At 35.5% G+C, this 71,666-nt stretch overlaps 7 protein-coding genes across 9 annotated transcripts in view; 3 read left to right on the top strand and 4 right to left on the bottom strand.

The window, feature by feature from the left end:
• LOC132033691 (cytochrome c oxidase subunit 6b-1-like) overlaps positions 1–1,029 on the top strand; it is a 6,168-nt gene extending 5,139 nt beyond the window's left edge. Inside the window, exon 5 of the mRNA XM_059423738.1 lies at positions 675–1,029. Within this exon, the coding sequence (XP_059279721.1) occupies positions 675–728 (54 nt within the window). The 3' untranslated portion in view covers positions 729–1,029. The remainder of the gene's footprint in view (positions 1–674) is intronic.
• A 7,560-nt stretch (positions 1,030–8,589) lies between these two features.
• On the bottom strand, positions 8,590–10,098 carry LOC132033690 (STOREKEEPER protein-like). Its single transcript, XM_059423737.1, has one exon. The coding sequence runs from the start codon at positions 9,909–9,911 to the stop codon at positions 8,814–8,816; it is 1,098 nt and encodes a 365-aa protein (XP_059279720.1). The 5' UTR covers positions 9,912–10,098; the 3' UTR covers positions 8,590–8,813.
• Positions 10,099–16,349: 6,251 nt separating this feature from the next.
• On the bottom strand, positions 16,350–17,546 carry LOC132033688 (histone H3.3). The gene is made up of 2 exons (XM_059423736.1): positions 17,395–17,546; positions 16,350–16,958 (listed from the first exon to the last, which is right to left on the bottom strand). The coding sequence occupies exon 2, from the start codon at positions 16,956–16,958 to the stop codon at positions 16,548–16,550; it is 411 nt and encodes a 136-aa protein (XP_059279719.1). The 5' UTR covers positions 17,395–17,546; the 3' UTR covers positions 16,350–16,547.
• A 9,915-nt stretch (positions 17,547–27,461) lies between these two features.
• Positions 27,462–33,064, top strand: LOC132033687 (serine--tRNA ligase, chloroplastic/mitochondrial-like). Of its 3 annotated transcripts, none has more exons than XM_059423734.1 (10): positions 27,462–27,721; positions 28,036–28,203; positions 29,005–29,098; positions 29,177–29,325; positions 29,410–29,502; positions 29,758–29,937; positions 30,626–30,792; positions 32,065–32,199; positions 32,319–32,412; positions 32,628–33,064. In XM_059423734.1, the coding sequence occupies exons 1-10, from the start codon at positions 27,563–27,565 to the stop codon at positions 32,907–32,909; spliced, it is 1,521 nt and encodes a 506-aa protein (XP_059279717.1). In that variant the 5' UTR covers positions 27,462–27,562; the 3' UTR covers positions 32,910–33,064. The 3 variants fall into 3 exon arrangements, with proteins under 3 accessions (XP_059279717.1, XP_059279716.1, XP_059279718.1); XM_059423733.1 differs by having other exon boundaries at positions 27,466–27,752; positions 28,055–28,203; XM_059423735.1 differs by lacking the exon at positions 27,462–27,721 and having other exon boundaries at positions 28,063–28,203; positions 28,998–29,098.
• A 2,326-nt stretch (positions 33,065–35,390) lies between these two features.
• LOC132033686 (thylakoid lumenal 29 kDa protein, chloroplastic) lies at positions 35,391–39,887 on the bottom strand. The gene is made up of 11 exons (XM_059423732.1): positions 39,715–39,887; positions 39,293–39,388; positions 38,795–38,879; positions 38,660–38,694; positions 38,502–38,567; positions 38,387–38,427; positions 38,071–38,201; positions 36,831–36,937; positions 36,287–36,424; positions 35,816–35,950; positions 35,391–35,524 (listed from the first exon to the last, which is right to left on the bottom strand). The coding sequence occupies exons 1-11, from the start codon at positions 39,808–39,810 to the stop codon at positions 35,414–35,416; spliced, it is 1,041 nt and encodes a 346-aa protein (XP_059279715.1). The 5' UTR covers positions 39,811–39,887; the 3' UTR covers positions 35,391–35,413.
• Positions 39,888–46,358: 6,471 nt separating this feature from the next.
• LOC132033685 (uncharacterized) lies at positions 46,359–47,218 on the top strand. The gene has a single exon (XM_059423731.1). It carries the CDS (start codon positions 46,359–46,361, stop codon positions 47,097–47,099), a length of 741 nt encoding a protein of 246 aa, XP_059279714.1. The 3' UTR covers positions 47,100–47,218.
• Positions 47,219–58,057: 10,839 nt separating this feature from the next.
• LOC132033684 (O-fucosyltransferase 7-like) lies at positions 58,058–64,744 on the bottom strand. Its single transcript, XM_059423730.1, has 12 exons — positions 64,336–64,744; positions 63,575–63,673; positions 63,275–63,374; positions 63,091–63,158; positions 62,225–62,313; positions 61,877–62,057; positions 61,671–61,799; positions 61,452–61,585; positions 60,767–60,980; positions 59,249–59,433; positions 59,039–59,134; positions 58,058–58,493 (listed from the first exon to the last, which is right to left on the bottom strand). The coding sequence occupies exons 1-12, from the start codon at positions 64,480–64,482 to the stop codon at positions 58,340–58,342; spliced, it is 1,596 nt and encodes a 531-aa protein (XP_059279713.1). The 5' UTR covers positions 64,483–64,744; the 3' UTR covers positions 58,058–58,339.
• Positions 64,745–71,666: the final 6,922 nt, after the last annotated feature.

The following is a 71,666-nucleotide window of genomic DNA, read 5'->3' as shown; positions in this document are numbered from 1 at the left end:
TTTACATTTCAGACAGGACATAGATTAGTCTCACCTCAATGATCATGTACAAAGTTTGGTATACCAAACTCTAACTCTGTATCTTTCTGCACATAAATGATCAATGGAGACAGTTTAACCCAAAAAAAAAAAAAATAGTATATCACCAGAATTCCCTCGCCCCATACAACCTTCCAAAATATAGATTTGCGAAACTTTCTTCATAACAAGATTTCATTTTAAAATTGTTTTGGAATGTACATTCTAGAAGGTGGTGGTGGAAGTTGGGAACCAGATGATGTTAGCATACCAGCTCGTTTACCTTAGTGATCCAGTTATGTGGTTACCATAAGTGAAGTTAGCAATTTGGGCCAACTCCAAGTAGTGATTGTGGTGGACGTGACTGAGATGAGCAGTTTCCAGCGATTACAGCTATGATCAAAAGTACCAACCCTGTAGGTCAAGTGCAGCCACTATTTTTAGGAGCAAAGGATGGAGTAGAAGATATCTTTATTGGGGAGCAAAGCAATTTTTAGTGAGGATGATACAAGATTAAACTAAAATATTGCCAAATAAGGACTTAACCTGTATATGATATTTAGGGTCATTTGTTAGGTAGTCCTAATCCTGTTTGATTACACGTCATTATAATCCTTTCATGTTGTCAACTTCATTGCTTTTGATTATGGCTGCAGATTGACAGATGGAATGAGCAGAGAGAGAATGGCACCTTTCCCGGACCATTGTAAATTGTGGTGCCCAAATGTTCAGTCCCTGCTGCATTTGAATTCTAAAGTGAATGGGAGAGTCCATTTTTGTTATCAATAAATTTAAGCGTGCTTATTGGAACTAGCTCAAGCCTTCAATGAGTTACACTGCTACAAAAAGTTGTTTCAGATCATCAATTCTTGAGTTAACGTCTTCTTAAATACAATTTTATGCATCGATCTCTTGTAGTAGTGATGTATCATCTAGTACAATCTGTTGGCATTTCATAAATGATTCAAACTGATGATGAATAATAGCAGACAAATAATGCTTATTTTTTCATCCCTCTACTTATCTCCTTCCACAGTGCATCTGCATCTCAAGGGCAGTGTCATTTAAGCCTGTTTTCACTACATTATCTGTGAGAGTCCTCAAGCTCATGCCAAATATTTGCTCATGGGGTTTCTAGTCATTGTCATTCCTAATTAGATGATTTGAATTTATTATTCTAACTTAATTGAGTTAGTAGAGACTGCATAAATACACATCTAAGATATCAATAATCTAGTTTAAGGATTTTCTTTCAGTGGAAGCCGGTATCAAATTTGAGTTTTCATTATTGGAGGACTTTCACAGGTTATATCTTCATTACCAGCTATTACTTATTAAGTACCCCAGGATTTAGTGGAGCGTGATATATGCTTTTGAATAGATAAGCTTGTTATAATTACAGCAATTATCACCATTAGTACATGTACTTTGTGCTGCACGCTCGTGATTTTAGAGAACTATGAGAATCATTAATCAAACATTACGCAGAAAGGTTCTGAAAATCTTATTTGATGGTCAGAAAAAAGTTAGTTCTTTTTGGCAGTTTGCTACCTTAAAGATGGGAGTCTTGAGTCCTCCGCATCTTGCAGGTGCACCACTAGTACTACTTGATTTGTGTTATAAAATAATATTAAAAGTACACGATACAAGAGATATAGCTAAAGAAGTTGGGAGAGAGAGATATTTTTATTGCCTCTTCAATTCTATAAATGGACCTCCTATTTATCGGCGGAAAATGGTGATGATAATAGCTTGAAGGTCATGTAATTACTTGGTGACCAAGTAATTTCCTTGGTGACCAAGTATTCATTGTTTTCAAGTATATTAAATGGATATCCATCACTAATATTTACAACACTCCCCTTTGGATGTTCATTAATAGATGATGTGCCTCGTTAAAATCTTATTAGGGAAAAACCCTGTGGGAAAAAGTCCTAATGAAGGAAAAAGAGTACAGATATCTAGTAATACGATTTGAGAGCTGTCTCATTAAAAACCTTACTAGAAAACCCAAATGGGACAAAACCTTAGGGAAAAAGAGTATAGCTCGTATTTACTCCCCCTGATTAAAACATCACACAATTCTTGAAGATGGTGTACTCCGATCTTGTATACCAACTTATCATATGTTGAGGTTGGTAGAGCCTTTGTGATCAGATTTGTCAAATGATCATTTGACGAACTAGTCGATCATCTGCATCTTCATTCCTTAGATAGAGTTGCATCATTGCCAAGTACATTCTTAACTTGCTTCATAAACTGTTGTTGTCTTTCTATAATTTGACTGTCATGTAAAGCAACATGGTATGACAGTAATCCTCCATGGAAATAGATAACATATCTGGATCGAACTTTTATATCGATCAGATGAATGCCCTGTATATCCAAAACACTTGACAATATTTGTTAGGATAAACACATGCATGCCATACTTTCATTAGCAGTATCCAATTGATCTTATTTCAATATCTCCATATAGGAGTAAATTATATCATGCTCGTAGTTATAGCAAGATATGTAAATGCATCAATTGCATAAAGATATGGTACTTTAGGACCAATTCAATTTTCTTATTTCAAATTCTTTGGAACATATACAGATAATGTCGATCGCTTTTGTAAACTCTTCAAGAGCTCCAACAATATTCATATGAAAGATTTCGACTATCATAAAGAGACAAGGGTAAGAACATAGTATATTTGTACATTCGTCAATGAATATACATTAAGGCAATTTTAAGACATCAACCTTGATTCATTTAAGGATTATAAACAAGTTTCCCAAGAATTTGTATATGCTTAAGCATTTTGAATCCTTCGTAAATTTTCATATAAATTTTGTCAAGTAATCCATATAAGTGGGACAACTTCCATCGAACCATAAATTGTGACATCTTCGATGTCTGACTATAGGTCCAATCGCTTACCATGCTTTCAGCTAATTATTATCTCTACGTCAACATGCTTTAAGAGACGTAGAATTCTGATCCTCACAACCTTATACTATATTGCGCACTCTATAGTATCAAAGATATCGTCGATTATATATCATTTGTGTCGGTTCGCAATTCGACATAACTTACTGAAATCTCATCACTTCATTATTTTCGAAAATAAAACAACATAAGGTACATTCGAACCTTTCATAAGGTTTATGAAGTGTTATGTCGTAGCTCTTCAAGAGTACATTGCCTCCTTATTATGATCATTTGCTCCTCCCTTTTTCAAGGATTATTATATTTGAAACCGATTGGTCTACCATGATCCACGTGTTGCTCTTTTATGGTGTAGACTCGTCCTTCGAGGGGACTTTAGGAGCATTTTGCTGATGAAATATGAAATAGATGGGTCAGCAAATCCTTCTAGCATTTGACTTGAATTATCTGAGGATCATATTGATGATAATTCACAACATATTTCTTAGCTGTTTATTTTCTCCCCCTTATGTTAGTGACATATATCACCATTTTCTTGGGAAAATCCATCTATGTGCATCATGGTATATCCATTAATCATATACCGCACATCAAACGCTATAAGATGGAAATATCTAGTTCCTGACCCTGAACCAAATATGAGGGGATAATTTATCAAAATATATTGATCTGAAGCACACAAGTGTTGTTGTATGCAATATATCATATCACAGACCAACATCTGAAGTCTGTTCTTATAAGCAATGGTTTAGCATTATTTGTAATATGGAGGCATCTAATGCCAAACCAAACTTTAGATATAAACCAAGATTATCAAGATGAATTTTCTTGATTACATGTTCTAAAATTGTGCTTCCAACTCAATTATTTGAGCAAGCAACTTCGTAAATGTCAAATTTTCTAATGTTGTTAAGTGTTGATAATAAATGCATGTGAGCTGTCTCATAGATGCATCTATTTAGGACATCACATTGTAGGTGAACGGCCCACATTCACCTTTTATATTTTCGAAATTTAGGAGATTCGATCAACATGTTGTTCCAACATTAGTGTCGGTGTAATAAACTTATCATTAGAACAAGCAACATAAAAGAAATTTTGAAGAATCTTCTAGTTTTTCAATATATTTCGAATACTTGATTAGCACATCAGATTTAAATCAGGACGACCAAAATGGTCTGGTCAACTGATAAAATTATCTGTACCCGTAAAGTTCAAGTTTACCATGACGGGTGCTTTTTAATTTAATAAACTTCTAGTTTACTATTGCATGAGATTGTATGTCAATAAACTTCTGGTTTATCATAGTATGTGATCTCATCATGCTTGGGTAACATTTCTAGGAAAACATGCGTATTCTTACCCGTAGTAACTTGAAGATATTTAATATTCTGATCATTTGTAGTCTCAATATGATAACCATTATTATTGTTAGTAAACTTCAAGTCTACCACAGTTTGTTTTCCGAATGTAACAATTACGAGCTAGGATAAATGGTGCTATCACATATAACCTCTTCGAGAGACTTCAATTTATCTACCATAATCAGATATTATTTGAACACTGCTGGTGTTGTGATACTTGTAGATAAACAATTAGCTCTTCTGGTGCCTTTGATTATTAGTTTGTACTACCAAATATTTTTTAGATACTTCTAGTATCACAAAAGAAAATTTGGTTAGACACTACTGGTGTCATGAAAGAAAACAGTAATCAAATGAAAATTTAAAGACAATATTCAACTACAAATTATGAAAATAAACGTTAAACAATAAACTTCAGTATTTCAAATATATCCTTCAAGGAGATTAGCCATTAACATTTGAATATTTTGTATCAAAACGGCAATCGCATGATAATCACATTCTTCGGGAAGAGATACATTAATGTTTATTTCCTTCAAGGAAATCAATAACAACCAACCATAATGTATTAATGTGGTTATAGGAGAAGCATTCCACTCTGCTTCCTTTTGCCTTAGAATGATCCTTTAATATGATTCGACGTACGATAGGTACGTGTTGCAATGTCTTAATTTCATACCACAAAAAATAACATGTATATTCCTTGTATTTTATCTCTCGAGGAGATAGATTGTGGTATTTCATTCACTTCGGGGAACGCTTTTTAATTTAATAAACTAGTTTACCGATTATCCAAATGGGCTTGAAATACGACGTTCAAAGAATAGTTCGTTATTTTGCTCAAGCACGTTAACACATTGTTTCTAATATTGTCTTAGATATATCTTGTCGATTCTTTCTACTTCGTGAGTAAAGTTTCAGAGTTTTACAACTTCGGGAGTAAAGTTTAAAGTTTTACGACTTCGGGAGTAAAGTTTAAAGGTATACTACTTCGGGAGTAGTTTAAAGTTTAAAGATTAAAGTATAAACTATTCGGGAGTAGTTTAAAGTTTTACTACTCTCGGGAGTAAATTTCAACGAGTTATTACGCTTCAGAGTGAATTTAAAAATATTTACTAATTCGGGAGTAAATTTAGAATTCTACTATCGGGAGTAGATTTTAGAATTGTACTTTCTAATTCGGGAGAGTAGAATTCAAAGCCTTACTACTTCAGGAGTAAAATTCATAGTCTTACTACTTCTGGAGTAGAATTCAGAGTCTTACTATTTCGTGAGTAGAGCTCAAAGTTCTACTACTTCGGGAGTAGAGTTCAAAGTTTGCTACTCGAGGAGCAATTTTATGAGTTTAGTACTTCAGGAGAAAAGCATATAATATTCAGAATATTTCTTCTCAATTATTCTATCTCTTCTGGAGATGAATCATGATATTTTCACAATCAAATGCACATTCATATTTATAGGCTTTACTGTATACTATCACATTCACTTCAGAGAATGGATCTATATTTGTAACATTTATAAAAAATTCTCATTATTTAGGAATGGAACAAAATCATCTCTACGTGTTCTGAGCATATCAAATTATGATAGCTTAATACCTCTGATGTTGCTACTTCAGGAGCAAATCAAGGTATTCATATAATGTAGAGTATTTTTCTCTAACATATCTTCAATTGTAATCACAATATGCCTATGATAATATTATCACTTCTGTTGATTATAGGCGTAAATGAATTTAACCTCAACAAGGCATGGTAAATATTATCACTTCTAGTGATTATATATTCTTGTAAACTCTCATTGAAGATTAAGTGAACCTATTATTATCCACTTTATAATTTTTCGAATGAATCGCAATGATGTGGGGAACACATGACAGATCTAATATGCTTCATGATATGTGATAAAATAATATTTAAGGACATAAGTTTCATAGCGTAAAAGACATATGAAAATTAATTAGAAACATATAGAGATGGCCGCATAATGTTGGTGCTAACCATATCTTTATGTCAAGATGCAATACTTCTGTCCTTATAAAAGGTTTTCACCTCAAAAAGCTTGAAATAGTCATTTACAGTAGTTTGAAAATCAGATAAGCACTTAACAAAAGAGAATCAAGCTATGCATGGATTAATTGATTCATCCCACTCATACATGAATTTCATATATTAAAATCCAGTTTTGCAATTCATAATTTTGACTAGGATTATTTTCAGGCCACGTAAATCTTAGAATATAATATCATGTAAACTTTACATATTTATCTGTAACTATACACGAGATAGAGATATAAATATGATATCACAGTTAGGGTGGCTTTAAAGCAAATGTACCTTCGATCTTTTTATAATATTTATCAAAGATGGCAGAGTCTCGTGCTGATAACGTGTTATAAAATAATATTAAAAGTACACGACACAAGAGATATAGCCAAAGAAGTTGGGAGAGAGAGATATTTTTATTCCTTCTTCAATTCTATAAATGGACCTCCTCCTATTTATAGGAGGAAAATGGTGGCCAAAAACATGAAGGCCATGTAATTACTTGGTTTCTTGGTGACCAAGTATTCATGATTTTCAAGTATATTAAATAGATATCCATCACTAATATTTACAACAATTTGCACGTTTCTCATATATTTTACGTTTTGTCCGTTTATAATTCATTTATTAGCAAACCACAAAAGACCTAATAGAACTATTGCGACGAACATAGTAAAAGCATCATGAACGTTTCTTGATAGACATGCACCAAAGGGCTTGTATTATTTCATCAAACTACGAAGCATAGAAAAAGCAACATTTTTCTTGACCTTTGAGTAGAAGAGTCCTAGGATAATGATAACAATTTACCTAACACCGAATGTTTACACCAAGCATATAAACTTATTATAGTTAATTGAATCCTTCAGAAGTGAACTGATTGCCCCTGAGCTTCGGCTTCTAAGGGCAGCAACGTGGTTCATGCAACACATTGGTCCACCAAGTCTTCCAACATTTGGGTATAGCCAGAACCAGAAAATTCTTAGTGGGTAGCCAAAATGATTAAAAAACTATCGAAAGCCAGAAACAGAACTCCAAAATCAAAATTAGGAGACAGAATGGACTGGATAGTATCACCGGTGAGAAAGATGTCTACATGGAGATGAAATTGGGGACACGAAAGAGAGAGAGAATAAATAACTTCATTAAGAGCGCAATCAGAAGAAGTCAAAGAACAAAAGGAACTCAAGATACCAGGCGTTATGAAGGCACTTTCCACTTCTGAATTTAAAAACTAATTAGAATCACAAGAGGGGTCAGCAATTGAAGGGATAAAGTGCAGGTAGAAGAAGTTTTCTCATAAAGATTGTTGGCATTCATTCTTTTCAAATTCACACACACACACAGACGAATACAAGGTCAAATCTCATTTACAAATGGAGTCGAACTCAGCCACAGTCGGAAGAACTCATAGTAGCAGCACCGGTAATGACAAACCAATCTTATGAAGCAAGATATTGAAATGAGAAATACCACCAAAATGATGATACAACATCAAATTTCCAGTACCTGACATTCATCAGGAACTACTTGTATATATCATCATCTCGGAAACAACCAAAATGAAAGAACTTCCAGGTTGCAGTTGCAACAGATAAAGAACTCTTTCCATCAAGAACTTGAGAGTGACAAAGTAGGAGCAATCCTATCCCCCATGTAGCCAACTGTACATAGGACTTATTGCTCAGTGCTAGAATCCTTAAAATTGCTAAAAACAAGCCAGTGAAATAAAGTAGCATTTATCATCAAAAATTGTGTACATTACAATTGCATTTTAGACAACCTCCTAACCCCAACCCTCCTTTGCTCCGCCACTTATTATTACTGTTTAAGTGATTTCACGAAAGTATATTTGGAGAGACTTCCTTTCTCAAGTAAAAGACACTATCTTCTAAGAGAGACTAGGGATCTAGAAGCAGATTAAGTTTTTAAAGAAAATATTATTTGAAGAAATTGATGTGAGGAGGATAGAACTACATCCAACTAAAGTATTACCTGAGAGGCTTGTTATTAACAATGTTCTATTTTGGCATCCTTAGTCATACAAGGAAAGCAATATGTTCATGTCTATATTGCATCATAGAAAGATGCATACCAGAAGTCAAAGCTTAAATAGAACTTTTGTACACAAGCTGATCCAAGAAGTTAACTCAAAGCTAATTCAATCTCCTAACATACAAACATAAATGGCAGCGCGAAATCTATGATCAGCTAACCTTGAGTAAAATCGACAACACAAAATCCTATAATTTTCACATCCAGAAATTTCCTTAAAGCAAACATTCGAATGCTAAATAAGCAGCAAATCACACAAAACAAGCTTCAATCTAGAAAATATGCTACTTATAAAGACAAAATGAGCTAAAACTACACAAATTTAGCAATTAACAGAAGTACAAAACCATAAAACAATCCCATAAAGGAATTTCAACCTAAATTAGTTTACTCTTTCTAGATATGAATCCCCGAAGCTCTCATAGCTTCGCGCACCAGTTCCTCCTGCTCATAAATCAACTTCATTCTCCTCGAGGACAAATCAAACTCAACTGCATTCAAAGCTGTAAACTTTTTCTTCATCTCATCCCTCTTCTCAACACTAAGCACCCCACAATTCTCAACAAGCCACATCTCCATCTCAGCAACATTTTTCGTAACCGAAATCAAACTCAAATTATGTTTAACTTCCACATTCTTTTCCACCTCCTCACTCTTTTTCTCTTCCTTCACTTCAACAAGAACCCCATTATCTTTACTTGCAGTTACATTATTCTCCACTTTATCATTTTTCTCTTTACCCCAAATCTTTTTCGACAATTCATAACCTTTTTGCTCATGGGGTTTCGAAAAAATCCTATCTTTTCCCTTCTTCTCTTTCCCAGCATTGTTTTCATACTTCTTTTTCAACCTCCTAATCTTATCTTGCAACTGAGCCTTAGTTACATCAACATGTAAATTCTCTTTAATAAATTCATGAAACGCGCTTAAATCAGCAACTGGATCAGCTTTTTTCTTTGACCTGTAATCAATCATACCCTTTAAAATAGCAATTTCATCGTCTTCACTCCATAATCTCTGAAACAACTGCCTTTTTACATCCTCATTGGGTGCTTTTGTTTGTGTTTTCTTCACTGGATTTTCAATCTCTTTTTCTTGTTGTTTCTTCTTAGATCTCTTTGATTCTTTTTCCTTTGCTTCAACATCATCATCATCATCAACAGGCCTTTTAGTACACTTCTTCATCGGAGAAGCATTTGGTTTGGATCTGACAGCTTTTTTTGTTTCATCAATGGGTTTTACAACCGGGTTTGGTTTCTGGGTTAACGGAACCGGGTCGGATTCGGAGTCGGATTCTTCTTCTGTAGAAGAAGAGGAATCTTGTTGAGATTGTGGTTGTGGTTTCTTTGGTGCGGCAACTGGTGGTTTTTTCGGTTCGGGTTCGGGTTCTGATTCGGATTCGGATTCTGAACCGGAATCTGCGTTACCGGGTGAAGACACTTCCATCTCCTCAGAGCTGGATTCTTCTTCTTCTTCGGTATGATTTTTAGCCATTTTTGTTACTGTAGTGAAGGGTTTATGTGTTAGGGCAAAAGAATATAGCTGCCTCCCTCTCTTTATTTTTCTTTTTAAGGGATGTTACGAAACCAAATATAACTACGATGGGAAAAGAAAATCAATAAATGAGAGTGCTATTGGGAAATAACAGCTTGTATTTTCAAGGTTGGTCAAATTAAATTGAAATTCAAGAATAGTACTCCCTCCATCAAAACTTTTATGGAATAGTTTATCGTTATATATAGTAATAAAGTTGAAATTTTAAGAGATCTTTTTTTTTTTTTGGTAAGTTCCAAAGCAGCGGATGCTATCAAAGGGAGTGGCGATGCCAATCGCAAAAAGGAAGAGACTCATAGAATGGCAGAGGCAAATATTTTTGCACATTTTCGTTAATTCATTAACATGATCTATACATCTCGATCGGAAAAGAATCAAGAGAAAAAAGAAATAATCAGAATTGATCGATTAAAGATTGTTTCCCTCATATTTAATCTATCTGAATAACCCCTCTCAAGCGGATAAAGAGAGTTGCTTTAGCGCGCACTCCTATGACAAAGATACTTTTTCTGACTCATGGAAGCCCTTCCCGATTTAGATCACAGTATACCAACGACTTTGTCCTTAAATTCATCTATGTCATAACCACCCATCTGTGAAAGAGATCAAGGAAGAGTAAGATAGATTTAGTGCCGGCAAGCATATCTTTCTCGATCACAGATTCTCGCTTAGCTAATATATGACAATGATGCAAATTAACTCCTTATATAAAATGTAGATCGACATTATCGATGGATATGAACCTCTTAAATGGGGAATCAATGACCTCGAGATCTTAACATAAATGGTTTACAGCCTATTTGGAGGGACGCATGGGGATGAATCTTGAATATAATTAAATGTAATTACAAGATTTGACCTGTTTGCTTGGCCAGATAATTACATGGTTAGTATGAAATTTGGTGTAATTGGGAGGGGTAATGATCCTTTCTAATTCTCAAAAGGGGGTGAGAAATGGATGCAATTATAGGGTGTAAACCGTGTTACATTTTAATTTCTTTTCTTTTCTTATTTTAATTTCTTCTTCTTTTTTTACTTTTTAAAAAATATTTTTAAAATATATTTTTCATCGTTTTCTTTCTTCTCATTTTCAAACTGTCACTTCTTGTGATTTCATCTAACAACTCTTATTTTTTTTCTTCATTTTGCTCAATTGCGTTATTATTCTAGTTTTTGAAACTACACCTCCTAATATTTAAGAAATGAGTCATTAACAAATTTGACATATAATGAGCGATGTCCTTAAAGTAGAATTTCATTATTGAAAATATGGACTTGTGTTTTCATTTTCTTTTGAATTATATTTACTTAAGTTATGTTTTAACTTATTTTATGTTATGTTGCAATTTGACAAGAGTCTTATCTTTTAAAAAATGAATATTGAATTTATGTTATATTTTTTATTCTAATTTATTTGCTTTAATAGTATGACTTGTTATTTGTCACGTCCCAAAATACCCGCTAGACGTGATTGGCACCCAGCAAACCCCACCCGCCAGGCGAACCATATATCATACTTTTAATCATTTACGAAAGCACTAAAAGAAAATAAGTGCAGGTCCAACAACGTTATTAATGATAAAAATGCGAAATAGTCGCCAACCAAATCCATAATCGATTTATGAAAACCAACCAACGCTAAGATAAAAAGAATCTCTAGCCCACATCCTACGCTGAGACCATGGAGCATCTAACAGAGTTACATGAGTTTGAGTGTCGGGCATGTAAACTCAAAATAAAATAAATAACTAGAAATAAACTAGATAAAGCTGAAATGGCTGCCTCCATGAAAAATGCGGTGGCTCACCTCAGCAACAGAATCCACCCTCGAAATCTTCAATTACCAGTCTCGTTCTCAATGACAGTATCTGCATGGACATGCAGGTAAGGAGTAAGTTATACATAAATATAACTCGGTAAGATCCTCGACGCCACTTTAAATATCCACGGAACAAGTGCTAGAAAATACAAATACACAACAAGCACAAAAGATTACGCACATGAATAAATTATTATATAATAGCAACCAAGTCTCAAACCACTGCTTATCAAGTATATTATATGTCTCAACACAATTTACACTAAGGACCTGTCATAAACGGCAGTTAAAGAATTAATCAACACCATGAATCCACGGCAACATATACAATGTGCCAAATATGTCGGGAAGCATACACAATGCTAAGGGAAGCATATACAATGCCCCAATATCAATGCTAAGGGAAGCATACACAATGCCCCAATATAATCAAGAAGCATACACAATGCTAAGGGAAGCATGCACAATGCCCCAATATCATGGCTCACAGCTATATCACATCACAAAACAATTTATAAAGAGAGTTTTGAATTATTTGAAAATAAAGTATATGCGACTGGCCTTAAGGACCACCGATTCTGCCAAGCATACGCTCGCCCCAACACATGGACCAGGCAGACAAAATATATTTTTAAAACGGGTTTTGAAAAGCAAGTACTCAAAGCTTAAAGTCTCACTTACCTCAAATTCACAATTCAAGCACACTTCCCAATAAATCAAAACTGCTTTCTCGAGTCTCCGGATTGCCTCAAACTACACACAAAAACGGATTTAGAATGGTCAAAACTATTAGGGTAAACCACTTCTATATTTTTAGAGGCTTAAACGGTTAAAGTCAAATTTTAAAGGACGAAAACGCCCTCTGGTCAATGTGTTCAAAACCCGACAATACATATGTTTTCGGAAGACGCTTAACGAGAGTATTCCAACGATATATAAAAGTCTAAAATCCGACGCTATTTGCCCTTTCAAATCAATGATTTTAATTGAAGAACTCTAGAGCTAAACTTTCTCAATTCCTCAAAATATCCCCATATTTTCACCATAAAAATTCACCCATAATTATGTAATAAACTTAAATAAAAGAGTAGAATCATTAGCTTGATGATTTGGGATGAAAGTCCTTATTTTTATTCCCTCTTTTCCTTTCTTTTTCTCCTTTTCTTTTCTTTTTTTTTTTCACTGGTTTTTCTCCCTCTGTTGCTTGGTCTCTTTTATTTCCTTTCAGCTGTCCACAATTAAACCTTCACGTCTGATAACCATCAGACTTTTGAAGTCTTTAACTTCTTTTTTTTTTTCCTTTTCCTTTTCCTTTTTGGGCTTGGCCCACTAAATTCCTTCTTTTCAAATTTTCTTTTTAATTCTAATTTCGAATTTCTTTTTCTTTTAAATCCCTTTTTAGCTAAAATTATCAATTAAACCCTTATTTAAAAAAATTAGGTTATTACATTATTTTACATTATGTTGTTCATTTTTCAATTAGAATTTATAAGCTATTTTTTTCTCAAATATTTGAATAATGTTATGGCATTATATTTATAAAGATTAATCGTTTTTTTCAAATATGCAGTCCATGTTAGTCTTACAAAATGTATGCTTTTAATTTTATAATTAATTAAATTAAATATTAGAAATTTGAGAAATATATCAATTAACATTTACAATATTATTTATAAATATATGATTATTAATTAATATATTTTCAAGAAATAATATGTATCTTAAATACCTAATTAATATCATTTATAGAGGCACATATTTGTCAAGTATTAGCTTTCATTTTTTGATAATTAATTTTTATTTTTGTAATTTAATCAAATTATATAATTACACTTGTGCAACTAAAATATGCTTGTAATTACACTATAGTTATAAAATGACAAACAAACAGATTTTTGTAGTTACTACCTTACACCAATTCCAATTACTTGGTGCCTCTCCAAACAGACCCTTTGTCGTACAATTGAATGGTCATTTAGTTTACTTTTTAAACTTTTTAATTAAGGGAAAATACATAAAAAAAATACTAACGTATCTTTCGAATTAATTATGACGCATTCAATCTTTGCGAGCGACCTATTACCCCCCGGCCTTATTTTTTTTGTATTTTTGTATTTTTTTCGGCTGATATGGCACAATAAAAATTTGATGCCTAGTTGCACAGTGGAGAGTATTGCACGCTCTCCGCCACGTCAGTGCCACTTTTCCTTTCTTTTTTTCATTTGATAATGGGTTCAAAACACACCTGCACCACTTGTGATATTCTTTATGTTCCCCACGAGTCCCGTACTTTTCTAACAAAAAAAAAAAACTTTAACCCATTAAAAAAAAAAAAAAAAAAAAAAATTAGAACCAAACGACCCGTTAAAAAAAAAAAAAACTTTTAAGTTTGGTCCTTTCGTGCGTGAAAACAATGTGCGTGGGTATTTTATTTTTTTTTTTTTTTTAAGCTATCAAAAATCACGTTTTTTTTCATACTTTGGACAAAGATTAGTTATGTTTCAAAACCCCGAAATATTAATATTTTATATAGAACTTTATATATTTTTTTGCGTACAATAACGTCGGCTCATTACATCAAGTATACCTAAACATTTTGATCGTCGTTTTAGGGGTTGTAGAGTGCCCCGAAGTAAGTTTTGTTTGCTTGGAAACTTGTTATCTTTGAAAATCGAACTCAAAATTAAGTTTTTTTCAGTACTTTGATCGAAGATTAGTCACGTTTCCGGAATATAAATATTTTATATAGAACTTCATTTTTTTTTTAGCGTAAAATAATGTCGGTTCATTACATCAAGTATACATATATGTTTGGATCGTCGTTTTAGGGGTGGTAAAGTGCCTCGAATTAAGTTTGAAAACTTGTTATCTTTAAGTTTTTTTTGATACTTTGATAAAAGATTAATCACGTTTCAAAACGTCGGAATATAAATATTTTATATAGAACTTAATATTTTTTTTAACGTACAATAATATTGGCTCATTATATCAAGTATACATATGCCTCTTCACTCACGTAAACAAAAAAATAAGGACCGGAGCATAGATGAAAAACTAGTTGTAAATTGTTAAAACTTTAAATGGTCATAACTTTGCGCTCGGATGTCCGATTTACGCGATTTTTTTTTATTCAGGATATTTTTTCCAGATCTACGCGGACAAACGGCCGCAAGGCGGTTTGGCCGAGCCGATTTTCCAAAAAACGCCCGTTATCCCATTCAATTTCAATTTTCCCCCAAATTTGTGCAAAAATTTCATTCTTCTTTAATAAAAATCTAATGATAAAAAATCTATTTCGAGATGCTAATCCCGTGGTAATGATGTTTTGAATGTCAATTTCGAGGTTCGAAAATCAATTTATAAAAACGAGCTAGATAGCATTAGTGAACAATATAAAAAATAAAAAGTGTCTATTTTGTAACATTCACCAATTTAGCTTTGATGGTTTAGCCTCTTTTTTTTACTCACTTCTTTTTATACCAATAACATGGGATCAAATCTTTGTGGGAGCATTGAATGAGATATATTATACCTTGATTGAACCTCTCGTATTGAATGAATTATTTTTTAATATAATATTTTTATTTCAAAACACTTAAATTAAAATCGTATAAAATATAACTTAGATCTAAAGATGATAAGTTTAAAACAAAACTTACTTCAAGATTTATACAACCTCTAAAATGCGATCCAACGTTAGGCATATTTAATGTAATAAGCCGATGTTATTATACGCAAAAAAATATATTAAATTTTATATAAAATATTGATATTTGGGATTTTGAAATATAGCTATCTTTCTTTCTGAAAAAAATGTATTTTTAAAATTAAAAAATACCCCTTACACACACGGAATACTTTGATTCTTTTTTTTTTTTTTTTTTTTAATGAGTTAGGTTCCAAAATATTTTTTTTAGGGTTAGAAAAGTTAGGGGCTCTGTTCCCCACCTAAATAATGACGTTTGAAGCATGCGAACTTCTTCAAATTTAAACCGTCCGTTTAACAGAGCTTTAAAATTGTATCTCTCGAAAGAGCTTTTGGCTTTTTTTTCTATAGTAATAGACTTTGGCCTAACACGTTAGAATATATTTAAGTTAACAAAAAAAAAAAAAAAAAAATCATGTTAAGATGGTTTTGTTCGAAGAGTCTAAAAAAGTTAAAAGGGTTTCAGGGGGCATTGGATAGAGACTAGAAGCCGCATTCAGAAAAAACTTGGAACTTAACCACTAAATTTAAAATTTAGACTTCAAATAAACTTAATGTTCACTTTTAACCTCTAATTTTGTACTAAATTCATCTCTTCTTCAATTCAAAACTTGAATATGTTCTTCAACGGCACCAGAAAGTACGCCAATTGTACAGTAAACCCTAGAGAATCAACACGGCGGCGGAATTGAAAGATTCAAACGACGACCACGTCAAATTTACTTAACAAAACGTAATTCCACAATGCTTAGGGGTTCATCTGACCTGAATATCTCATTAAAAGCAACTTCTTGTACCTAAAGGCAGTGACTAACAAATGCTTAACATGAACATTTTGAATTGAAAGAAGATATACCAATAAAATCGAACAAAACATTGAATTTTGAGAGAAGAAATACCAATAAGCTCGAACCATATATTGTCAAATATTCAGTAATGCACAACCATTCATATCTATAAACCTATTAATACCAATTCTCCTAAAAATTAAAAAACAACACAAATTGGAAAAGAGCCTTTACCAATCTAATCAACAACAAATCAAAACACCCTAAGCTCTTTCTCCCCTAATCCTCCTTGCAAGCTGAATATCCTTGGGCATGATGGTAACCCTCTTTGCATGAATAGCACACAAATTCGTATCCTCAAACAAACCAACAAGATACGCTTCAGCTGCTTCCTGAAGAGCCAACACAGCGTGGCTCTGGAAACGCAAATCAGTCTTGAAATCCTGAGCGATTTCACGAACAAGCCTTTGGAACGGCAATTTCCTGATCAACAGTTCAGTACTCTTCTGGTACTTGCGGATTTCACGAAGTGCAACAGTTCCAGGCCTGTATCTGTGTGGCTTCTTAACTCCTCCTGTTGTTGGGGCAGATTTACGGGCAGCCTTTGTTGCAAGTTGCTTCCTTGGTGCCTTTCCTCCAGTTGATTTACGGGCAGTTTGCTTCGTACGAGCCATCTGAACAATAAACAATAATCCAAGTCAGTCCCAAAATTTTCACGGATTTAAGCAAAGAAAAATTGAATCTAGAAAATAAGGACCCGTTTGGCCATGAGAATTTTTCAATTTTTTTCCAGAAAATTATTTCACTATTTCAAAATCAGTGTATGACCATAAAAATTTCAAGTTCTGTTAACAGCAATTCATGGATCTAAACATTGGAAATTGAATTCAAAAATAACACATACATAATAATCGAATTTTCAGATGCTAGAAGAAAAAAACGAAAGAAAAAAATTTCAATGACGTAGAGCTAACCCTAAAATCAAAACCCTAGAGAACAACAAATTCAAACTTGAAAACAGCTTTTTACCATTAAAACGAAGAAATCACAATTGAAATTCAAAAAACTGAACGGAATTGAATAGCAAAGAAAAGAATAAAGAAATCGAACCTTAAACTTGCTTGGAATTGAAGGCTGTGAAAAGTTTGAAAATATGTAAAGAACTTTTTTTGTTTTTCGTGAAGACGTGGATTGAGATGGGTTGGGTTAGATGCTATTTATAGAACGAGTGAAAGCCTGGGTTGGTTAGGATTTCTTTTACCCGTGTGTGTTTTTCAAAGTACGGTATCAACGGTTGGTAGTAGCTTTTGTTGTGTTTCTTGGTAGGAGATGAACGGTTGAGATCTCGAGGTACTTTTCTGACTCGATCCTTGAGGAGTCATACTCGCTCTCTGATTGGTTCTTATTGTTTCTTGAGGATTGAAGCTTTATTAAGTCGGTAAATCACCTCATTGCGGCTTACGTGACAAAAACACACCCGGATTGCTATTTTAAATGGTATATTTTATTTTATTTTGGTCTAAAATCTTAAATGAAATTTTTTTTATTTTTAATTTATTATTTTTTGTCTAAAATGGTTTCATTGATTGGATGAAATTTTTGTGTATAGAATTTTATTTTATTTCATGCACTAAGGGGAAAATAAAAAAAATATTGATAAAAATTTTAAAAAAATCAAATAATTGGCTTGAAGTTTAGTTTGATTAAAACCGAATCAAACCAGACTCATGTCAATCGACTAAACGAATGATCAAAATACAAATTTTCATTTAGATACCTCATATATGCGTTTGTAAGTTATTATATTGCGAGTATGATCAACATATAGAGTAAGTCATGACTTAAATCTTTTACAAAGTAGTTTATATTGGAATTAACATTATACAATCTTCAATATTATCATAATAAAATTAATCACCATCAATGTGTAATTGATAATTATAAAAGAGATTCATGATGAATGAATATAATTTCTCATGACTTATTTAATTTTCAGTTTTAGTATTTTCAATTATTCATGGTTCAATCATTACTTGGTGGTGTTAATCTCCACAAATAGAACTTCTACCTTTTACAAAGTAGTTTATATTGGGAAATTCAATATTATCGTTTGGTATTGATAAATATAAAAGGTTGATGGATCATGACTTATTTAATTTTCACTTTTAGTTTTAGTAATGCATTACTTGGTGGTGTTAATTAGAACTTATCTTAGGAGTCGTTTATTAGTTATGTAGGGTTTAGTTATGCGGGTTGGGGTGTTCAAATGAGACCGAAAAATCGATCTGAATCGGTAAACCAAGTCAAACCGACTTAATAAACCAAAAACCGGTTCAGTTTGATTTGATTTGGTTTTAAATTTTTAAAAAACGATAACATTTGGTTTGGTTTGGTGTTACACACAAGAAAAATCGAATCAAACCGAGCCAAACCGATAAATATATACATATATAAAAATATTATATATATATATATACATATATAAAAATATTATATATATATATATATATGTTGATGTGTTGTGATAATTAAGAAAGAGGGGAAATGTTGCCCGTTTCGCTTTAGAATCGATTTATCATTTCATATACGTGATATAATAGTACCATCTAAGCTTGAAATGTCTTCCTTTGTTATAAGATTGGAGTACTATTTCGACAGATTCATTTTATGATTATGTTGACGACTTGAGGTATGTTAAGGCTAACTTTCCTTCTTTTGGCATGATCTTTATGAACGAAACGTAAACGTAACGATACTCCATAATGATTCCATTTTTAGCAGCTAGAGATGTTCTATGTTGTTTCATGTTCTGGTAATATTGTTCTTAGCAAGTCCTTCTCCCGATTTCGTGTGTTTCACATAGTCACTTGTTGATGAAAATGTTATCTCATAACGATGTTCGGATGTCACGACCCAAAACCACCACAGACGTGACCGACATCCGACGTCATGAACAACATCGGAAGAACCTTATAAATCAATAGCGTCAAGCCCTTTTTCAATAATCTTTAATTATTTAATTAAACAAGTGATAAATAACTAACTAAAATTTAAGATCACAATTATGAAACAAAATCAGCGGAAGTCTAATATAAATGAATAGTTATGAACGTGGAAAACACCAAAAAAAAAAAAAAAGTCATAGGAGACTTCAACATCTACCCACAGTATGACACTTGTCTATGGAGGTTCTAAAAAAAAAATGTTATATCCCGTATTTTGTACGTTGGAATATTTTAAGTTGGTTGCGATAAGTTATGGACAAGGCTATTTTTTTTCCGACTTTGTTAGAGTGCATAAGTTGCATATTCATCTTTTATTGGTATGGAGTATTAAGGGTAAATTTGGAATAAGGAAAACTAGGGGCTAAAAGTTGGAAAAAAATTATTTCATGAAGTGGCCAAAAGGCCAAAGTGGCCGTGCATATGGAGTGGGCCCCACCCTTGGTTGGCCAAATTTGAGTAGTTCAAGCTATGAAGGGTGCATGTGATTACTTTATATTTGTAGGGATTAGAAGTGAAAATAATAGTTCATGAGAGGGCCTAAGTGGCCATGTGAATTAGTGTGGGCAATAGGGCACATGTGTAAATTATATATGGAGATAAAAGATGACAAATTAAGTCATCTTCATCATTTTTCATCTCTAAATTTCAAAAACTTGGAGAAGAGAGGAAGAAGGCCATTCGGCCAAGGTAGTCAAAAATTAAGGTCCAAAAAAATATTTTCTTCTAGTTTCTCTACCAATTGGAAGGTCCTCTACAATATGGAGTGGTTGTTGGAACAAACAAAACACTCATTCTTGCAAGAACAAGTCCTAGCCGAGTGAAGGAATTGAGTGAAGAAGGTAAGGTTTAATCTTTCTCTTTTATATGTTATGGATGGTTTGCGTATGTTGTAGTATGTAGAAATGAAGGAAATTCATGAAAATATGGATGTTGATGCTTGTCGTGTACATGTTGTATGGTGTAGGAGTGAAGAACTAATTTTATGTAGTATTTTGGTTGTTATTTGTTGTGGATTTTATGATGTAAAATGGAGGTTTAATGATCAAGTTGAAGTTATAATCGTGTGGGCTGATTTGGAAGATAATGTGATTCTAATATAGTTTCTTGAATTCATGGAAATAATGTTGTGAACGTGTGAATTATTGATGTAGTTGATGAATTTGGAAGGAAGAGAATGTGTTGTGTTGTTGCTCCGGGTTTGGTAGTTTTCGGGTGAAGGGGTACATTGGTTGGGTTGTTTGAAATATTGTGTGAATTGTTTAAAGCGTTCTTGAATATTGTTTGAATGATCTCGGATTAGTAATTGAACGTGCGAGCATTGATGTTGGTTTGATCATATGTGGTTGAGTCGAATGCCAATGGAATGTCGTCGAATTATGTAGAAAAGAATTATCAATGTTAGAATGCGTTTGAAATCACTTATTGATGTTGTTGGAATGGTTGTTGGTATTGTTGTTGATGATATTGGCCGAGTTGAATTCTGGGTTGTTGAACTTATGGAAATCTTGCCAAATTTACGTAAATAAAGTGATGGTTTGGGATTGGATCCTTAAGTACTTAAAGCTAATGTTTGGTGTTCAATGACGTTGTTGTAGATTTTGAGAAGCCGAGACTTGAGTTTGGATTAGCTTAGGAAGCAAACGAGGTATGTAAAGTCTAACCTTTCCTTCTTTTGACATGTCTTAGTTGTCGATGTAAGTTATGACCGGCCTCGAGTACTTCCATTCCTAAGGTCGAGCATGTATATGATTCTTATTTGCTTCTTGATGTTGACATTTTTCATATGGTCGGACTATGGTCCTTAAGTCTTGTGTATGATTGAATTTCAAATGTTGCAAAAAAAAAAAAAGAAGAGTTTTTTTTTTTTTAAAAGATCCTATGTCTAAAAATGTCCGTAACTTTCATACAAATGAACCCGGATTGCTTTGATATGCCGCAAATGATTCTATAACGTATAACGGCGTTAACTTTCATGGGCGGGCCGGATTGGTTTGATGCGTATCCATGGTCCCGAGATTTTCCTTGGGCTACCCTAACGACTTTGTTTTGAAAGAACTTAACATGATTACCGTTTTGACTCTCGTCGTCTTACCCACCCGTCGAGTCTATGATGATGATTTGTGTGCATATGGTTTCTCACCACTCTGCTCGTGCGAGTGTTGTTACTTCCTTCACCGAGTCCGGGCCGGGGCATGTATTCGTGCACATTCCATTTGCGTTGTTCCCGAGTCCCTCGGCTGTAGGGCCGGGACACGTTATATATATATATATGATATGATGATGTGATGATACGGGGATGGCGGCGGGATGGCAGAGATGATTCATACCTTACCGAGTCCCTCGCTCAGGGGCGGGACACGTCATGCATTTGCATTTGCCGAGTCCCTCACTAGAGGGCGGGACACGTTGCAGTACGTGTATATGATTTTACTTACCGAGTCCCTCACTAAAGTAGGGACACATTATATGCATATACAAGGTATGATATTGACATGCATGTTTTATGTTTCAAAGGCAAGCCTTGTGGTCTTTCCGAGTCTTGTACTATTTTCTATACTCCTTACTTGATGCGATTACATTCCTTTGTATTCCATGCTTTTACATACTCGCACATATTCCGTGCGACTCCGCTCTTCGGGGGGCGCGTTTCGCCACGCAGTACACCCGGATATTTAGAAGATGTTAGTAAGATGTTCAGTGGATTGCGAGAAACTCATTTCCTCCTCGGGAGTCTTTCGCCGAGTGCAGTGCTTTTGTTATGGTATCGGAGTTATGTTAGAGACTTTGCGAACCGATGTCGTGTATATAAGATGTCGGTGTTGTGTAAGTATATGTAAGCCGATGTGTTGTTTATGCATTGTGTTACAAGTTTCATATGTTCTGATTTTATTTGATTTGAGAAAGATGAAAAGCGTATTGTTCTTGAAAAGCCTTCTTTATGCATTGCCATCATGGTTAGGGCCCGATGATTATGAATTATTACGAGAGTCAGCGGGTTCGCTCGGCCCTAAGTAAGGGTCGGGTGCCCATCACGCCCTATCAGAAACTAGGGTGTGACAGAAAAATAAATTAACTCATGACAGAGCCCGAAAACTACTGAGGAGTAATAATTGACTCAATGAAAACCCACGAACAAATGTGTGGGCTCACCGACAATCTTGAAAGCAACAAGTACTCCTAACCCGCAAGATCTGTCTGTACCTGCTCTTCTTCGTTGCCTAACATACAATCAAAAACAACAATGGTATGTCTGAGTACTCAGTGAGTGCCTCGGGGACAATAAGTAATATAACAAAATAATACAATAATGATTAGTGAAAGAAAAAAAAATATTTCAATAGAATAATTTGCAATCAAAGACAAATACCCTTTCTGTAAATGTCAAGTTATACGGACCCCCTTATACAGACCGTATAAAGTTATATGGACCGTATAAGTGGTCGTATAACTCCCCAGATCATGCGAAACTTTCTCGTTGATTCGTTTGACTTCCAATCCTCATGGAACCTTCTTTGGCACTTATAATACTTCATTAACCATACAATAGGCCCTATACCCACTCGAGGCATCACAAAATAGATATTATCTCATTATAGCGAAAACCTTTCTAAACACGACTTATATTTCACTTCCTTGTCACTAAATTTCACATATTCGTAACTTCAAAATCTTATATGCGCCCCCAAGCTATCTAATACCTTCCTTAATCTCGTGAGGATTTCATAATCAAGCTCACATTAGCCTATTCACAAGGCAACAAGTCCGGAAAATTTCGAGGTGTAACAGGCAACCAGAATTTTAGCATACTTAGCGGAAATAGCTAGAGTTTTACAAGAGTATAAAAATAAATCCGGTTATCAAGCGGCTATTTTTAATATGACAACAAAATTTAAGAAGTATTTTGTTCCCATCCCGACTTTATTTATATTGGGTTCTCTTTTAAATCCCTGTTTAAAAATGTCTTATACTAGAACATTGGTTAATCAAATTTACACATTTTTAGAAATTGAGGAGGATGTTGAACCATCTTTAACTAACGCCGAGCTCGCGATTGATGCCAAGTTTAGAAATTTTTTTAGTCATTATCCTAATTTGGAAGAAAATGCTACACCCGTTGCTTCACGCCCTACTACTTCTCAAAGTAGCAAAAAGGGCTTGTCGGGTTATCGCATTTAAAAGTTTTACATTCACATCCAACTCTTTCTCATAATGCAAACTTTGATGAATATCACTTTTATTTGATGCAGCCAAATGTAGATATTAACCAACTATATGATTTGGACGTCTTAGCATGGTGGAAGAAATATAAGGCTAATTATAGGTACTTTCAAGAATGGCTCGAGATATCCTTACGGTTCAAATATCACCGGCTTCGGAGAGTGCATTTAGCCAAGACAACAAATTGGAGACCATAGTACACCATTATACTGATTTAGCTTGCAAGTACTAGTGTGTGCATTCGCGATTGGATTAGATCGGAGCGATGCAACTAAAACTTAAGCGGTGGAAGGCGAAGAGGGGAAGAGATTGAAGATTTGATAGAAATGAAATGGACCAAATGGAAGACTTTTTGAAGATATCTCCACGATCGAATATGATATGGCGGATATTAGCCAAATGATTGACACTTTTTGATTTTATTATTCTACTATTTCTTTGCAACTCATGTATTATTTGCAAGTTAAAAAACACAACTTGCAAGTAAATGTTATGCATGAATGAATAAAATATATGGCTCATTGAGCTTTTTTCTATTTACTTGTGTTCATATTTTTAGTTATATTAAGTTAGGAATATACCTAAAATATACTTATAATATACATCTACTTAAATTAAAAACTAGAAAGTTATATACTTGAAAAATAACTAAAATATACTAAGAATATACTTGCAATATAAATATACTTAATTTATAAACTTAGAAAAAAACTTAAGTTATAATATATAACTTAAACATATATATATATATATATATATATAACTTAAACATATATATATATAAGTTATATAACTTAAGTATATTGATATATATAAGTATATTCTTAGTATATTTTAGATATATGTAGTATAACTTAAGCTTAGAACTTAATATATATATATATATATATATATATATATATACGTATATGTTGTTAGTTAGTAAATATATAACTTTACTTATAAACTTATATAACATATATAAATATACCTACAATATACTAATAAATACTATAATATATATATCTATACAAAAAAAAAAAGGGGTTTTCTAATGTTTTGGACTGTGCTGTTCCGGTTTCCATGTTTGGAACCGGCGTCGGGTTCGGTTTTTACCGAAATCGGCCTGTTTTATAACTTGATTCTGTCGGTTCGGTTTAATCGGATAACGAGCTTAATGAACTCTTTAAACCCGCAGTACATCTAGTTAAAGAGGTTCATTATTAACGATAGAGATGACAAAATTAATTAACGGACTATTTTTTTTTTTATTGAGAGTGAAGAACCTGATCGTGTTTCTGAATATTGATAGAGGGAAAGATGAAGAAAATAAAATGAGAACTTGGTATAAAGTTATGACGGTGAAGGGAGGATTTTGGCTAGTCAGGGAAGTATGTGAAGAAGACGGTGAAAATATGTATGTCTTTAGTGGGAATTTTGTTGAGGATATGATGATGGGAGTAATGGACAATGAAGTGAGGAGATGATATTGATAGGTCTTATGTTGAAACATCATGTGATTATCCATGGTTGAATGTGATGAAGGATAGGGAGAGTGAATGCCAATGATTATTATCCATAGTTGATTAACAGACGATGGAATTAAGGAGAAAATTTATGCTTAAGGTGAGTTCTTTATTCGTGAGTTTATTAAGGAGATTGAGGTTCTATTTTTGTGGCCTTTGTAAGGACGGAGAAGATAATGGCAAAACACTAAGAAATTAATGGGAGGGATTTTGTCCGTGTTAGAACTCCATCTTAGCAATATTTTTTTAATGTAGTCGACCAGAGCTCATTTAGTTTTGGGGGCAAGTGTTATTCAAAAAACTAACGTGAAGACATTTTTGAAATCAAAATTTAACGAAAAGTAAAAAGTAATCTATTTCGAATAGTTGAAGAACAATTTTAAGAGATAATGGTCAAAAGTCAAAACATACATGAACTATCACTTTTTTGCAAATTTCACACCCTACTATTCGGTGTTTCCTTTGCCTACCTAAACTATCACTATTTATATATGTATTAAAACACACCTCGAAGCTGACTAGGCAAATGTTCGAAAACAATCGGCAACATGCGCGTGAAAGCTTAATTTGTCCATAAAATTCGTCCACATCTATAATGGTTTATTGAGCTTACTAGTTTTTTTTCTTTTCTATTTTTCATTTAATTCATTTAAATCCCTCTTCTTCCCCTCCTCCTCCTCCTCCTTCTTCTTCTTCTTCTTCTTCACTTCTCAGCCTTTTTACTTCATCACCACTTCTTCATTTATGAGCCTTTTACCTTCAACTCTTCTTCTTTAATTAAATTTTCTCCTTCTTCTTTTAATGTATTTTGTAAATGCGGGTTGCAACGATAATAGCATCAACGACAAATAATCATCTCAGTAACTAACCTAAAATTTATGATAAAATAGGAGACATGAGAAAAAAACAAGGCGGATAGAAGAGTTTCTTCTTCTTAATTTCTCCAAAATGATGGAGAATGTATTTTGTAATTGGGGGCAGCCTCGTTAACGATAATAACATCGACGACAAATAATCATCTCAGTAACTAACCTAAAATCTACCATTGGAGCTTAATGAGAAAAAAAAAAACAAGGCGGATAGAAGAGTTTAGAGAAACGAATAACGGATCCAAAAAAGAAGAGGCCCGATTTTGATTTTTACAAATAACTCATCAGATTTTTACAAATGACCAATTTTACATTTTTATCCAAAAAATTATTAACCCTCCTTAATTTTTTAACCTATGAGTGCTTTTTTTATTCATGCATAGTTGAAAATTTTCACGTGGAGTGCCACATTATGAACCTTTTTTTTTTTTTTTGCAAAATTTTTAACGGAAAAGGGTCAAATGTACTCCTCTACTTTGTTTGATTGTTGAATCTAGTCCTCCGTTATACTTTTTGGTTATATTAGCCCTTATCGTTAGGCAAAGTTCTAAATTTGCCCCTCATTTGACGGAACTGACACATGGCGCACTCTGGATAAATACTCAACCCATAAAATTCAGCCCCATTAATCTGATCCATTACCCGATCCGACCCATTTCCCTTCCCATTAAAAAAAATATTTTCACTCCCTAACCTTAGTTGTCTTCTCCGCCAACCCTCTCTGGTTCATTCTCAACCTGTCGAGAAATTTATTCTTTGGCGACCTCTGACCCTCTATCTCCTTTTCATCCATTATTCTTTTCTTATTTAAGAAAAACATTAAAAAAATTTGGAGACCTTCAAAGATTAAATCAGACAACCACCAAGTTTGTCCCAAAATTTTGCCGGGCATTCCAGTTCTCTCAATGATGGGAGATTTGGCGGCGTCGACAATGAATAAATTTTGAAAGTAAATTGAAAGAGATTTCACCATCACCTCCTTCACTGATTCAGCCCAAGCGCCCCATATAAAATGAGGCACGAGAGAGAGTGGTGGTTGACAGAGAGCTCTTCCGGTGATTCTCTATTAGATATATTTTTTGAGAGGTTCAAAGGGGAGGTCTTTGAGGAACAAAAATCAATGAAACAAGAAAGGGGAGATTCAACTTTTTTGTGAGTTTGATGAAGTTGTTTTTGGAGAAAAATCTAAAAAACAAAAAAAAAAAGGGAAGAAAACAGAGGTCATCAGCGGCGGAGGAAAATAATTTCGGTGGTGCTATGTCCTGTGGTCTATACCTCTGAATATGGTGTTTTTTTTATTTTTATTTTTGGGTCATGGAAGATTGTTATGCCACACGTGGAATATTGTTTTAATTGTGATTGGAGTCCAATTAGTTTCGGGTCAGGTATGAGTTTTTTGAGTGGTGGATTGGGTATTTTATTCAGAGTGTGCCACGTGTCAGTTCCGCCAAATGAGGGGCAAATTTAGAAAATATAACCAAAAAAGTATAACGGAAGACAAGTTCCAACAATAAAACCAAAGTAGAGGTGTATATTTGACCCTTTTTCCAATTTTTAAAGATGAGTGGAATATCCTTTATTTGAAAAAGAAATAAAAGAAGGGGTGATAAATCAGGGACGGAAAAGCAGTCACACCTTTGGCCTTACCAAGACATCGAAGCAGAAAGAAAGTGGGGAAGCAATGGGAGTAGTGCATTGCTGCTTCACCTTTCATTCCCTGAAACTTGCTGCTCTGCCTTACTTCTCCAAAACCCTAACCTGTCGTCTAACACCTTACCATCCAAGGCCTCTGTTCCCTCTTCTCGTTAGATCCCTTTCTGCCTCCGCCGTCCAAACTGCCGTCACCGCCGCCGCCACCGACGATAATAAAGGTACTTATATTGACATTCTAAAACTCTGTTTTTTTTTTGCATAATACATAATTAGACACCTTAACTCGGCTATAACTGGCAACTAAACCCTCCAACTTTGAGAATCTACATCTAGACACCTCAACTCGTTCTATTCTGTATAATAGACACTGATGAGTGTTCAAATGATAGTGGGGACGAGTTAGGTGTCTAGATGTGCATTCTCAAAGTTGGAGCGTCTAGTTGTCAGTTATAGCCGAGTTTAAGTGTTATGAAAGTATTTTGTTTTGTTGGAAGACTAAAGTTTGTGGTGGTGAATATAGCGGTGAAGCCTCAATGGAAAGCAGCAATAGATTTCAAGTGGATAAGAGATAATAAGGAGTCAGTTGCAGTTAATATTAAGAATAGAAACTCCATTGCTAATCTGGAGCTTGTTCTTGAGCTCTATGAGAAGTTGCTCAATGTTCAGAAGGTCAATTATCTATCTCGTTTGTTCACTCTTTTGGCAATAAAGTCTAGACCTTTCAGTGTTGTATGTTTATCTTCAAAGTTCGTAACTTCGGTTGTGCTGTTGGTTCAATTTGTTAACTTGAAAATGTAACTTAAGTAGATATTTTAGCCAAAGGATTCTGAGCATTAGTTACTGCATCATTGTACAATCTTCGCAAGCATTTAACACGTTACACATACTATAATGGAATTAAGGGAAAATGCTATTCAGAAGAAGACCTATTTGTGACTCTTTAATGTGGATAATGAGTGTCATGATATTAGTTTGAAATTCCTTCACGAGGAGTGTGGGGATTTCTCTTATGTTTCTCTCCCGTTTTCTTGTGGATGATTCTGGGACAATTCCAGCATCCCTCCTACCAACTGTATATCTTGCATTTTAATGAAGTTCTGCATCAACGTTTCTTACTTTTGGCAAAATTGATCACAAATATAGGTTAAGGTGGGTTTTAATTGGTTAATGGAGGTGAATTGCTGCATAATTCCTGTAAATTGCATTTATATTCCAGATATGGTCCTGCCATCTAAAGAGCTTCCTTCCTTCTGTCATCTTGCTTTCGCTTTTGCATCATACTATAATTGATGCATGACAAAAAGAGCAGGATTTCTGCACGTTACCATTGTATTGAAAAGGCTTTTAGTGCTTTGTGTTGCATTCTTAGAGCTTTGATTCATTTAAAAAAGTAAGAAATTCAGATACTTGAATGATTTTGATAGAACTGGTTATTCTCAATTTTAGCTAATTGTTACTCACAGATAACAGGAGGTTGAAAAGTTACGAGCGGAGAGAAATGCAGTTGCAAACAAGATGAAAGGAAAACTAGAACCCTCAGAGCGCCAGAAGCTCATAGAAGAAGGTTCGTCTCTTATTATATGTCCACCTTGAAGCTTTTGGTGGCTAGGTTATTCATTGCGTAAATTGTATTTTTCGTCAGGAAAGAATCTGAAGGAAGAACTTGTTACTTTGGAAGAAGACCTGCTCAAACTTACAGATGAGCTGCAGCAAGAAGCACAATCGATACCTAATATGACACATCCAGATGTGCCATTAGGAGGGGAAGATTCTTCAATAGTCAGGAAAATGGTACTTCTAGTTTGATATACACAGGCGCGCAGACCACATTGCTTTGGTCCTGCTCAAGCCTCATTTACGTTCCTCGTATTTCAGGTTGGTCGGCCTGCTGAGTTTAGCTTTGCTGTTAAGGACCATGTCCAGCTGGGAAAAGAGTTAGATCTGTTTGATTTTGATGCTGCAGCTGAGGTATTCTTTCTCACCCAAAGGTATTTGTTTTGTAACCTTGAACTAACTTAGCAACTAGAGTATATTATCAATACAATCCATTTGTTTTGAAAACAATCAGTCTCTTCCTCACCATGTTACCCTTTGCGTACTAGACCATGTTCATCCAAATATCTTTCTGCTATCGGCCATTGACTTTCATACAGTCTATGCCAAACTGGTAATAAATTGTGTATGCTGGTTTTACATTTAGTCTTCCACTAATTCGCTTTTCAGGTCAGTGGGTCCAAATTCTATTACTTGAAGAATGAAGCAGTTCTTTTAGAGATGGGTCTTGTAAACTGGGCAGTTTCAGAGGCCATGAAAAGAGGTTTTACACCTCTGACAACTCCTGAGATTGTGCGGTCATCTGTGGTGGAAAAATGCGGATTTCAACCCCGTGGAACAAACACTCAGGTTTGTCTTTTACTAATGAATGCCTTATTGATGATGATGATTTCGTCCACAATCTATGATGTGTCTTTTTCATCTTCTGTTTCTGAACATTGCCATTGTGTCTGTAGATAGGTGTTATCACTTTGCTTGAAAATCAGATCGAGCGATAAGATAACCATAAAAGCCAATTTATAGTTATCTTATATTTTCTTTTGAACAGTATAATATCTTCTCTCCTTTGAATTGATTTTTGATGGTAACCCGGATTGTTTTTACTCAAACCAAGTCTTGAGCTACCAAGGGAACCCTGGTTTTCCTAAAAGTGAAGAGTTGAATGACCTTAACATTGTTATTTGAAGCTAGAGACTTATTTTCCGTCCATAGTTTGGGGTTTTAACTCATCTGCAGATATATGAATTGATAATAGAGCAAGCTCTTTACATAAATCATATTTGTTCTACAAATGGATCATATTCTGAACCTCTTAGTTGCAACATGTTAGTTTTTGGTGTGTTAAATGTATAACTATGTATGTTTTACGTTTCTTTTTCCTTCTTGGTGGTTTGTCATTGTTTCAGGTAGGCTTTGTGATTTTTTTCACTTTTTTTTTTTTGGGTGGGTGAAGGAGAATTTGTAGCGATGTCATTCACTGAAATGAATTGATTATATTGGTTTAGTGATCAGTGTTATTTTACAAAACGACTGGTAGGTGTACTCCATCGAGAATAGTGATCAGTGCCTGATTGGCACCGCTGAGATTCCAGTAGGCGGAATACATATGGACTCCATTCTGTCTGATTCTTCATTACCTTTGAAATATGTGGCTTTCTCCCATTGCTTCCGAACTGAGGCTGGTGCTGCAGGAGCTGCAACTAGGTTACTTGCGACTTCTTATCCTTCTGTTTGTTCTTTTCTTTTCCTGTCTTCCTTTTTCAAAAATCTTTTCCCTCTTTGTCCATGTGACCAGGAGGTCACGGGTTCAAGCTGTGGAAACAGCCTCTTGCAGAAATGCAAGGGAGGCTGCGTACAATAGACCCTTGTGGTCTGGCCTTTCCCGGACCCCGTGCATACCAGGAGCTTAGGCACCGGGCTGCCTTTTCGCTCTTCACCTAATATATGAGACATGTACTATATATAAAAAGATAATACATATCCTCGTTTTGCAACTTTGATACTTAAACTATGGGGTGTTGCTATTACCCCCTAAACTACTATGGTTCCAATTAAAAAAAAACCCCTGGAGTGCCAAGTGGCATAGAAGAGCGACGTTGATCTATTCGTGGTGTGTGGGAGCTAATATTAGGCCAAAACCAGTAGTCATGTGGCATTTTGCCTCCACTTTCTTCATATTAATTAATCCTATTCCTTATTTGTTCTTTCTTCTTTCTCATTCAATTTTTTGAGTTCTTTTGTTCTTCAAAATTCTACTGTTTTTGCTGATAAGTTGAAACCCGTAATCCAAAAATAACAATAACACCAAAAAGAGACTAATAAACCCATTTGTAAACTGGGTTTTAAAGAGGAAACATTGTAGTTCAGGGGGGAAATAACAATATACCCACAGTTTAAGTATGAAAGTTGCAAAACTTCGAATAGTTCAGGGTATTCTTTTCATGTATTATCTCATATATAAATTCCATGAGCCCACTAAATGTATTTTATTTACTTTAATATCTGTGGTTTCTGTGGCCATTTGTGCCTTAAGCTCCTAGGGCCCTTTTGGACATGATTTCAGATCATGATTCAAAATCGGTGATTTGAAATCAGGTTGATTTGAAGTTAAATTTTTGTTTGGACAGGCAATTTGGATTTCTTATGTTGTATTTTTTCTCATAAACATGAAAACCCCAAAATTTGTGAAAACTATCAAAACTTCCCCAACTCTTATTGAGATTTGAAATCCTACTTTTTGGAGGATTTGGGATTTGAAATTGAAGTTGAGGTTTCGTGCAGATTTCACAAACGTTGATTTCAAATCAAAAATTGAAATTGGGGTTCCAAATCCTATGGCCAAACGCCTACCTAGTATCATCATTGATTGTCCATAAAAAATGGCTTACCATGTGAAAATTATTTATGTGAGCACACACAGAGTCGTGCATATATTTCTTTTGTTTGCAACTAATTAATGTCGATGATTGACGCCAGGGGACTTTATCGAGTTCACCAGTTCAGCAAGGTGGAAATGTTCATATTGTGCCGACCAGATGAAAGTGATTCATATCATCAAGAACTCATTGAAATTGAAGAACAGCTCTTCTCATCACTCGGATTTCATTTTAAGTGGGCATCTTAATTTCATATCTACAAGTTATGCATGTTTAATTGATCAACTTTTGTGCACCAAACATACACTTGCCTTTCTTTCTCCAATTCCTATATGCAAATCATACTATGTGCAGGACATTGGACATGGCAACTGAGGATCTAGGTGCACCAGCATATCGTAAATTTGATGTGGAGGCCTGGATGCCAGGATTGGGCCGTTACGGTGAGGTAGGAAATGACACCAATTCTATTCTTTTTTCTTTTCTTTCACATGTACAATTGTACATATCTCACATGGAACTGGACTGTCCATAATTTCTGCAACTGTTGAATTTTTGAGCGGTTGAACTAAGCTAGCAACTGAATCACTTGTTCTGCGCCTTAACTTGATTCTTTATATTCTTTTAACAATATCCTAATCTGCTATGTTCTTTGATCGACAGATATCAAGTGCATCAAATTGCACAGATTATCAAAGCCGTCGGCTGGGAATAAGGTATCGTCCCGAATCATCTCATTCATCATCAAGTCCTAAAAAGGGGAAAAATGCAGCTCCAACACAGTTCGTTCACACACTAAATGCTACAGCATGTGCTGTTCCGCGAATGATAGTATGCTTGCTTGAGAATTTCCAGCAAGAAGATGGCTCAGTTATTATACCAGAGCCATTGAGACCATTCATGGGCGGGCTTCAGATTATTAAACCAAAACACCTACAGAACTGAAAAAGGAAGCGTATTTGGTATTAGATACTGTATGTGCATCATAATTTTTTTTCATCATCTTCTGGGAAAGTTTTCACTTTGTTTAGTTCGGCAGCAGATTGAACAGACGTTTAAGATGAGTTTAAGTTTATATAAAAGTTGAATATTGATTGTCACTGCAAATAGCAGATTTGCTGAATGCTTTGAGTTTATTGACTGTACCATGTGCAGCTGTCTAGTTTGTACCTTGTATAGATGGTAATTGTAACCTACAAATTATAGTTAGCTCACTTCTACTGTTGCTTTAGGAGAATTGCCCTTCTTTTGGGGTGGTCTTTAAATTTTGCCCCTCATATTTGAAATCTTTAAAATTTGCTTCCTTCGGCTAACACCCATAGGTTTCGGTTCGAACTCCATCGCTACAGCAAAATTTTAAAAAAATTCGCAAGGTAGAGTTTAAATTTATTTATCTTGGGACCGGCATACTTTGTTAAGGAATTACCAAAGTTATGCGGACCGCATACTTATGCCTCAGGCGAGACTTGGCATAAGTATCGGATCAAGCATAACTTTGATAATTCCTTCACAAAGTTATGCGGGTACGGCATAAAAGTTTATGGATAAAGTGGATCCATGCCTACTATGTCAAGAGTAGGATTTGACCAATTTAACGGTGCTTGGCAGGACATATTGGATGGTTAGACAAATTATTGGTTCTTGGAGAATCTGGAGGCAGTCATCTTCTTCTCACCCGAAAAAGCTTGATTCGAACTAAATTCGCAATTATTAGGTAATCCCGAAAGAAATAACCGAAAATTTATGGTGTTTAAACACGCCACTCGACAAAATATATTTCACAATGTGATTGTGCTTACATGGAAAGGCTAGCATTGCTAATAGGATCATCTGATGACAATGGGGCTTGAGTGTAGAACCAATTTGTGTTATGTACACAGTGTTGTGATGAAGAAAGTTTGCCCGTTAAAAGTATGCCCCCGGCATAACTTTGTGAAGGAATTATCAAAGTTATGCGGACCTGATACTTATGCCTTATGCGGCGGTTTCAAGCTTGGCGTAAGTATCGGATACGGTGATAACTTTGATAATTCAACAGATTATGCGGGTCCGGCGTAAAAGTTTATGGATAAAGTGGATCCATACCTACTATGTCAAAAAGTAGGATTTGACCAATTTAACAATGCTTGGCCGGTATATATTGGATGGTTAGACAAATTATGGTTCTTGGAGAATCCTGGAGCAAGTGCATACTTCTTCTCAACCCGGAAAAAGCTTGATTCGAACTAAATTCTTGCAATTATTAGGTAATCTGAAAGAGTCAACCGAAAATTTATGGTGTTTCAACACGCATTCGACCAAAATATATTTCACAATGCGATTGTGCTTATAAGAAGGCTCGGCATTGCTAATAGGATCATTGATAGGGCTTGAGTGTAGAACCCAATTTGTGTTATGTGTGTTGTGATGAAGAAAGTTTGCCCATTAAAAGTAATGCCCCACCGGCAAGATAACTTTGTGAAGAAATTATCGTTATGCGGACCAGATCTTATGCAAGTCTCGCTCTATATGTATAAGATCTTAGGGTTAGGATAAAATTTGTAATTCTATCACAAAAGTATGCCGGGTCCGACGGCATACACGCGATTCAACCCTTGTCTTGCGATTTTTTTTTAATTTTTGCTTGAGGTTGTTCGAACTTCTAACCTCGCCAAGGCAAAAATTAAAGCAAGCCAATATGAGGCATAATTTAAAGACCACAAATATGAAGAAGCAAAATTTAAAGACCACCCCAAAAGAAGGGCACTCCGCGCAAAAAATTGGAGTTTAATAGCGCATCTTTGGTAATTGGCTGGGAACATAATATACTGTACGCTACAGAGGAAAAAGGCCATACTTTGCGTGGATGTAAATATTGAGTGCAAGTTATGAAGCATCAGTGTGATCTTTATATTTCATACTCTTTTAAATAACCCAAGAACTTTACTTATTTTAAGCTTTGAAATTCGGTGGATAATGGTATGCCTTGATTTACAAAATATTTGAACCTGTCATGTGCGTCTATTACACATCTTGCACTATATTACTCTTGCCACTGAACCAAAACCCGATGCAATGTAATCGCGGCTATATTCAATACTGTCTTTGACTATGCATCTCTTCTTTTCAATTGGAGGGACAACAGAGTAGACTGTCAAAGTTAATCTCTTCTTTTCATATTGCTGTTTAAGGCATTGAAAAGAAAAGAAAATAATTGAAATATGCTGTCGATTGAAGCATGAGTGATCTTGAAAGACAATCCTGTTGGCGGACAATACGTAAAGAGGTTCTACAATACAACATACCAGCTTATATCACAGTGATTGGGAAAATCTTGCTTTAAATACAGTTCTAAGTAAACAGTTCCTATCCCCCCTAAAAAAATCTCAAACCTCTCAGTTACATCTGCAAATCCTTGGCAGTAGCAGATGTATCGCTCGGCATAGTGCAAAAACTGCAGCTGCCACCTTCTACAACTTGAGTTTGGTAACATCAATTCTCTTGGGAGCATACGTATATGCCTCATAGTTTATTAGTTGTCCCAAACTGCTTAATTTTGTAAGTGTAGTAATCAAGTCAACCTGAAATTAGACAAATCTGTTAGGTTTAGCGTTAGCCGTGCATTATTCTGACAAGCATGATAACTAATTTAACATTATGCTACTAATCCTGTGGAGAGAAACCAAATGAAAAGAGAGACCAAGCAGAAGCACTAGCACTTCTTTGTTCAAATAATTCAGGTAGTTAGTAGCTTACGAATTAACACAAATAGAAAGCCTCTTATTTTTTTTTTTTTTTTATCCACGGTGAGATTATCCTTAGATATCCCGGAGGTCCTTTATAAATTTAAGAAGAAGAGCGCATATACTAGCCTCATAATCAGTTCGAGATACTGTTTCCCTGCTCCTTTGGTACTTCTGAACCCAAGGAAGAACTTCTGGATCGTTGGCAAGTAGGGCCTCCGTCGCAGCTTGATCAGGACCCAAGAATGCAGACATTACTGCTAGCTGCAAAGAAATTGAAAATCATAGTTAGTTGTTATACACTTAAGTTCACTACAAAGATACTGTAACATAACGGGAAGAGAAAATGTTGCCAATTGATCTTGTTAATAGATGCAAAACTACTTATTGACAACTGACAAAGGCATGCATAAAAAAAAACTGGAAGTTTAGCTAATGGGGGAATGCTTATGGCAGTTTTCTGCAGTAGTAGGCTTGTTGAAGTGTTACCACTTGAAAGAATTGCTAACGTAATCCAAATTATTTGTGCTCCAAAAGGAGATGTTACCACAACTAGGTCAAAATATACAAATATGCCATCCAAAATAACTACTCTTTTACCTGACGAGGGCCCAAGCCAACGGCTTTAAACTTGTCTTTCATTTCCTGCACACTTGCTTTATCCCACTGAGGCACCCTCCCCTCCGGATCAGGCTCCTGGGCGTCTGACCTCCCAAATGTCCTATCAAATTGGCCCCACTGTGGGCCGAGAGTACACACTATCAATCTGAAGCGACAACTTTCTTTTTTGTAGATAAATAACCTGAAGCAACTACTAAATCGAATAAACCATACAGGCAGTGGCAGAGCCACATAGAGCCGAGGGTGTTCATCCGAACCCCCTCGGCGGAAAAAAACACTGTTTTTACAAGGTTAAAATTATTTTTTACGTATATTTAGTAGATGTTGAACCCCCTTAGGCTTCTTCGTATGTTTACTTTTTTATATTTTGAACCCCCTCGGCGGAAATCCTGACTCCGCCACTGCATACAGGTAGTAAAAGATTGGAGTTTCACTTCATTTTGCTCAGAGTGTTTTTTCAAATGAAGTTTCACAAGTCATTATAGAAAACTAACCTTCATATTGTAACCATAAGAAAGCTAACCTGTCCATTAGAGCCATATGCAGAGTACAACAAAGTTCCCTTCTCTACATTACCACCACATTTGCTTATTGCAGAAGCAAGAAAGGTTGATTTGACTGCACTTTGTGCTGTATCAAGCAAAAGAAATCTGAGTGACAATTTTCCAGCAAGGCATTAAAACTAAATGAGGGGCTTATTACATTCAAATTATTTCTAAACGTTAACTGTCTTAGGCTTCTTAGGCTTATGAATTCCAATATTTTTTCTTTCTGTAGTTTCTCTGATGTATCAGTGCAGTCTTACCTTTGAAAACCAAGTTTACCTTTGACAACATGTGGACACTAAATGACACTGTACTTGGAAAGAATGCAGCAGACAGGTAAAATGGAAGAGGTTATAGAAGATTGACAACGGTTAGGTGTCATTTGGTTGCTGGTTAGAGTTATGCAGGTATTAGTAGTGCAAAGATTAGTTAGATAGGGCTTAGTTATTCACGTATTAATTATTCGTGTATTAGTTATTCCATTTGCTGAAAGTAAGAAGTGACTTTCAATAGTTTTTCTTTCTGTAGTTTCTCTAATGTATCTGTGAAGTCTTACCTTTGAAAACCAACTTTACCTTTGACAACATGTGGACACTAAATGACACTATACTTGGAAAGAAAATGCAGCAGACAGGTAAAATGGAAGAGGTTATAGAAGATTGACAACGGTTAGGTGTCGTTTGGTTGCTGGTCAGAGTTATGCAAGTATTAGTAGTGCAAAGATTAGTTAGATAGGGCTTAGTTATTCATGTATTAGTTGTTCAATCTTCTACCCTGCATAAATTAATACATAGACTCCCTCATAACTTATACATGTACTAATTACGAGGAACTGTGAACTTATACATGTACTAATTACGAGGAACTGTGAACTAGTAACCGATTGGTGTGCTGAATTTTATACATACAACAACTAAGGTGCTACCATACATGGTACTACTTATGCTGGTTGTTATACATGAATAATTCACTTCCTAACTAGCAACCAAACGACCACTTAGTGTTTGAAACACTCCAGTAGTTGTTATATTTGAGAGACTGCTTAGAAGTAGGTATATGAGTAAATCCATCAGACAACCTCCCACCAATTATATAAATTAAGCATGAACATGGATTTGTAGGTAAAACTCCTCTAAGGTGCATTTTTATCAATGATGCTTGAACTAAACCGAGGCATGAAGCCAAGCTCCTAACAAACTAGCATCTGAAATCCCTTACCAGCGAACTGGATGAGATCTGCATATGAGATGGGTCCACCTTTGGAATCCGAATCTATAACCTTCTTTGATTCCTCCAACAAACTCAAAGCAGCAGCAAGGCCCTTATTTTCTGGTCTGCTGACCTCTGAGCTTCACACAGGGAATAACGGTACAACAAAGATGCATAAAAGGCAAGGTAATATCTCAATGGTGAATCAAATTTCAACAAAAACTGAAATCTCATCCTATAGCAGGATAGAATATGGTATTTTTCACTTGATTTCATGGTCGTATAACACTTGATCCAAGGCAATAGATAGATGAAAAGAAAGTACCTGAAACGTATTGATCCATTGGGACCCCCGGATTTTGTTGCCTGCAAAACATTCCTCAATTACACAAATCTTTTACTTTTTGTCAGTCAAGATAAAGGAGATAAAGGTCTCTGACCTTATCATAGGTGATGGCATCGTTAAGTGCTAAAGTTAGTATAGATGGAATTATATCTGGATTTGCCTGGAACAGTTTCAACAACAAAAAAGGCACATATAAATTTCAGAAGTCCGATGTTCAACTTGAGTAATTATCACCACTTATTTAAGTTTCACCTTCATAGCTTCAAAAAGGGTCGTCTTGATCTTTGCTGTAAAAAAAAAAAAAAAGAAAAATGAATTTCATTTCAATAACACGAAGTAATGCCAGATTTGCTTTTGAGAAGAAAATGAAGAGTTTGACGAGCTTACATTGAAAATCTGAACGCTGTTTACGTTGTATCAAATCAGCAGCATTAGCTACTTCAACGAACGAGCTGGATCTTGCTATCAAGTCCTGACAGAAATTACAGCTGAAAATAATCATCATCTCAACACTCTTATATTGTTAGATGAGATATCAGTCCACAATGTAAATTTGTAAATCTTTTTAGTGCGTACGCATTTGAATAAAATTTTGAGTACTTGCTCCACAATAACTTATCTCTCTTTCAACAGTTTTCCATCTTACTTCTTTACTTTGAATAGTTGCTCCACAATAAAGTATTAAAGATGTCATAGTACTTTCACGTCTAAGGCTCATTTCTTTTAGTGAAAGTTAACACGAAAGTATTATGACATCTTTTTCATTGTTAGACACAATTGCTCAAGATGCAAAATATTGGATGATTGCACCACACTACATTATTGAAGTTTAACTCATTTCTTTCAATAAAGCAACCCTTCTTAATCGAAAAATAAGGGCCTCACCATGCCTACTGCTGCTCCTACGGATTGAAGAATATCACGTCTACGAAAGCGATCCTCATTGTTATCCTCTTGTCCAAACTTGCAGCAAATCATAGCCTAAAATGTTCACAAAAAGAGAAAATTAAGAACATCCAGTATAACGTTAAAGCGAAAAGTTAAATTCATTTAGTACAACGGGAAACTACATTCTGCCCGACCTCACAACTTTCCAATCCCATGAATTCCACTAACAAAAATACGCAGAAAGCTACATTCTTTATTATGTTAGTGGCAAGAGAAACCAATGTAAGTGATCATGAATAATAGCATGGAAGTAAAGATTGTTAAAACCCAATAACATTTCAAGGAAAACATGTGATAAGGCACATATAAAGTTTAGTCTTTAAAGAAGACAAAGACTAAGAAAAAGAGGGTAGTTTTACAGGTTGAGCAGAGAATCTTGAGGCATTGCTGTTAATGGAAGAAGGTGAAGGAACCAGTGAAACCAAAGAGGGAAGTGTTGAAGCAAAAGAGACCATTCCTTATTTCTTGCTTTTAATTCCAAGATTCTGTTTGGGAAGAAGGAATGGGAGGAGAAAATGGTTGGAAAAGTGGTGAAGGAGAGAGGATAGTAGTGATCAGAGTGGGGTCTGCAAAATCTTTAGCTGCGTGCTAATGCGTTGGAGACAATTGTGTTATCCTATCCAAACAATGCCCCTTGCTGGTATGTGGGGGGTCCATTTCTCTGAGAGCGGTAACATGGCCAATTTAAAAGAAAACGCTGGAAAGATACCGAGAAAATGATCAAAATGGTTCTTGGACTTTCGTTTCATGTGGTTTTAAATGTATATAAACATAACAACAACAGTTCTTAATATGTTGCAAAAAGTGATTAATTCCCTGACACGTGCACAACACGTAAGCTATCAAACTACAAAATAAAGATACATTTTGTTTCGTTTAATCCTATTTCAACACCTACCTCAAAATTTCTAACTCTAACTTGAAAGAGCTATGAAAAAACTTTTGATACAACAATAGAACTTGAAGAAAATTATTATTCCATGGTAAATATATTCAATAGAGTGTGACAAGAAGTCTAAAATGTCTTCGATTATACTAAATAGATTGTGTATGGAGGAAGATGTTGAGGGTCCAATTTAGTTTGACATAAAAAATAGGGCAATTTTCAGTATTGTCCTTCGTGTGTTTTAATTTTGTCCTCAAAAAGCGTGGTCGAGGGTCTTTAACTTTCGCTTCTTCAAGAAGTAGTTAATTGGGCGCCTTAAAGGCGAGACTTGCACCAATTTTTTGCACGGATTGTCCTTCTTTTGGGTGGTCTTTAAATTTTTTTCTCATATTTCGCGTTTTTAAGTTTTGCCCTTCTTCGGATACCGAGGTTCTAGTGTTCGAACCCCCGTTCGTGCATAAAATAAAAAAATAATTTCGCGATAAAGTATTGTATTAGTATGGATCATTACAATACTTACGAAAACCAAAGTTATGCCGGGAGGGCGTACTTTGCCTTCGAGACATTTTTTTTTTTTTTTTTTTTTTTTTTTTTTTAACTTTTCAAGGCACACTTTTGTAAAGGATACTTTAGATGCCTTAATTAAAAGATATCTTAAGGCATATGGAAAAATTTTGCCCCATACAAGGCAAAACTAAATTATGCCCGAGGAAAAGTTATGCCCCTCGCAGATAACTCAGTTTTTCCTAGGGAAGCTTTACTTTTTTGAGACATTTTTTTTTTTTTTTTTTTTTTTAACTTTTAAAGGCACACTTTTAGCAGGCATACTTTTGGTTATGCCTTAATTAAAAGTATTTCTGTCCCGAAAATTTTGCCCCATAAGCGCAAAACTAAATTATAACCGAGAAAAGTTAAAACTTTAGTTTTCGCAAGACAGTTTTTTGCGCTCGAGACATTTTTTTTTTTTTTTTAACTTTTAGTTAAGGCATATTTTTAGTTGTGTTTCCGTCCCATAAGGCATAATTCCTTAAGGAAAAGTTTTTACAAGGCAAAATAAATTATGCCCCTCCGCATAACTTTAGTTTTTCGGCAAGGAAGTTATGCCGGATACTGCCTTGAGACATTTTTTTTTTTTTAAACTTTTCAAGGCACACTTTTAGTTAAGGATACTTTTTTTTTTAAAGCGCATAAAAGAAAAGTTTTTTTGCATAACTAAACTATGTCTTGAGGAAATTTGCCCCCCCTCCGCATAACTTTTTAGTTTTTCCAGTCAAGCCGGCCACAGATATCCCCTCGCTCCGCTGCGAAATTATTTCTTTATTTTACGGGGTTCGAACCCAAAACCTGTGTATCCAAATTTAAGGGCAAAACTTAAAGACCACAAATACGAAGGGCAAAATTTAAAGACCGCAAATATGAGGGGCAAAATTTAAAGACCACCCCAAAAGAGTGGCAAAATTTTGCAAACATCGCCGAGAATTTTTTTATTGGGTTCGAACTCAAAAGGGCAAAACTTAAAGACCACCAATTTGAAGGACAAAAATTAAAGACCACCCCAAATGAAGGCCAATCCGGGCAAAAAAAAGTAAAAAATAGCCATAGACCATATTTATACGTCTTAAAACCAAACTAATTACTTTTTTTGAAATATATAAGGACTAGATCATATCATACATTAAGGACTAAATGAAACCAAAGCTCAATGTATTAAGGACGATTTTGATCATTTCGTCGGAAAATACCAGTAATTAATTTATAGCCTGTTTGGTCAAGCTTTTAAAAACAGCTTATTTTAAAAAGTACTTTTTTCAAAAGTACTTTTCAAAAAAGTATTTTTGGCTAAAAGCCAGGTTTGGCCAATTAATTTAAAAAGACTTTTTGAGCAACAATTAGCGTTTACCAAGCTTTAAAAAGTGCTTCTATATGTATTTTTCAAAAGTACTTTTCAAAAAAAGACTTCTCTAATTCAAAAGGTCATCTCTCAAAAGACTTATTTTCTCCCAAAAGCTTAGCCAAACACCTCACTTTTTTAAAAATAAGCACTTATGAAAAAATAAGACTTTTCGAGAGAAAAATGTTTCGCCAAACATGCTATTAATCTTGCTTTTAAAAGCAAATGCTCTTGACTCTGTCGATGAAGGGTATTTCTGACATTTCAAAACTTGTGGTAGAATTGAACAGCAGCTGCCTTCCGTCTCTCTTTTTGCCCCAAAATCCTCTATGATTCTAAAACTAGAATATACGCTCATCCATCTTCCTTTGTTCGTCTTCTCCGCCTGCTGATCTGAAGGTTAGTATTATATCTCTCTCTGCTCTATTTACCTTTTCTTTCCCCCTTGGAGTATGTGATTTTGTATGAGTTATATGGTTTGGACCTAGGGTTATAAATTGGTGATTGTCTATTTTCCAGTTTGTGCTTATGTTAGTTGAACCTAACTTCCTATATGCTTCTTTTGATAAATGAAAGGAGCAGGGCTTCAATTTGGTTTCGTTGAACAAAGGAATAAAAAGAGATTGTCCTATACAATTTTGTTTGGCTAATAAAACTTGCCAATTCATGATGAATCCTCATAATACAGATATCGTTGTTGTTACTATATTCTTAAACTGTTTGACACTGATTCAGCTCATTCCATGTATTATTTTACACAGTTGGTTCAATAATTTGATTTACTGGAGCTGAACCATCTGAAGCAAATCATATTAATTAGATTTTGGTTATGAGAGTCCTGTTTGGATAAACTATTCTGGATTGTTTCTTGATGTAATGACATCACAAAGTAGTACACTCTACATAGGAATTCATTGCTCAATTGTTATTCTCGTGTCAGACATATTGGTAAATATCAGTTTTAGAGTGCAAACAGACAGTTTGTTGTTTGGATTGAACGTGGAACTTTTGGTTACATTGTGTATAATTATACCGTCCTATAGTAGCATAAAGAGGAAGAAAAAAGGTCTTTCATTTCCTACACTTTCTTAGCTAAAAGACTGTAAAATTTACAATTCTTTACTCTTCTCTGCATTACGAATCACCACGACTTCAAGCATCAGTTATATGGTATATTTGTAACAAATTACCAACTTTTTACTACAGCTGGATGTTTCTCAAAACACTCTTAATTTTGATAATTAAATAAATAGATATTGAAGCTGTGCGGGTCGCTCAAAAGAGTTCGGTAACTTTGTGTTTTACCTGATCTGAATCACATTGTTCGGTAGATGATCTGGACCTTTAGGAAATTTTATTCCAAATAGGGCTTTTGTAAGGCAGTCAGCTGACTACTTATGTCTATGTATGCTAAAAAGGGTAATTCAAGTTTCTATCCTCCAGTTTGTGTGACTTCTATGTTGTTGAAATTGAGTCTGTGGTTTTGGGAAGCCTTAGGGATACATAAAGATTATGAAGTACGAAAAGAAGTGGAGAAGGGCTAGAGGGTAGGGTCTATGTTGAACCAAGGGCAACATTTACCTTAAAAAGACTGAAGCTAATACTAAATTTTTTCAAACAATCATGCAGCCTTCGCCTAATTTTTAAAATTAAAACTTGCAGTTGCTTAATAATGAGGTGGATAGTTGATACAAGATCAGCGTACTTGTATTGTGGAACTTGGAACAAACAGTCAGGAACTTGACCAGTAATACAAATTAAAGCGAGCTGGCAAGACGAATTAAAGCAAGCTGCTTGTAAACTGATAGAGTCTTGCATTTCTTTTCTCCTATAAGAAAAGCTTATACTTCAAATGATCCAAGAAAAGTAGAGTTGTGAGACACTTGATGCAGGATTTATGAATGTACATGCTTCATGTGCTGAGTTCATTACCCTAGCCGGTGGAAATGCAAACTGCTTTATAGAAACAGATTTATAGATATTCTAATAGACTAATAGTTAATATTAGTTGCTTCATAGCACTTTGGTGCTGCAGCTTCATATATGGTTTTCTGGTAAAAACAACATAAAAAAGTTTAAAAGTGAAAATAAAGACTATTGCTTTGATGGTAACTAACCGCTCAAATCTAACCACTAAGGTCCTATACATGTGGGGAATTCAAGCAACTCAGTTAGTGGTTTGAGACAGAGAGTTGAAATTTTGACGACTTCTCACTTGGAATAAATCAAACCTGAGGTCCGGTCCTTAGCAAACCGTAAGTATTGATAGGTCCAAATCGAAAAGGTAACGATGATGTTGAATGAAGAGACAGCTTAGTGTATTTGCTAAAACTTTAGAGTTAATTCTTATCCAAGACTCTATCAAAAGATATTAGGATAAAAGACAAAGCCCTTCACACGTTTTCCACAACATTGTAGTTGCGGAAGATGTATATATGTTGAAATGATAATTTAGGATTTTAATTTGGGGATTCAAAGTAAGCAATAATATTATGGAAATCCTCCTTAATGAGGAATTGAAGAACAGTTCGAATCCATGCTGCCTTGGTACACACAAGGCGCTTCTTTTTCTTAATTTTTTCTTTTTTCACTTAAGAGATACGTCAATAAAAAAGGTAAGATAGGAACCCCATTTTGAAGAGGAACACTACTGTTAACACTAGGAAGCTTTGTAGACGAAAGAATTGCTAACATATTTTAGTGCACATGACTTGCAATCTTTTTAATAGTTTTTATACATCAAGACACTTACCCATACAAGTAAGAGTAAACATTTCAGTGGAATATTGCATACTCTGTTGATTGTATATAAATATATATTATTACATGTTTGTATGCGTTTCTTTGCTTCCCAGAACTATCTACAGATTATGGTTCTTAGTTTAAGGAATTCAAGAAATTTGCTATTTTATCAAAAAATATTTTGGTATCCGATGTGGACACAGGTCATAGTCACGCGTGTCGCATATTGTTCTGGTTATGATTTGTTTTCAACGTTACTGTAAATTATTCGAACCAACAATTACTCTACATTATTAACTAATTACATACAGTTACGTACTGCTTTTATTTTCAGGTATAGTAAACTATACACACTATGTAGTAACGTATTTGTTCTTATTTTACTTAATTACTCGACTAATATGCAAATTTTCCTCTATTTTTTTCACATGATGATCTCGAAAAAGTTTTTATTTTGTTCTAAATTAGAAATTTAAATAGTTTTAACCATACCAAGTGGACATCTGATAACCACCACCTCCTGTTAGCAGATGCATAGTGAAGCTCTAGGCAAGAGTGTGAAGTTACTACTAATAACTTTGAGAATCATATATTTAACTAGATTGGTTATTTCAAGTACTTAGTGAAGGAAAATGCATAGTTGAGTATATTACGCTGTGTAAGAATTATTTAAATCAACTTTATATACCTATAATATATACCTATAAGAAACAACTTTTTGGGTGCTCTAAAAATTTGGTTATGTTGATACAACAACCACTATCTTCCATAGTAATCAGGTTTTGAGATCTGTGATTTTGTGTCAAAATTTGCCTGACTGGTTCGTTCCTTCCGGCATGATTGCGCAGAAGCAGATGAGCCAAACAATCAGTTGTTAAGTGCCTCTGCTCGTAAGAGCTGTTTTGATCTGGCTTTTGCTTTTGTGTACTTCAACTTCTAGAACTAAATTAAAATTTAGAAAACTATAATAAACATGTTTATTTAACATTTTCATTTTCAAAACAGAAAACTATGATAAACTAGCATATTATGATATAATCGACATGTTTAATCTGTGTTAATTTTTATATATATATATATATATAGATTTCTCTTTAATGAAAGTCAGAATATCTCAAGCATGCCCTTCAATTGGTAACACTGCTTAACGATTGTTGAGTGCTGGTAACTTTGCTACTTCTATGTCTTACTTTCCCTTGTAATCGACTTGGCTGATAAATCTTTTAATTCTTCTTGTTAGTTAGCTTTCTGACTGGATTAATTACTTTTGCAGGATATTGTGGATACCTTACATACTACAAAACTGTTGGATTCCTAAGGTTATTTTCTCATAGAACTCAACCAACTCAAGGATATCAAGAAACTTAAAAAGCAAAGCAACAAAGAAAAAACCTTGCGGTCTTTAACGTGGACTAAACCCTAAACCTTTGTCGTCCTCATTTTTCTAAGATACAAACAGGGAGATTTTGCACCCCCCCCTCAGGATGGCTTCGTTTGGGTCTCTTAAGCAGGCTATCTTTGATAGACAAACGAGAAAACAGCAATACCAAGATCACATACGAGGCCTGAATGCTTATGATCGCCACAAGAAGTTCGTCAAGGATTATGTTGGATTTTATGGAAGAGAGAGCTTCACACAAGAAAAGTTACCTGTTAAAACAGATCAGGATACTCTTAGAGAAGGATACCGGTTCATACGAACTGAGGAAGATGATATGAATCCATCTTGGGAGCAAAGGCTGGTTAAGCGCTACTATGACAAGCTTTTCAAAGAATATTGCATAGCTGATATGACACACTATAAGAGTGGCAAGATTGGTCTGAGATGGAGGACCGAAAAGGAAGTGATATCTGGAAAAGGGCAATTTGTCTGTGGTAACAAAAATTGCAATGAGGAAGATGGTCTAGCTAGCTACGAGGTGAATTTTTCATATGTTGAAGCAGGAGAAAACAAACAGGCCCTGGTGAAATTGGTAGCCTGTGAGAGATGTGCAGAAAAGCTTCTTTATAAAAAGAGGAAAGAGAAGGAACAATCTAAAGAAAACCAGAAAGATAAGCATCGAAGGAAAAGAGAAAGATCTGTAAGTGATGATGACGAAGAGGATGATAAATATGCACAAAGGAAAGGCAGGAGTAGAAGGTCCAAAGCTTCAACTTCATCTGATAATCCGGGTAATGAAGATAATGAAAATATGGATCAGTATATGGAGGGAATGTTTCCTTGACAGGAGGATATTGATGTTATTGTAGAGATTTTACGTTTCATTAAATTAGTTGAAATCGCCAGCTAGATATTTTTGTTTGGGCAACTTATACGATTAAAGGTAAGGCCATACTTATTTCTGACAGCTTCCTAAAGCACAGCTAACCAAACTTAAAATGGTGAAACCTGTTTCATTGTTCAAGTTTAATCCACTTCAAAGGATGCTGAATTTATTGCAACCCTATCTCAAGTTTTCCAACAGTACTGAACAGATCTACCATATCTGTATCTGCATAATATCCAAAACCCATACTTTAGCATGAATCAAATTTATAGCGAACTCATTTGTTTGTCAAGACCCACTAATGAAACGTGCAGCACATTACCATGACAGGCTAGTAGACTGGATCCATTTGACATATGTCTCTGCATGTTGTATTATACCCCTCATTGCAGCGGTTAGTACTGTTGGAAAGAGTTGAAGAGATTTGATTATTATTGGCTACGCATTCCCTTTCACTGTAGTTTGATGCAACTTTGATGGCACGAGACAAAAAGGAACACTATAGGCTAAATAGAGCTAAAATTTCCATATCTGATGGAAAGGAGTCCCCGAAGAGAACTATAGGAAAAACAAGACTAGGTGAGAACAAACGATGGAGAAAATGAGAAGGATTTCATGACAAAGTACACGAGTGTAATGTTTTCCCGGACGTTATAGAAGGTTTCTTATGGAAATACCTTATAAATACACTACCTTGATATGTACATAGTAAGCAAAGCAAGGGAACCCGTCATTCACTGGTTGAAATGAGGAGCAACATAAGCTTAATAGCAGATAATACAATCAGTGTTAAATAAAAGAAATTGGCATTTTGCTCTCACCTTTTTATCAAACTTCCAGTGCGAATACCTCTTGTGCAGCAGAGAAACATAAGTATAGGAGCAGATAATACAATCGAGATTTCATTGAAACATTGAAGAGTGGATCAAACTTCTCAGATTTAGGAGGACTGTAATCCATATATTTACATTTGCAGCACTAAGAAAGAGCTCTTCTATGTCCCTCCAGTCTGATACTGCGTTCTCCTCCAGCTGCACACTGTATATTTGACCTCTTCATGAGGAGGTGATGGAAATTGTCCACTAAGATCAACAATTATTGAAGTTAACTTGGGCAAAACAAAGTGTACGTAAGTCGATTGCAGCAGGTTCCACAGCCAAATGGATTAGATAGAAGCCATTTTATCCGGAAACAGAACCCAGAAAAGGAATTTCTTTATCTACTTGGTGTATCCAGTGCTAACTATCCATGTTGTATTTGATAATAGTGATGCAAGGTAATGTGGGATCAAAATACTAGGCGATCTAGGAGTTTTGGTTTTGTTCCTTTCAAGAATCAGCAAGTATCATTTTTTTTTACTAAAGTTAGCTTCACACATCTCTTGGATGATCCTCTTTGACATTACAACTTAATCATCTTTATTTTCTCCATGATGCTCAAAGTGTTATCAATGATAAAAGGAAAAGAATCGTTTATTTGTGCTCATTCCATGTACGTCAACCTTTTGTACTTGTGTGGATTTAAACTTGTTACTCTTTCTAAATGGCTATTTCTTAATTTGAAGAAAATGTCTCGGCAAATAACAGATAGATGTAACTGGGCTACAAAAGGTGCTAATGCGAATGAGATAGGCAGAGTTCAGATGCCAGAAGTGTTCTGGAAATTAATGAATGGATCCTCAGGCGTGTTTCATTTTTTGTGAACCATACATCCTAGTGCCAGATTGTTACAGAAAATTATCAAGTAACCTAAAATATATCACTCTTTATGTGGGCAATTGTGCTCCTTGGGTAAGAAATGTTGCTGCTTGGGTAAGAAATGTTCTTATTCTGGTTATAGACTTACTTTTTGCCAGTAAAAGTGCTGACGTTGTGGTCTTTAAGCGTAAAGCCAGCATGCCTTTGCCCATAATTGCTTATTGACTTGCATCTTGAAAATGTTACCTGCTTTTGTAAGGACTTTCTGTTAAACACTTGTTTTTGTTAAAATTTTAATTCTTTTAATCTTATAAGAAATTAATTAAATTACATTATAAAAGTGGAAGCTAAAATTAGTTGTTCTTATTGCTAAAAGTTGGCCATAGAGATTGCGGAAAGTTCTGCTAGAAGCCTTGTTTGTTGTTAATTTTCAGTTTGTTTAATTTATGTTTCCAGCCAAATTTTGTTTTTGTTTGAAAGGAAAAAAAAGTTCTTTTTATGAGTAAAAATACGTAGTCCTCAGCAAGTCCAGAAGAATTCGATATAATTAATAAATTAAAAATATATATTTAATTAAATCTTCTGTCATCAACTTTTGGTAATACTTATTGTATTTCATTTTTATGACTGTAAAGTTGTAATATTATCTTTTTTTCCCTAATTAAAGTTGTGATAATATCTTTCATTTGAGTCTAAATTGTTATACAAATTGCATTCAGTCGAATAAGGCTCATCATTCATCAGTTTAATTTGCTCTTAAATTTATTCCCTTCACATTTTGAACTCTGATGGATATAAAATATACATATATTATATACTTAAAACTATACTATTTTAAATAAAGAAGTTATATAATACTTCAATTTCTATGTGTTTTCTAATAATATTTTGCAGAAAATAAGAAAGCCATGAATATAGCTAAAGATGAAAGAATAGATGAGATTGCAACACATCCACTTTACAACACAAAAAGTGAAGTTACATCTTCCTCAAGGATAGATTTTTCTCAAAATATATCTTCTCAAGGTACATCTTCCTCACACTACATTTCCACATTTAATGAGGAAATTCAATTCTATAACTTTGTATAGAAGACATCTAGAGTAGTAGGAAAATAACCACTTTTCTCTCTAGCTTTGTTCTTGCTCTTTCTTTTTATCTTTTAGTAGATCTTTTGTTTATATACTCCTTAATGGAGTAATATCTCTATGGGAATAGTTGATGAAGCTTGGTATGTTATTATAGTATTTATCTTATTTTAATTATTCCTTGTCCGGTGCAGTCAAAGGAGTGGAATAAATGGAAGGCTGAGATTAGATCACTTAAACGAGATCTAACGGTGATGATTAATTCACACATGGATATATTGCATCATCCAGCTGGACGGTTATTCATTCAACTAATATCTGGTATCTAACTGATTTTCCCTCCTAAATCTCTCTCTCTCTCTCTCTCTCTCTCTCTCTCTCTCTCTCTCAATCCTCTCTCTTCAATCCTCTCCTTTTTAACCCTAAATCACCATTGTAGGTTCAACCGAAGCCCGAGATTGGAGTTCAATTGTCCCTGTTCATTTTCCTTATTAATTCAGTCTACTTGTAATAATTAGGCTTGTATTGAACCTTTGAGCTAATAAAATATCTATAATTCCGCTGTTCTTGTGATTCTATATCTCAATTCGTTACGAATCATAGAATTACATTACAAGTTGGTATCAGAGCACTTTCCTTGGACAAGATGACAGTTACAGAGACGAGATCGAAAACTACAGAAGAAAGCATGAAGAAATTGGATGCACAGTTACAAACCTACATTACAGAGTCGAACTCAAAATTCGATGAGCTAAGTAAGAAACTAGACTTGCTAATGGAGATATTCATTCCTCCCCAGAATGGTATCTTGGGGAGCGCGCCAAGGCCCAATTCTAGTGATGCAGGCAGCTCGAAAGGGAATGGTAACCGCTCTTCAACATAAGAACGACTCGAAACACCAATTGGGAGGAACCACCATAGAGCAAGGTTTGAGATGCCGTACTTTGAAGGGGTTGACCCTTGTTCTTGGCTCAGAAAATGTGATCGATATTTCCAGTATAATGAGATCAAGGATAACTTCCAAACACTCGAAGCAGCAGTGCTCCATCTCTCAGGCAAGGCCGAAGCATGGTTTTTCTCCTACCAAGTAAGCAAGGGAAATGTTAGTTGGAAAGAATTTTATGAAGAATATATGTAGGAGATTCGAAGATGCAGACAATAGTAGGCTTAACTTGGTAAGCGAATTCAAAAAGTTAAAGCAAACAGGAACAAGAACGAGTATTTGGAGAAATTTGAAGATCTCAAAACCTGGGTCCTAATTAGAAACCCCATTATACCGAAGGAATTCTTTTAGAACTTTTTATTAAAGGATTGGTGGACGATATTAGGAATAATGTAAGGTTGATTAACCCTTACAATTTTGCGCAAGCTGTGGAGAAGGCAAGACACCAGTAGAAGGCTATTAATGGGTGGAGTAAGAAGAACAAGGCTCCATGGAATGGAGCTAGGGTGAGCAATTAGTCCTACACTTACAATAACAGTTACAAAAACAGCACTAGCAAACCAACAGAAAACGGGTCTAGAGAAAGGACAAACTAATATAGGTGGAGCATTGCAAAAGAAGAGCCACAACTTATGCTATAAGTGTGGTGACAAATGGTTCCAAGGTCATCAGTACAAGAACAAGCAATTGAATGCAATGTCAGCTGCTATAGAACAAGAAGAGGTGGAAAATATGAAGCCTACAACAGAAGATGCAATCATCACTGAAAACTACCTGGGTGAAGAGATGATAGAGAGGGTTGTTAGCCTCAATGCACTCTCAGGATGTGAAGTCCCAAATACCATCAGACTCAATGGAACAACCAAGAAGAAGGTCTAAACTATACTACTTGACTCAAGAAGCACACAAAGATTCCTTGACATGGAAATTGCTAAGGCAATTGGGTGCTTAGTAAGAGAAGATAGGCCTATGAGGGTCACTGTAGCTAATAGAGGGGTCCTTATGAGCCTATTCTCATGCCCTAGGTTGAAGTGGAAGATTCAAAGGGTGGAATTTGAAGACTCAGTCAGGCTGATTAGACTAGAGGGCTCAGATATGGTGCTTGGAGGTAATTTGATGAGGGCACACAACCCTGTGCTATTGGATTTTGTGGTATATAAGGCAGAAGTGACACATAATGGGAAGAGGGTGGAATTAAAAGGAATTTCAAGCAGTGTTGCAAAACATGTCAGGCAGTCACATCAAACAACTAATAAGAAAAATGAAGGACTTCTGGGGTCACCTATTCACTATCACAACTGAAGAAATAGTGGAAAGGCAAGATAATATACCTTCAGTCATTGAGGAAGTACTCCACAATTACTCGGATGTGTTTGATGAGCCTACCACCCTGCCCCTACCATGACAACATGATCATTTCATTCCTCTCAAACCTGGAGCAACACCAGTAAGTATCGGGCCTTACAAATATAATTTTTTTCCAAAAAAATGAGATTGAGAAACAGATTAAAGATATGCTAGCTAGTGGCATAATTCAACCCAGTCATTCCCTTTTTTCCTCCCTTATTTTGTTGGTAAAAAAGAAGGTTAGAAGTTGGAGATTTTGTATTGATTATAGAGCCCTTAACAACATGACCAACAACAACAACATACCCAGTTAAATCCCACAATGTGGGATCTGGGGAGGGTAAATTGTACGCGAGACCTTACCCCTACTTTGAAGGTAGGAGGTTGTTTCCGAAAGACCTCGGCCTCGAAAAGAAAACAAGGAAAACAATTAGATACGGATGTTGTAAATCAAAACAATGCGAAAATGAGAAATAGCAAGAGCAAGGAAATCATGATAAAACAACAAAGATAGACAAGACCCAACACATAGAAACAGGATAAAAAAAACTCCTAATGCGAGAAAGAAAATATCGCGGCCCCCCACTAGCCCTCTACCCTGATACTCGACCTCCACCCCCTCCAATCACCGTCATGTATCGTAAAGTAGGCGAAGTAGCTGCCACATCCGCCGAATCACCTCTCCCAGGCCTTTCGGCTTTACCCCCTCTCTCTCTCTTCGGGCCCACCACTACCATCCTCTCACACCTCCTCACTGGCGCATCAACGCATCTCCGCTGCACATGGCTGAACCATCTCAACCTCCCTTCCCGCACACCCACCTTGTCCCGAATCACTTCATTCCGAATCCCGTCTTTCCTGGTATGCCCGCACATCTATCTCAGCATCCGCATCTTTGCTACCTTCATCTTCTGGTCATGAGCTTTCTTAACTGGTCAGCATTCCGTCTCATACAACATAGTCGGTCTAACCACCGCTTTGTAGAACTTTCCCTTTAGAATAGGCGGCACCTTCTTATCACAAAACACCCCCGACGCGAGCTTCCATTTCATCCATCCCGCTCCAATACGATGTGTGACATCATCGTCAATCTCCTGGGTCCCTTGACGATCGACCCTGTGTACTTCAAACTTTCTTTCTTCGGGATGACCTGAGTATCCAACTGCACGTCCTCGTCCTCTACCTGACTCACATCACTGAACTTTCACTTTAAGTACTATGTCTTAGTCCTGCTCAACTTGAAACACTTCGACTCTAGAGTCTGTCGCCAAACCTCCATTCTCGCGTTAACACCACTCCGCGACTCGGCAATAAGCACAATGTCATCTGCAAACAACATGCACCATGGTACCTCTCCTTGAACGTGACTTGTCGAGCGTCTATCGCCACAACAAACATAAAACGGCCAAGCGCGGACCCCGGCGTGGCCCATCGTGAATGGAAAGTGTTCTGAGTCACCTTCAACCGTCCTCACCTGGGTCTTGGCTCTATCATACATGTCCTTAATCGCTCTAATATATGCTACACGAACACCTCTAGCTTCTAGACATCTCCACAGCACCTCTCTTGGACTTTGTCATAAGCCTTCTCAAGGTCAACAAACACCATGTGCAAGTCAGTCTTCTTATCCCTATACCGCTCCACCAACCTCCTCACAAGGTGAATGGCTCGTAGTCGAACGCTCCGCATGAATCCGAACCGGTTCTCCGAAATAAGATACTATCTTCCTCATCCTCGCTTCCACCACTCTCTCCCAAACTTTCATCGTATGGCTCGTACTTGATACCCCTATAGTTGTTACAGTTCTGGATATCCCCTTTGATTTTATACAACGGGATCATGGTGCTCCATCGCCACTCTTTCGGCATCTCCGTCATCCTAAAAATAATATTCAACAACCGCGTAAGCCACTCCAAGCCTCCCATACCCGCATTCTTTCAAAATTATACCGGGATTTCATCTGGCCCAGTCGCTATCCCCCTGCTCATCTTCCGCATAACCCCCCCGACCTCTTCAACCTTGACCCGCCCGCAGTACCCAAAATCGTGGCGGCTCTCTGAGAGCTCCAATTCGCTTAAAACGATGTTTCGATCCCCCTCTTCGTTCAAGAGTTTATGCAAATAGGACTGCCATCTTCGTCTAATAAAGGCATCCTCCACCAAAATTTCCCCTCCATCGTCTTTGATACACTTCACTCGATTCAGGTCCCGAGCCTTCCTCTCCCTCGCTTTGGCTAGCCTGTATAACTTCTTGTCCGTCTTTTTCCCCTAATTCTTCATACAAGCGTCCAAAAGCTGCAGTCTTAGCCGCCGTAACCGCTAACTTCGCCTCTTTCCCCCCCTTCTTATACTTCTCCTTGTTAGTCCTCTTCTCCTTTTCGTCTGTGCTCTCTACTAGCTTTATATACGCTGCTTTCTTAGCTTCTACTTTACCTTGTACCTCTCCGTTCCACCACCAGTCCCCTTTGTGTCTGCCAGAGCTTAACAACATGACCATCAAAGACAAATTTCCTATACCCTTGGCGGATGACTTGTTAGATGAGTTACATGGATCCTTTGTGTTTTCAAAAATTGCTCTAAGCGCAGGGTACCACCAAACAAGGATGAATGAGAGGGACATTTACAAAACAACATTTAGAACCCATTTGGGTCACTATGAGTTTAAGGTTATACCTTTTGGCTTAACTAATACGCCTGCCACTTTTCAAAGTTTGATGAACCATGTGCTTCAAGATTATTTGACAAAATTTGTATTAGTTTTCTTTGATGACATACTAATCTACAACTCTAATATACAAACACATACATTGCACCTTCAAAAAGTACTGGAAGTGTTGAGAAGGGAGAAACTGTATTCCAAAAAATCCAAATGTGCATTTTGCCAGTCCCAAATGGAGTATTTAGGACATATTACTACCGGTGAAGGGGTAGCTACTGATGCGCGCTTCTAAGATTGTTGCCATGGTGGACTGGCCCATACCTAAATCCATTAAGTCCTTAAGGGGATTTTTGGGCCTGACCGGATACTATGCCTGAGAGGGTTATTAAGTCTTATGGGGTGATTAGTAAGCCATTGACCAACCAATTGAAGAAAAACTCCTACCAGTGGAGTCCTGAAGTTGAAGAAGCCTTCAACAACTTTAAACAGGCTATGACAAGTGCCCCTATCTTGGCATTGACTGACTTTACAAAACCTTTTGTGGTGGAGATTGATACCCGTTCAAAAGGTATGGGGCTGTGTTAATGCAAGAAGGCAGGCCCCTAGCTTTTTTCAGTAAAGCACTAGCACCTAGACATTGGGGTTTGTCTACATATGAAAAAGAGTACATGGCAGTCTTGGCTACATTGGAAAGGTGGAGACACTACTTACAAGGTGGTCATTTTGTGATCAAAACTGATCATCACAGTCTCAAATATCTCCTAGAACAAAAGGTCACTACTGGGCTTGGCTAAACTGATGGGGCTAGATTATGAAGTGCAATATAAGAGGGGTACTGACAATAGAGTAGTTGATGCACTTTCTAGAAGGGATGTGGAAGAAGCATTTTGCAATGCTATCTGTGCCACAGAACCAAACTTTTGAGGTAAGTTATTTTCGACCTTTTTTAGATCGATTTCTGGAGGTCGATTTTTGACTGTTTTTTCGTAGTGATCAGTCCTACCATTGTAGTTCAATCACGATTGCTAGTATGTGGGAAGGATGGTTAGGTGTTGATTCAGCCATTGACTATCTTACAAATTAAGAGAAAAAACACAACAGTGGTTAAGGTTCTTCACTGGTCTAATTTGAGGGTCGACGAGGCTACATGGGAAGGCTGGGGTATATCAAGGGCCGATTTCTAGAATTTGAAGCTCAGCTCCAACCTTGATGACAAGGTTGATTATGAAGGGGAGAGTATTGTTATGTAGTAGGGTATAAGGAAATTGAGGATTATACGATACAAACAATGAGCCTACGTGGAAGCATATGAGTTAAATGGTGATCCACGTGTAGAGTTCATTTTTAGGAACTAACAACTCAGATTATGAATTCATTAAAGTTGGCACAGTTGAATTACTCTTCTAACTACTTTGTCTCTCTACTCTATCTTTCTTCTCTTCTCTCTCAGGCATATTCTCACATCTCATATATCCATTGCAGGGAATTTCGAGCTTGCTTATTCATCAATGGAGTTTAGTTCAGTCATTTGATTGTAATTTTCCCCTTGTTCAATAAAATTTTCCTTTTATGTCAATTGATTGTCCTTTAATTTACAAGCGCATTACAAGATGAAAAGAAGACAAAGTAGACAAGCTATATAAAACTCTTTATGGCCTAAAATAGGCACCACGTGTCTGATATAATTGAATAGATGATTATTTGGCCTCGATTTTGTAAAAATATATTTCAATATCAACGCTTTATTTAAACGCAATAGTAATAAGATTATTTTCATTTCTCTTTGTGGATGATCTTTTGATTATATGGATCAGTGCAAAGCTTATTATGAGTTCAAGCTCGATATAATGCAAACAATTTTGAAATTGGTTGATTTTGGTCTAGTGATGTATTTCCTTATAATGAAATTAAACAATGAGGTTTCCAATTGCTAGAAGTATCAAAATAAATTCTCGAGAAATTCAAAATGGAGAATTGCAAAGAAATTAATACTCCATGAACTAGGAAGAGAAACCAAGCAAAGATGATAGAGCTAAAATGGTGGAGGAAACATAGTTCTGAAATCTCATTAGGTATTTGATGTATCTTCCATCAACAAGACCCGATATATTTTATGTTGTAATTATTCTTTAAGGGCTATGCATTGTCCCAGTGAAGTGTATCTGAGGACGACAAAAAGAAATTGTGTTGTACATAAATTGATAAAGGAAGTATCAATTATGGAATCAGTTTTCAAAAGAATCAAAACATGAACGGCATGAAAAGTAGTTTAGGATACTGTTTAATCTAGTTTCAGAATTTTTTTATGGTGTTCTAAAACAAGGATATTGTAACTCAATCTACTGCAAAAAGTGAAATTTGTGGCAGTTACAACACAGCAAAGCATTGAGGGTGAATTTGTTTTGGTTAATATGCATATGAAACCAACAAAAAGCATTTTAGTATTTACGGACAATCAAGCTGCAATAGATAGTAGTAGTGACATTCCTTTGTTCATGGGAAAATTAAGCACTTCAATATGGAGCTTTTCTTCTCGGGGAATTTCAAAAGGATAGAGATGTAACTCTTGTCTACCACAAGGCAAAATAATAGCTGCCTGACATTTTCACCAAGTCTTTACCAACTAGTAAATGAGCTTCTCAGATAAAAAATTGGAGTTTACAATTCCTTAAGCAAGGAGAAGTAATAGAATTATGTTCATCGACTATGATAATTTTATTTTATTGCCTCGGTGTCTGAGTAAGTCCTAGGCAATAGCTTTTTAACCAGCTATTCATGCCATTGAGGAATCAGTAAAATCAGTGATCTTCTGTATCAGGATATGCATTAATATGATCAAATATTTTTTACTACTTTTTGTTACTCCATGTATTTATAAAATGTAAATCTGAACAAGTCAATAAAGTAGATATTTTCTCTGTTATATTATATCCTTTTGTTCTTGAATTAATAAGCATTGGGAAGAAGTATATTACAAGAAGTTTACCCCTTTTTCTTCCGAATTTTGATCGCTCTAGTAAGCAAATTCAAAAATATCAACCGCAGGACAAACCAGAAGATAAGTATACCATGAAAATAGCAGACTATTTTGGGGAGAATTAAATTGATTAACTTTCTTTTGTTGGGAATGTCAAGAATAAACAGACACACCAAAAAGAAAAAGAAAAAAATTAACTGTAAATAAGAAAACAGAGAAAACAGGCATCTCCATAATGAGGCCCTCCGTCTGTACAAATTTAACATGTTATACTCTCAATTTGACTTGATCAACTTCCCCTTCATGGAAAGCCTCATCTCAATCAAACTCCTCTCTCTGCTCAATGGAAAAACCCGTTTTCTTCAATCATCTACACCTATAATATATACATTTCGCATGCAAATCAGCTCGTTGCCTGCTCCAGCGTCAATAAATAAGCCTGAAACAGCATAGCTAATGCAACACACGGATCTTGTGCTTCATGTGAACTACCAAATACTATGAGAACTGTTCGTGTATGACGATTCCATTCGACATAAACAGTCCGGTAAAGGATTTACATAAAATGCCTCTTCTGAACGGAACCTATCCGTCCCCTTTGTACCTGAAATTGGCCCTTTCCTCTTTCTTGGCGATCCTTGCCTGCACAATTCAAAATAATAAAATTTAAGACGAAAAAAGAATAAACAAAACAGATCAGACAACAATTTGTATTGATTCTTGGTTCAAATACCCATATCTCAATCTAATAACCGTAAGAAAAATGATTTTATGCAATGCAGATGGAACAACAGACTAGAACCAAGATTCAAGAGGCACTAATTTTGTCACAAGATTTCAAGAACCTACCGCACAAAAGTAGGTAAGAGCAAGCAAAACTCAAAATTGCATTTTGAGTTTTTGTTCTAAAAATGAAAGTGACAAAGATATCACTCATTACTGGACAATGCCAGGGAAGCTTCTAAGAGCGTCCAGTTGCAGACCTTGCCCAAACACAACCACAACGAAATACATCATCAGACTCCAGAAAGATAGGACAAGAATAATATCTAGCAGATAACTGTTAGGCTTCATTAAGAAATCTAACCACTACATTGACAGGACATCTAAATGATCAGCATTAAAAATGCCATCAGTACCCTGATTATGTTTCACAAACAGATAAAAATATCTCTACATTGACATACCGCCTCCTGTGGATTTCAATAATGCGATTGGACAGATTTTTCCCATCTTTCATTGTACCCCGGGCAATTTTGTCAAAAAGCCGGACAAGAGTTCTCCTGGTGATTACAAGGAAATCATTAGCAGGAGGTAATTATAATCCTGCAAGCAGACTAAATACCAAGTGGGAGCTAAAAGATACTGATATAGCATGTGTAGAAAGGAGGTCTTGCCTATCAGGATTTATTGTTTTCCTATGCCCCAGAAATCGACGATGTCCCTCAACTGCTCTTGCCATATTTCCTGAGTATGTAGGAATGAATATGTCACTCTCAACAGAAACGATATAGTCTAGGGCAGCCAATTGAGATGCATGATTGACGAATGGCTCAAGCTCCTCAATAGAAGCCAACTTTTCCTGCAAGAAAGATGCAGATCACTCTTTAAGCAAGCGGGAGATTAGCACATAGAGCAGAACTGCAGAAGTATTTGGTTTCGAGATTATATGGCTTCTGCACATTTTCATACATAGGGGACCGAGAATTGAAGGAACATGCCTTGGTAGATTGAAGTCGCGATATTTATATTCAATTAAAATTCCTAAGAAAAAAAAAGGGTGAAAAAATACAATCGTTCATGCCAATGCTGATGCTGCAGATTCAGCATTTGGAGAGACTAACCAAATAAGTTCTCTTTGGGATCTCAAGAAGCATCACAATAAGAAGTTGGACTTTGCTAACTGGAAAAAAATGACTTTAATTTGGTCAGAATAGCTTAATTTTTAGAGACTTGGCTGATCTCAATGGTGACATCACAATTGCCATTTCGAAAATTGACACAGCTTGAAATGGATATCCGGGTGATCGTTTACTTTATGACGCATTTCAGTTAAAATTTACGAATCTTTCAGAAGATCAAAGACAAATTCTATTCATTTTTTCCCCGTTCTCTTCTATTCACTTGCTGATGAGCATGAATTGTCTTCGCCTAGCACAAAAAAAGATCCAAGCATAGAGCTACAGTGAACGACAATATCAATGTTTAGCAAAATGTGTGGTTGATTTTCTTCTAAATCACTCTAAAGAAATATTCAAATTATTATGGTAACTGGACCAACTTAAGTTGTACCAGCTATGTTTTTCACACACATATGCAGACATTGAGGCCAAAAATTGAGCAAATCCAGTTTTTGAATTAATTTCACGTGTGCCCCACACTTGTCTTCGTGGAACTATCTTCAACTGTTGTTTTATTTTAATTTGAATGTTAAACAACTCGAGTTGTACTCAATAGAATGTATTCATCATGCTTAAGTTGTTGAGGGTATTCATCATGCTTAAGTTGTTGAGACACTATTGCTTGTTTAAACATATTAAGTATGTCTTGAGGGTTGATGTGTTGATTTTACTTAAATTAGACAGTGGTTCGTTTGATGGGATGAGCCCATCAGGGTTCTGGTCATGGCCTCAATTCAGGTGGTGACATGATGTGTTTGATAGCATTTGGGTGGTCATGGTAAAATTATTCCATCGTGTTTATCGACTTAGAAACTATCTACTGGCCCATTTCACTCTGTAAAAGATCCTTCAATCCTTGACCACTGATCAGACCTTCTGATTTCATGGGCATGCACGTCCATACAAATCCCCACTAAAAGTTACTCATATTAATAGAAGCATGTGAGACATCTAACTCAAGAAATCACCCAAGACAATAAGCAAAAATGCAAGGAAGGTTTGCAGACCATATACCTTGTTCATTAATAAGGGGTAGCGCGACAAGAGATCAGACATATGGGAATCACCCCCATATATATCTCCAGCAGCAATATATATAGGAGTGTTTGATGGAAATCCAAGAGCGAAAAGGAACAGTCCAACTTCTCTTGGAGTTAACGGGCAATAGCCTTTAGTCCTCTGTTCTACAGGGTCAATGTCTTTCACCTTCCACCATGTGGTGTTTTCCCTACAAATATCAAGATAATGAAATAGCAATCATCAGATCACAAATTCAAACAATCTTGTCAATGGGCATGCTACTGATGCAACTAAAAGCAAGGACAGGACATCTCTAAAAAAGCTTGATGGATGTGACAGGGAAAGAGCTCCAATTCAGCCCCATCACTAACAAACAAGCACAATATTGTATATCCTTTGTAGTAGAAATGCATCATCAGAATGGCATCTGGAGATCCTTTTCTTTGTGAATGTTTTTCTTTTTGGACTAACTTCTTCAATGGAGTGGTTCTAAAGTTCGTATACTACTTTACAATTGAACCCCACAGGAATCAATATAGTAGAATAGTGAGCTAGGCATCTCACAGGTATCTAATGCTCAAACAAAATAAAAGCATATGGTTGAGGTCAGTTTTTAGCCAATAATTGACCACAAGCACATGCTCTGGCTATCTGATGACAGTATGTCATAATAATCTACCTAATTGCCTTCAGTTCCTCAGCTTCTTCTGGGGATAAATCATGTGTGCATCCACTAAAAGCAAGCATGTCCTTTTCAAATCGCAAATGTAAAGCAATATAAGGGCCATAGGATCTCATCCGATCAACCAACATCTGTAAATAGAAATTGAATTAATGAAATAGCTTGGGCAAAGAAACAGTTAAAGGTGTTTTTCACTAAGCATCAATAAGTGGTCACCTTTCCCATTGCTTCAATCTTGGGAGCAAATCGAAGGGCTTCATAACAAGCTCGGCAGCGCAACTTCTGAATATCAGGAGGCAGGTTATTATTCGCCAATCTTGAATCAGACTTGGCAGCTCGAATAATCTAAAAAAAATTAGATTGCATCCATTATTCTTGGTAAACAGTTTTTCTTACACAGAATGCAGATCAGTTTTATGTACCTGATATTCATCCCACAGTCGTGCAATCTCTTCCTCATAGTAATCTACACCAGACCAACTCCTAAAGTGCTTAGCTGCTTTAGTTGCAGATGCCAGTTCCTTCGGTAGCTTTTTGACAACCTTTACATCGTTTTCCAAAGAATTAATAAAATGGTCTTCATCAAAGACATCGGAGAAATTGCTGCAATTCAGGCGACGAAGAGTAAATTTCACCAGTTTATACACAAATTATGCAGCAAGTACGGTACATTCAATCTCTAAGGATGATGGTCCCATTGCAACGACAGTTTAAAATGAGCATGAAACCCCAAAATAGGAGGAGTTGCTCACAATAAGGACATTACACACCTAGAGTCCAGCCAAAGTGAGCGCTTATCAAGCTCAGGGATCACAAGAGTAGCATTTATGATACGAGCAACTGCAACCATGTCACATATCTGCAAAGCAACAACCACTGCTTTCAGCAGAAAGCCACAAACAATGACAACTAAATGTTATATGCATACATATTTTGAAATTTGCATGGATGACAATTTCCATGGATACACAATAAATAAAAGATATTCACCAAAGACTAATCACCTTATAAAGGAAAGAATTAACTAATATGGAGCTAAAAATTTGGGAACGAAGATGTATACTGGTTTAGGGGAACTAAATTGTCTTCTAGAAGAGTCAAAATGTGATCCAAATGCTAGAATGTCACAAGGGATGAAGACCTATCAAGTGAAGAAACTTATGCTGAGGTTGTTATGATTAATTACAGATGCACATTTAGCATAACAGACTTCCACTCATTCATTTCCCCCCACCCCCCAAACCCATAGAAAAGGGAACGCCAACTCATTTTCTATGATAAAAGTAATGTCTGATTATAATAACCAATCATAGGTTATTCAACAAAATGAATGAAAAGAAGGTTTAGTCATACCACTAAACTTTTTGAATCATTTCTTTCCTTCAAGAAAACTAATACTAACTTCCAATAGTTACATAAAGGATTAAGTCCAATATTCATGTTTTAGTCATCTGGATCTTTAAAGAAAGAGAGACCTCAACAGTATGAACCATACTTCAAGTTTAGTTTATTGTCCAACAACATAAATATTCCAGTAGAACATTGATACTGAAAGGAAAAAAAAAACTCTAGAAATTGAAAGAAGAACAGACATCATTAATATCTCAAAAGGAAAAGAGATGCGAAGAATACAGACCCCAGCTCTCATCTGATTAAGCCCACCATTCGCATGAACCAGCAGGTAGCCTCGAGACTCTGGAGGAGCTGGAGGTAAATTGTAAAGAAAGATAAGCAACATAGAAAAATCATATATATTCGGTTCACGAACTAACAAAGCTACTTTCTAATATTGTGTTGTATGGGAATAAGAAACTACTTACATGTATATAATGGACTTGGAGCAACACAAGGAACATAGTCGCGATTCGGGGGCGGTTTCCATAACTTGTCCAAACTCCAATTCCGACTGGCAACATCTAACTGTCAAATCTAAAGGAGTGAAAACACGAAATATGCATAATTACTTCGTAACTATTCACACAGTCCTATGTTGAACGTCTACAAACATATGTCAAAAATCATAGCAGATCCAACACTAACGCCATCATATACTCAATTTACTTCAAGGATATTTTTTTTCAAGAGATAAATCTAAATATATATTTGAGAGAGTATAAAACCTTGTGAGCAGCGAGAGGAGCCTTTGGCAAATGGGGTGGGGCAAGTTCTTGAATCCAGCTTCGTTCTGTACTTAGCTTTTGGTATGAAGATTCATGTTGCTACAATAATAAAACACCCAAGATCAGTACCTAAACCTTAAAAAACAACCATAATCAAGAACAAATGTCAACAATGAAAGAAATACTACAAAAGCATTTTCAACATTAACCATCACACTAAAACAAAAAAAAACAAAAAAAATCGATGAAATCAAGAAAATTAAATGAATTTCTAGTCCTTAACAAGCAGCTTGAAAGACAGCTCAAGTTAGCATTGACAATTCCGGCTTATTTTAGACGAGCATGTTAGCTTATTCCCATTTCCCTCTCCATGATTAGTTCTATAAATAAACACACTTGCAATCCCTTATTTATCTTTAATGAAATAGCCCTAATTTTAGCTTAGCTCTTAATCTCACCCTGTTTTTCCCTTCCCTGCCTTAATTTTTCTTCAAGTTCAATTAAGTTCCATTTCCAGATTGCTTCAAATAATCAACAATTTACTCAAATAAACTAAAAAAACACAATATTTACCAGTCCCAATACCATAAATCATAACAACAATTACACCTCAATCCCATTTTGTTCCATGTGGCACCCTTTCCATATATTCAATAAACAGTAAAAAAAAGTAGTCAGACACAAGAAGTAAAAATAGAAAAAAAACAATGTTTTGCAAAAGACAGAGCAAAAAAATAAACTAAGAAGCAAATAAATATTACCGTGGGGAGTTTATCAGGTAACTTGGTAATTTCTGATGAAGGAAATTGGACATGAACATATAAAAGAGCCAAAAGGGCTATTGCAGCTATTGCAAAAGTTAGCACCTTGCGCACAATAGCCACAGTTCTCCACCTTTTCTTTTGCATCTTCACCACCCTTTTTCAAGAACTCAAAAATATACACAAAATCTCAAACACCCTTTTGATATATATGGCTATTGATAGAGAAAATAAAGGCTGGTTTTGATTCCTTATTGCGTGGAATTTGTAATGTGTTAGATTCTTGAAAGTTGAAATCTCTAAGCTGGTGGGGGTTTAACTTTTGGCTTTTGTTTGGTTTTTTAATGGCATTTATATATACTGCTATTAATGACCATTATTATTCATAGTTGGGTGCTTATTGCTAAGCAAAGAGTGATAATAAATGTGGGATGAGAGAGAAAATCAGTGAATAATGGGCCAATTACAGTGAGACACAAGTTAACAGCAAGTCAAAACAGGATTAGTAGATCCTCTTATCCATATTTTAGGCAGTAACAGCATCAGTATTTTCATTAATGATTTTATAAAAATGTAAATAAGAAGTTAATGGGTTTCACATCTACTATATATACATAAAAATAATTTTAATTATGTATAAATAAATTTTTTTTCCGTGATAGTCCTATGTGGCTCCGCCCCTGATTTTGGGCTTGATAGATCAAGGAGCTTACTTACTCCTAAAATTAAGCAGGATTTGATTAAAATACTCTCCAAAATTTATTGAATAAATCATTCAATTTGTACGTTGATTTAGGAATTTGTCAAGATAAATGAATAAAATATCTTATAAATTTTATGCAACATCAATTATTTTAAATCTACTTTTAGAAGTTAAAGGCTAAAGCATCAATTATTTGGGACGGGAGGAAGTATCACTAGTCTAAACTTTTTACCCATTTCATAATCCTAAATAGTCCTATTAGCTAGTAGCCTACCCTAGTAGTAGGGGAGTTTTCGTGAATCAATGTACAAAGAGTCCATTATTAGCAGATTATTAATCAAATGAAATAATTTCAACGGCAAACAAATACGAGTTGGTCACAAATTAAATTACAACATCAATTGCTGCTAGGTTTACTTATATTCCGGTTGAATCATGCTGCTCTGAGGAAAATTAGAATCCAATCCAATTTTAATATCTTTACATTTCAGCCTTGCCACTATGACTAGGCTTCATTGATTTCGTATCAGCTATACTAATTAAGAAATTAATAAAAAGGAAATGTGTAAAATTAATTTCTTTTCCATCTAGGTAAATAATTCGTATTAGCTGTGAAACTCTGAACTTCAAACTTCGGTAGATCCGAAACTTTTCAAAAACTTACTAAGAATCAAACCTGCCAAGTTCTTTACTTTTTTCCTAGATAAGTGAATATTCTATTTTGGAGGATAAGTTTCCTAAGAAAATCTTGATTATAAGTTTTCTAAGTTAAGAAAATCTTGACTATACTTAGCTCCAGTTATGTGGCCACATACGGTGAAATGTAACAGTTTTTTGAAATAGCGGTGATAATATTTTGCATAATTAATTGTATGCGAAGCAAAATTATGTTAAAAAAATTGGTGTATATGAAAATTTTATCACATTAAATTAACTAAATTGCATCCATTATAACAATAAAGTCACCTTACTAAGCAGATTTTATGTTATAAGTATATGACTTTACCGTTATAGTAGATAAAGTTCAGTCATCCTACGCTAAATTAACCCCATGACATTGGCAACCATTTTGGATTTTTTTCCTCATTTAAAACTTTCAGTTGTTTCGTCTATCAATAATCTAATATTTAGTGAGATAAGATTTATACCTTGCTTCTTTCACCATTTCTTCGTCTTTTTTCCTGGTCCGGGCAAACAAGAAATAGTATGTACATAATTAGTATCAACATTAATTGAAATAAAAGAAAAAAGTATTGGCAGACATATATTTTGCCTTTGACTTTCTGAAGTTATTTTTTATATTAGCCTCCCTCAAATGGAAATAAAAAATTGAAAAGAAAAACAAATATTTAAGGTTTGCAGAATGAGTGCAGATCTCAAGATGACCTAAGCTGTAGGTGCATTCAATATCCATCTTAATTAGCATGATGTATTTCCATAGAATACTTCTAAGTTGGTCCTAGTTTTCGGAAGAAAAATGAACATTGAAATGATATACTCCACTCGATTCATAATAAGTGTTCACTTAGCCTTTTTATTTAGGTTCAAAATAAGTGTCCATTTACATAGTTAAGAAAGAATTAATTTTATTTTTTATAAATTTACCTCTATTAAGTGCTAAGTGACCAGATCCCAATATAACAAGTTTATGTAAATTTTAATTAAGGGTAATTTAGTCAAAATATCTATTTTCTTCTACGAGTAAGTATGTACTCAAAGAGTGTGATAAAGGCTAAGTGGACACTTATTTTGAACCGGAAAGAGTAGAACAGAATATATATATACATAGGTAATTAATATAACTACCTCAAATAGTTTAGGATTAATATAAAGTACATAATTGATTGACTTATAACACAAATAACCCTCTCAAAAATGTTTCCCTTAAACTTGTGTAAATGTAACTACATAGTATATATCTGTAATATGTTGTTCTCGGAAGTTAGCTAAGGGATCAAGAAAGGTGAAAATCTTAGAATTAATGTTGTTCTTCTGTTGCTTTCTCACAAACACTGGCTTTCTAAAAGGTTGACAGAATTTAAATGCTATAAGCTATCACCATCTTATTGGTTTAATTGAGATCAATAATTAAAGTTCATATAGAAAGAAGTTGACACTATAAATTACAGTCTATATCAGCCCTATCAAAGCTATTGCGTGTGAATGAGCTCATACGTAACACTCTACATCAGCCACTTTCAGTAATTAAAGTATAGAAATGTTAGAAAAATAGGAATTTAGCCGAGAATTGTGGAAATTTTCTGTATATTTCTTCTCTGATCTTTATGTACAACCAAGCTAAATATTTATACAAACTACTTTGGGACTATACTGTAATAAACAAAACTTAGTGCAAATAAATAAACTTATGGACTGCTGGTCTAACTAACTTTGTATTTTTGTAAAACTAATCATTATTCTAGAACCATCTACACCATGTTTGGTATATACATAATTCTGTTGATGTATATATAGATGTATACGTGTCTTCTTCATGGGCTGATTCAACACAGGCCCTTCATGGCTGGCCGATTCAACGAATGTGCCTTATCGCTGAATAAGATCTGCATATGATCCAAAACCCAAATTATATGAAAATACTCGTCCAGCCCAATCCTTCACATAACCTTAAGTTGTAACAAAACACTTTAACCTCGTAAACTCAGACAAGATCAAAACTCTATTCTTCATTGTCTTCTTTATCTGGCGATTAGGGTTTTCTTGTGTGTTCATCTTCCTCACTGATTTCTTGGCTGATTGAAGCTTCAACATCCCCCCTCAAGTAGGAATCCGGTGATCGGACTCCTAATTTGTCAATAAAATGCCGGTGAAGGGGACCAGCCAGAGCCTTGGTGAATAAATCGACGATTTGAGAGGATGAAGGCACAAATGAGAGAGAAATGAGGCCATCAAGCAATTTTTCGCGAACGAAATGGCAATCGAGCTCCATGTGCTTCGTTCGTTCGTGAAAAACTGGATTTTTTGCGATATGGATCGCGGGTTGATTGTCACAGTGTAGAGAGACTGGAAGAGATGGAGTAACAGCAAGATCAGAAAGCAGACGAACGATCCAGGCAATTTCTGCTACCAATCTCCGCATAGATCTGTATTCGGCTTCCCCGATGAAAGAGATAGCACTGGTTGTTTCTTGGATTTCAAAGAAACTGGTGAGCCGCCAAGACTCAGATAAAAACCACTTACCGATTGCCGTGTGTCAGAACAGGCGGCCTAGTCGGCGTCGCAGAAACCAAGTAATTGTAGAGAGGGATTTGAGTTCATGAACAAACCTAGAGCAGGATCCCTTTTAATATAGCGCAAACAATGTAAGGCTACCTGAAGATGACCTGTTCGTGGGGTCTGTATATATTGGCTCAAAGACTGGACAGCATAAGACAAGTCTGGTCGAGTGTGAGTCAAGAAATTGAGCTGACCCAAAAGTCTCTGATAAGAAGTTGGATTAGGAAGTAGACTTCTTGAATCAGCATTCAATTTGATGGTGGGATCCAAAGGGCTCGAAGCAAGTCTAATTCCAATGTCAGGATGCTCGGAGAGAAGGTCCAAAGCAAATTTTCGTTGGGTGAGGATCAATCCTTCTGGTATATGCAAAATTTGCATACCCAAAAAATAATTGGCTAAACAAGATCCTTTATTTTGAATTCCTTATTGAGAAATATTTTCAAATCTGAAATTTCTGAATGATTGTTGCCTGTCAGCAGGATATCGTCAACATATACTGCAATTATGGTGACTAGAGTCCCTGAAGATTTGAAGAAAAGGAATAATCGTTCAAACTGGATGTATAACCACGAGTGCCCAAAGCAGAAGAAAGACGAGAATACCATTGACAAGAGGCCTGCTTGAGGTCGTACAAAGATTTGCGAAGTCTACATGCACGTGAAGGAGAAGGAGCCTGCATACCTGGGGGAAATCTCATGAATACTTCTTCATCGAGATCCCCGTGAAGAAAAGCGTTATTAACGTCAAATTGGAATAAAAACCAATTTCTTTTAACTGCTACTGTAAGAATATAACGGATTGTTGTCATCTTCACAACCGGTGAGCAAGTTTCATGATAATCGATCCCTTCACGTTGTATATCCCCTCGCACTACAAGTCGTGCCTTTAATCTTTCTAATGATCCATCAGACTTCAATTTGACTTTATACACCCATTTGCAGGGTAATGGTTTGTTCCCTGGTGGTAATGTGACAATCTCCCATGTGTGATTAGCGATCAAAGCGTCAATTTCAGTATTCATTGCATCCTGCCAACCTTTATGAGAAGTTGCTTCTTGGTATGAATAAGGCTCTCTTACTTAATCAATAGAATCCACTTTATGTTGATTGCAAGTGCATATTGATGTATAAGAGAAAGAATGTAAAGGCAACCCGGGTGGATTAAGTGAGATTACTGAAAAAGCTGTATCACAAATGAAGTCAGACAAATGAGTAGGAAAAACATGCCTTCTGGTTGATCTGCGTAGGTCCTATGCATGAGATGACACTGATGAAGGGTTGGCATAGGCAAATAAGATGGAGTAGTGAGAGTAGGAGAAGTAGGACTAGAGATAGAGGTTGATTGTTCAGTACTGATGGGGCTTACAGTAGAAGTGTTAGGAGTGATAAGAGGAGAAGAATCTGGGATTGAAACTGTGGTTGAAGGAACAGAAGGTGGGGAAGAAGTTTCTTTAGAAATGACATGATTATCAGTTTGAAAAGAACCAGGGAACAACTTTGAAATAGATGATGAATGAGTAAAGGGGAAAATAGACTCATAGAATTTGACATCCCTGCTTACAATAACTTGTCTAGAAAGAAGATTTAACACCTTGAAACCTTTCTTTCCAAAAGGGTAGCCTAGGAATACACCTGGAAAAGCTCTGGGTGATAACTTGTCCCTATTAGAAGAGGGAGTGGAGACAAAACAAAGACATCCAAAAGGTCTTAGATGGAAATAGGATGGTTTAGTTTTAAATAGCCTCTCATAAGGTGTAGAATAAGCTAGGACTCTAGATGGTAGGATATTTATGAGATGAGTGGCAGTGAGAAGAGCTTTTCCCTAATATTTAGAAGGTAAATGGGATTGGTAGAGCAGAGCTCTACAAATTTCCAATAAATGTCTGTGTTTCCTCTCGGCTACCCCATTCTGTTGTGAGGTAGCAACACAAGAGGTTTGGTGAAGAATTCCTTGGGATAGAAAAAATTTACTAGGTAAAGTCCCTGAACCCAACTCATAGGCATTATCAGACCTAATGGTTTTGATTTTCTTAGAAAAGTGTCTCTCAACATAAGCTATGAAACTCTTTAGGATAGGAAAACCATTGATTTAGTTGAAAGAAGAAAAGTCCAAGTTGTTCTAGAGAAATCATCTACTATGGTTAGGAAGTATTTTTCTCCTTTGAAAGTTTGAGTCTTATAGGGTCCCCAAGTGTCAATATGAATTAGATCAAAACATTCTTTTAAAGAAATGCTACTAATGGAAAAAGGTGGTTTAGATTGTCTTGCCATGGGGCAAATGTCACAAGGAAAATTAGATTGTTTAAGCTGATTTGCAAGGATATCCTTTATGTGCTTCATAGAATTATAAGGAATGTGTCCCAATCTAAAATGCCAAAGCTTATGAGATGTAAAATTATCAGAAACTGGATCTTTTTCATTGATAATAGGATCATTACAGACATCATCAATAACTATAGACTCAGGAGGACTACAAACTGAATCAACACTAGATAGTACATGTTAAGAATGGACATGACTATTAGGGGAAAATAAAAAAGGGTGAACAATAGATGACTTAGGAGCTTGTATAGGCTTGGATATGTCATCTCTTAGTATGTAAAGACCTGCAACAGCCTCACCAAAAATCTGCTTGTTCATGGTTGAAAGGTCCTAAATAAAATAGCCATATTTAGTAAACAAAATCCCAAAATCAGTCTGAATGCAAAATTGGTACAGAGAGTAAATTGTGCCTAAAAGAGGGAACATAAAGAATATTTTGAAGCTCAATGTGAGGTGTCAATTTAATAGTACCCACATATTTGACAGAAACCTTAAAAGAATTAGGCAATGTGACCGAAACTGGTTTGTCCAGTGTTCTTATATTAGACAATAAAGATTTTTCATATATCATATGTTGAGAAGCCTCTGAATCAATAATCCAGGGGTTAGAAACCAAAGTGTGGACTCTAGATAAATAAGAATGCAATGCTAATGAAATACCACCATATTATTTTGTGATTTATTTATGAACTTTTACCATTTTGAATCTTAGATTTGACTGACTGGAACATCTGGATCAATTGCTTGCATTGACCATCAGTAAAACCCTGAGCATTCACCATATCTGAAACCTTCTTTCCACCAAAAATAGGCCCATCCATAGTTCCTACTTTAATTCCTGTCTCTAGCATGGCTGAGTTTGCAGCAAAACAGCTGTCATTTGTTGAGTATGTTGTATTAGCTTTAGGATTTTCATAAGGTTTCCTTTGTTTATTAGTGAACTTAAAATCTGCAGGATACCCATGCAATCTGTAATATTTTTCCCTCATATGGTTGGTTCTCTTGCAAAAACTACAATAGAGATCGTTTCTAGAGTTCATATTCTGTTGAAAAATTTATGTTCACTCCAT

The sequence above is a fragment of the Lycium ferocissimum genome, chromosome 10, assembly GCF_029784015.1.
Source record: "Lycium ferocissimum isolate CSIRO_LF1 chromosome 10, AGI_CSIRO_Lferr_CH_V1, whole genome shotgun sequence".
Taxonomy (NCBI): domain Eukaryota; kingdom Viridiplantae; phylum Streptophyta; class Magnoliopsida; order Solanales; family Solanaceae; genus Lycium; species Lycium ferocissimum.
The sequence above is the reverse complement of the archived record's forward strand: the minus strand, read 5'-3'. Positions and strand labels throughout refer to the sequence as shown.

Bases quoted from the DNA above. Each gene is read 5' to 3' on its own strand.
- LOC132033690 (XM_059423737.1), bottom strand. From the start codon at position 9,911: ATGGCTAAAAATCATACCGAAGAAGAAGAAGAATCCAGCTCTGAGGAG.
- LOC132033688 (XM_059423736.1), bottom strand. From the start codon at position 16,958: ATGGCTCGTACGAAGCAAACTGCCCGTAAATCAACTGGAGGAAAGGCA.
- LOC132033687 (XM_059423733.1), top strand. From the start codon at position 27,563: ATGGGAGTAGTGCATTGCTGCTTCACCTTTCATTCCCTGAAACTTGCT. The intron at 28,204-29,004 runs GTCAATTATCTA...CACAGATAACAG, and splicing joins AGTTGCTCAATGTTCAGAAG to GAGGTTGAAAAGTTACGAGC. The intron at 32,413-32,627 runs GTAGGAAATGAC...TTTGATCGACAG, and splicing joins GATTGGGCCGTTACGGTGAG to ATATCAAGTGCATCAAATTG.
- LOC132033686 (XM_059423732.1), bottom strand. From the start codon at position 39,810: ATGGTCTCTTTTGCTTCAACACTTCCCTCTTTGGTTTCACTGGTTCCT. The intron at 38,695-38,794 runs GTAAGCTCGTCA...TTTTTTTTACAG, and splicing joins ACAGCGTTCAGATTTTCAAT to CAAAGATCAAGACGACCCTT. The intron at 36,938-38,070 runs GTAAGGGATTTC...TGCTTGATACAG, and splicing joins AGATCTCATCCAGTTCGCTG to CACAAAGTGCAGTCAAATCA.
- LOC132033685 (XM_059423731.1), top strand. From the start codon at position 46,359: ATGGCTTCGTTTGGGTCTCTTAAGCAGGCTATCTTTGATAGACAAACG.
- LOC132033684 (XM_059423730.1), bottom strand. From the start codon at position 64,482: ATGCAAAAGAAAAGGTGGAGAACTGTGGCTATTGTGCGCAAGGTGCTA. The intron at 63,159-63,274 runs GTAAGTAGTTTC...ATTTACCTCCAG, and splicing joins TCCAAGTCCATTATATACAT to CTCCTCCAGAGTCTCGAGGC. The intron at 60,981-61,451 runs GTAGATTATTAT...TGATATTTGTAG, and splicing joins GAGGAACTGAAGGCAATTAG to GGAAAACACCACATGGTGGA.